The sequence below is a fragment of the Zeugodacus cucurbitae genome, chromosome 5 (genome assembly GCF_028554725.1).
Source record: "Zeugodacus cucurbitae isolate PBARC_wt_2022May chromosome 5, idZeuCucr1.2, whole genome shotgun sequence".
In the NCBI taxonomy this organism is placed as follows: domain Eukaryota; kingdom Metazoa; phylum Arthropoda; class Insecta; order Diptera; family Tephritidae; genus Zeugodacus; species Zeugodacus cucurbitae.
Genome location: NC_071670.1, coordinates 20,462,797 through 20,534,885, shown reverse-complemented (window position 1 = coordinate 20,534,885; position 72,089 = coordinate 20,462,797). Strand labels below are relative to the sequence as shown.

General features: G+C 34.2%; 5 protein-coding genes and 1 long non-coding RNA gene across 15 annotated transcripts in view; 2 read left to right on the top strand and 4 right to left on the bottom strand.

Annotated features, from left to right (window-relative positions):
• The window catches only part of LOC105215022 (WSCD family member CG9164), a 15,792-nt gene extending 8,797 nt beyond the window's left edge, over nt 1–6,995 (bottom strand). For 2 of the 9 annotated variants that reach the window (XM_054230980.1, XM_054230979.1), the window contains exon 1: nt 6,637–6,912. The gene's annotated coding sequence lies outside the window, so the exon portion shown is untranslated. Of the gene's footprint in view, nt 1–6,404; nt 6,584–6,636; nt 6,947–6,976 lie in introns of those variants that run through there. The other 7 variants (XM_054230977.1, XM_029042134.2, XM_054230978.1 and 4 more) reach the window with 5 other exon arrangements.
• Nucleotides 6,996–20,200: 13,205 nt separating this feature from the next.
• LOC105215046 (uncharacterized) lies at nt 20,201–71,774 on the bottom strand. Of its 2 annotated transcripts, XM_054231044.1 has the most exons (19): nt 70,771–71,774; nt 42,075–42,442; nt 41,801–42,003; nt 39,877–39,921; nt 39,463–39,598; nt 37,487–37,690; nt 36,260–36,508; nt 36,046–36,198; nt 35,842–35,972; nt 34,221–34,304; nt 33,554–33,707; nt 30,197–30,597; nt 29,817–30,131; nt 26,704–26,911; nt 24,520–24,720; nt 22,948–24,020; nt 22,586–22,887; nt 22,136–22,428; nt 20,201–22,080 (listed from the first exon to the last, which is right to left on the bottom strand). In XM_054231044.1, the coding sequence occupies exons 2-19, from the start codon at nt 42,204–42,206 to the stop codon at nt 21,457–21,459; spliced, it is 4,908 nt and encodes a 1,635-aa protein (XP_054087019.1). In that variant the 5' UTR covers nt 42,207–42,442; nt 70,771–71,774; the 3' UTR covers nt 20,201–21,456. The 2 variants fall into 2 exon arrangements, with proteins under 2 accessions (XP_054087019.1, XP_054087020.1); XM_054231045.1 differs by lacking the exon at nt 34,221–34,304 and having other exon boundaries at nt 70,771–71,771.
• Nucleotides 30,593–33,557, top strand: LOC128921964 (uncharacterized). The gene is made up of 3 exons (XR_008471259.1): nt 30,593–32,058; nt 32,309–32,613; nt 32,726–33,557. It is a non-coding gene; the product is annotated as an uncharacterized LOC128921964 (long non-coding RNA).
• On the bottom strand, nt 53,244–54,978 carry LOC105215020 (pH-sensitive chloride channel 2). The gene has a single exon (XM_011188754.3). It carries the CDS (start codon nt 54,853–54,855, stop codon nt 53,404–53,406), a length of 1,452 nt encoding a protein of 483 aa, XP_011187056.1. The 5' UTR covers nt 54,856–54,978; the 3' UTR covers nt 53,244–53,403.
• LOC128921963 (uncharacterized) lies at nt 59,678–61,712 on the top strand. Its single transcript, XM_054231046.1, has 3 exons — nt 59,678–60,553; nt 60,627–60,713; nt 60,772–61,712. The coding sequence occupies exons 1-3, from the start codon at nt 60,076–60,078 to the stop codon at nt 61,122–61,124; spliced, it is 918 nt and encodes a 305-aa protein (XP_054087021.1). The 5' UTR covers nt 59,678–60,075; the 3' UTR covers nt 61,125–61,712.
• LOC105215019 (pH-sensitive chloride channel 2) lies at nt 66,073–67,745 on the bottom strand. Its single transcript, XM_011188753.3, has one exon. It carries the CDS (start codon nt 67,644–67,646, stop codon nt 66,192–66,194), a length of 1,455 nt encoding a protein of 484 aa, XP_011187055.2. The 5' UTR covers nt 67,647–67,745; the 3' UTR covers nt 66,073–66,191.
• Nucleotides 71,775–72,089: the final 315 nt, after the last annotated feature.

The window sequence follows — 72,089 nt, the reverse complement described above, 5'->3', positions numbered from 1 at the left end:
ACCCTGACAACACGTTTAAAAAATGAGCGAAATCGGTTCACAACCATGACTACTTTCCTTATAACTTAATTTTGAATTCCGTCTGAATCCTTCACTTGATAATATATACATAAGGAACCAATGAAAATAGCGAAATAAAACTATACACAAATACTGTATATTATCTGTGGCATCACTTGTGAAAATATTGTCGAAAACGGAACATGTTGAACTCAGGGCCTAAGGTTAAATTTTAACCGAAAATATGGGTAAATCTCTCAGATAATTTAATGTAATTCAAAGGAAATTGTTTTCTTCCAATAGTGTGTCTCTGTTCCAAAAATTATTAAAATCGGGTCATTACATCTCCTAGCTCCCATATACCTAATTATAGGTTTTTCAAAAAATCGTTGGCCTTTATTCCGCATATATGTATTGGTTAATATGTGATATATCTTAGAAAAATTAAGTGAGCGTATAGTATTGAATATAGTGTACCTTGCTGGTGAAATTGAATGAAATCGGTTCAGGAATTACTTCAGCCCTCATATCTATATATGACGATTTTCGTTATTCTATTAAACTTTATGCCGAATTTATATGTAAATTTGTGCGTTTTCTTAATAAAATTTCTTCAATAAATTGCGAGAGTATAAAATGTTCGGTTACACCCGAACTTATCCTTTCCTTACTTGTTATGGAATACAATAATCCCCGCATAAGTGCCACTGCTAATTATGTAATACTTCTAAGGCACCAAAGCACAGTGGTTCCGCCCATAGGTAGGGATGCAAACGATGTATCGATGTTTTTGAAACATCGATGTTTTCGTCAAAAAGCATCGATGTTAGCCATCGATGTCTCGAATCTAAAAACATCGATGCATCGATGTCACTTTGATCGATGTTTTATGTCGATGTTTTATATAAAAATTTTACTTCACACCTTCACACTTTTTCGGGTATTAACCCGAAACCCTCTATTTGGATACGCTTTATTACAGTGGAATTCGATTTTTGTAAAATACGGAGAATTCGTTAAGGGAATGTGCGCTTGGACAATACTGCGGTTACTTTTATGATTTTTTTATACAATTTAATTCTGGAATAGGCTACTGCGTTAGATCATATGTTCAAATTACTGCATTTTAAAGATGCTATGGCTAAAAAAATACTTTATTTTGTTTCATAAAAAATTCAAAGAATCGCGCTGATACAACAGAATCTTTGGATGAGTGTGAAACAGAATACTCGTTTGATATTTGGAACCAGAATAAACATTTGGTCCACCAAAAAGTGAAATGTAAGCTGTCAAATTTATCTACAATTACAGGGACGGAAGGTTGAAGAGAAAGTGTATCTCGGCTGTTACCCCTACCAATCAGAAGCCAATACAGTTTGGGTTGACATTAATACTGTGTTTCCGGAGTTGTATAAATAGGCTTATTAATATTTACACATTGTAGCCTCTTCAGTGCCGAGTAAACGACTGTTTTCTAAACCCAGGGCAACTATCACGCAGAAGTAAAATCGAAAAGAAATGACAGTGAAAAAATTTTCCATATCGTTGTTTTGAAATTCTGTTATTTATTGAGAAAAAACTTTAACAGACATATGTATAATGCTAAGTGAAATAAAATGTATCAACTTAAGGCGTACTACATTTCATTTATTTATGCTTCTGCTTCTGTATCCCTTAGCTTTTCACACTAAATTTAAAATAATTAAAAAAAGTTCAAAAATACATCGATGTTTCGATGTATCGATGTTTTAATGGCCGATGTTTTTGATTTTGATGGGTTTTGAAGAAACATCGATACATTGAACCATCGATGTTTCATTTTACGATGTTTGCATCCCTACCCATAGGCCAAAAATCAAAAAATCAATCTCAGTAGGTATACAGATGTCCTCTAATTGTCCAAAAATCTAACGGTACTTTCTAAAAAAATGGTTAAATGCATAAACACCAGTATTTTTTTAAAGCACATCAGAAATTTTTTGAAAAATTTCGCAGCAACAACGAACTTCAATTTATTCTGGTAATTGTTCAGGTAAACGAATCAAACTTATTTTTAATGGATTTTGAAGTTAAAGGCATTTATTTTAACTTGTGAAATTAATTAAGACTAGCGTGATTTCTGTTTTTAGTGAAATAAGTTTTATGTCACCTATTTTTTGTACATTTTTTGTGAGTCTTCAATTCGTTTATAATACATAAAGTTTTAATTGTGATCCCCCTTTAATTATATTTTATATAGTATTTAGCAGAGTTTAAGGTAATAAAAGTGTTAAAGTTAGGTGCGGAAAATTGCGGATGTATATGAAATCGTCAAAATAACAATGGCCTTTGAATTAACTACAGTAGTTTTCCGAAATAACGAATATTCCTTTTAACGAAAACCGCTTATAACGAACAAGAAAATGTTTTACATTGCGTACCTTAAATAACGAAAATCGGTGATTTGTAAGTACTCGGTTTAACGAACAACATGAAGAAGATATATGAAGAAGAGAAAAAAATCAAATAACATCGAACCAGAATTAAAAATAAAACTTGAAAATATTCAAAAAAATGTGCAAATTGAAAATATTTTGAATTTTATAAAAAAGCTCAAAATTATTGATCAGCACCAAATAGAAGTATAAGTGTCAGAATTGGTCCCTTTTGGAAGAATTTCTTGGGTTTGAATTGTTTTGTTAGGTTTTTTAATTTTTTAATAAATATTTAATACAATATATTTAACTGCAATTTACGGATATTTACCTCATTTTTATTGAAAAACACGATCAGGCCTGACAATTAATGTGTTTGTTATTTCGGAAAACTACAGTATTTTTAAGTTCAAACTCATAATTGGATTAAGAAAGCTTGGAAAGAAGGATACATCATTGTAATTTCAATCTGTGTACGGTTTACTTGAGGATACATTATAAGTTTTTGTTCTAATTATAATGGTTGTTGAATGGAAGTGAAAAAATTAACTGTATTAAATTGGTTGATAATTTTCTTTTTTTCCTACATGATTTTTTTATATGATATTATTCTTATAGGTTGAATGTGGGTGGTGGATGGGAAAAATTATTAATTTTTTGTTTTATATCAATAATTTAGCAGTTCTCATGCTTGTATTGCACAGAGTATTATAGTTTAGTTCACTTAACGGTTGAAAGACCACAAGCTTTCAAGGATTGGCTTTGTCATTTGTTAACGGTGATAGCGAATACAAGACGATCGGAAATTAAAGTTGTTTCAACTCAAACGGTTGGTATCACTTGTGAATGAAAACTTCTTCACCTTCGAACTTGAGTTTCATCGCGTAGATCACATTGCTTATAAATTTTTTTTTATCACCAAACGCGTTCCGTTGCACAGTTTTATAGGCTAGACAAACGGCAGAGTTATTTCCGATTAACTGCGCTTTTCCAATTTTGTGGGTGACAGACGGCAGTAAAGCGAGTTATAAACTCCCATAACAGTTGATTGGCAATAATATTTCCATTTTGGTGAAATAAAATTGGATAGAAAGCAAATATTGCGGTTGTTAGCTGCACAACTAATACAAAATCTCTAATTATTAAAAAAATATACATAAATACGTTATAATTAGAACTTCCATTTTAGAAAAAATTAGCATGCGAATGTTTTTGTTTACATTTAATTGAAAAACAGCTGTCAGTATTGCATATTTTCTTTCACAACAGGTTAATAGCGACCATGTTTAACAATGTTGCTAACGATGCAACTCTATGCTAACTCTCTAAAATTTTGAGGATTAAATGGGAGTTAGCAAACGGAGTTAACTGAGATAACTCTCGAATTAACTCCGATTAAAGCAGTTATTCCGAATTAACGCCGCCGTCTGTCAGGGATATTAGTTGGTTTAAGTTTCGAAGCATGATTACTAAGGAGCCAATCTTTAATAGTAAATTGTTCGGTGGTAAGTGTTTGTCTTAGAAGTTTAAAAATTCAATTGAATAGTTGGTGGCTTCATTTTCGTTTATTACACATTCTCATTCTGAACTGTATGTGATTGGCGTTGCAACCGTTTAGCCGGTTATAGCCGAATCGACGATAGTGCGCCACCTCTCTCTCTCCTTCGCAGTTCGGCGCCAGTTGGAGATCCCAAGTGTAACCAGGTCGCCCTCCACCTGGTCCCACGGAGTGGAGACCTTCCCCTTCCTCGGCTTCCTCCGGCGGGTACTGCATCGAACACTTTCAGGGCTGGAGTGTTTTCGTCCATTCGGACAACATGACCTAGCCAGCGTAGCCGCTGTCTTTTTATTCGCTGAACTATGTCAATGTCGTCGTATAACTCGTACAGCTCATCGTTCCATCGTCTGCGGTATTCGCCGTTGCCAATGTTCTGAGGACCATAAATCTTGCGCAAAATTTTCCTCTCGAAAACTCCTAGTGTCGTCTCATCTGATGTTGACATCGTCCAAGCTTCTGCACCGTAAAGCAGGACGGGAATGATAAGCGACTTGTAGAGCTTGATTTTGGTTCGTCGAGAGAGGACTTTACTGTTCAATTGCCTACTCAGTCCAAAGTAGCACCTGTTGGCAAGAGTTATTCTGCGCTGGATTTCGAGGCTGACATTGTTCGTGTTGTTGATGCTGGTTCCCAGGTATACGAAATTATCTACGACCTCGAAGTTATGACTGTCAACAGTGACGTGGGAGCCAAGACGCGAATGCGCCGACTGTTTGTTTGATGATAGGAGATATTTCGTCTTGTCCTCATTCACCTCCAGACCCATTCGCTTCGCCTCCTTATCCATGCGGGAAAAAGCAGAACAAACGGCGCGGTTGTTGCTTCCGATGATATCAATATCATCGGCGTACGCCAGGAGCTGTACACTCTTGTAGAAGATTGTACCTTCTCGGTTTAGCTCTGCAGCTCTTATAATTTTTTCCAGCATCAGGTTAAAGAAGTCGCACGATAGTGAGTCACCTTGTCTGAAACCTCGTTTGGTATCGAACGGCTCGGAGAGGTCCTTCCCAATCATGACGGAGCTCATTCTGAACTATGTATCTTTATTTAGCGGTCAAAATTCATTATTTTTGTGGTTGGGAATACTTAGTTGATGAATTCGTTTTCGATGAGACAAAGTTACAGAAATTCGAAATCCGCTCGATTCGCGAAAGGTACTCAACCATTATCAATAGTCAGCAATTGCTCAGAGATATCTTCAACAGATGTATCGTTCATCAATGCAACTCCCATGTTAGTTGTTAGATGAAGTTTCTTCACATAACGCCATAGATTCAATGATTTGAAGCAAGCGTCGTCGGCAGCGGTTGATCTTGGCATTGCTGGCATTTTTTGGGGGAAATCGCCAAAAAATAAAATCATTGCGCTATGTTACATGTTGGTACTCCAACAGTTTGAATATTTAACAGTAATTTTAATGCTGAATGAGCCATGATGTACACCATCTTTCTAACAATGTGGCTGCCAAATCAGAAGAAGATCCACAATGTGGGATCTCGCACGAATGGTGGCTAAAACTTCTTGATTGAGTATTCAACAGGGGTACATTAATTTTAACAACATAATTTAATTTCTGGTGACCAAATTTTCGTTCCCGTTTCAATTCTGTATTAAATGCGTTATTCATTTCGCGATTTGACGCTGGCATTCCTGACTAATAAACACATAAACCGGTTAACGCTTTAATGGTCAAAACAATATTTTTAAGCAAAACTTGTATTTTACAAAAGGTACTGCTAAAATAAGTAAACACATTTTTTTATACATTTTCAACGTATTTATATCCAATTGGAATTATTTTAACCGTAATAAAGAAATTGACTCAATAAAACGAAAAGTAACGGAATGGAATATAACCTGCTCCCAGTCATACGCTATCTCCAAACCAAACAGATGCCAAATCGGTTCAGCAGTTCTTGTGTTAGCTTTCGACTTTTGTGGGCGTGGCCCATCGACAACACCGATCCTCTTATGGTGCCAAGGAAAACGTATACCAAATCTCTGTGAGATATCTCATTTTTTACTCGGAATTACGGACATAAGCTACAACCCTGAAGAGCTTATAAAGCATTATGGTACCGATAAAGGTTTGAAGTTCCTTTATCTTCTAGTTGTTTATTGTTGGACGGCGAGGCTGTGGTGAGTTCAGTATTTGTGCATATCAAGTGCAAATAAGCCGGTCGATTTCAAATTATATACATATTAGATAACATCCAATCTGGATAGGACAGAAAATTAAATCTGTCCTTGAGCGTCTGCAAAATCAGGCCGAAAGATCACCAACCTCCGCTGACATCTCATTTTACTATTGTATAAGTTTCATAATTTAGGCTTAACTTATTTCGTAAACAGAAATACATACATATATAAATATAAATACATAATTATGTATGTACATGGAAACAAATATAAGCAGGCATGTTTGTACGTACATATATTAGCGTACGAAAAATATTTGCTTAGACATCTTGGGTATAAGAAGATTTTACAAGTGTTCCATTAACGAGGTATTATAAACACAAAACACACTTTTCCTTTTCATTGTGAAGCCTAAAACTGGCAACCACAAGTGTGTATTCATGAGCTATCAAAGGTATTGCTTTTGAAAACGCCAATTTCCAACACTACACACACACATACATATAATATTTGCAAATTACACACCTACTTTAATTTATGCTATTTAGTTAGATGGAAGTCTTTACAATGAAAATTGTATGGCAAGAAATCAAAGTTCACAAAATCTCTTGCATTTTAACACTTTTATATGCGCGTGCATACATTTTCTATATACTTTATTACTAATAATGTGTAAAAACATTTAAATTTTCCATTTTCTTTTATATTTTACTATTTTGTAATGTTTATATTCCACAGCACGTCGTACACGGATATTCCCATCGCCTCGTACAACACACCACATATAAGTAGACAAGTTTGTTTCTCTACGGCTATTATTTGCTAGCTTTCAGGGAGAAGAAGAGTGCGAAAATGTACTGCTTACTCTCACAAAGAGCGAAACAACGGAAAAGAAAGGAAACGGCAAACTAACAGAAATTAGCAGGGAATCAACTGAGTTTTGTTAATTCTTATTTGTATTATAAAATAAATAATTCAAGCTGAACACATAAAAAACTATAATATTTTATTATGGGAAACATACACATCAGCACCCTGTGTTTTAAGTCCGCATAGCGCATGCTCCATTATCAGCTGTTAGATTAATCCCTAATGGTTTAGCTTCCGCCATAAATATGAAAACTTATGATTTTAATCACAAAGCAATCGCTTCGTACCAGAAGTAATATTCGCTTTATTCTTTTTACAAAATTAATAACTAAATGCATTTCTGCAAGATTTTAACGTGATTCCAAAACTAAATTGAACAATTTTTTTTAGTTCTGAGTTCAAAAATATTCATTGTTACAAGAATAAAAACAGATTTTCACGGCAGTTGTAATTTCATTATATGTACATATTTGCTAGGCATAATAAAGAATAAATTAAATATTTTAAGAGAGAAAAACAAATTTTATAAACGAAGAAATGGTAAGTTTTTCCTGCTGCTAGAACAAGAGAGACCATAAGTCCGCCTTGCAGGGTTAAAGGTTAATCTTTAATTACTGAGGTGAAATATTTGGCGTAGTTACTGAGGTGGGGTAAATTGTACCCCTTTATAATCTATAAATAATTTTTGTCAACGAAAATTTTTTTTAAATTTATTTGTTTTTAATTGTAATAATAAAACATATTTTTAAATGAATAAAATAATAAATTTAAAGAAATCGAACTTCTAGTTTAACAAAACAAGGACTTTATTTCATAGCCACTTTTCTAGTACTAAAAAACAAACTACGAGGTGTAAAATTTACCACCACCTCAGTAGTTAAAGGTTAAAAAAAATCGTTTGTCCAAAGCAGCATTCACGTTTTTTACTTATAATACTAGAAAGTAAACTACAAGCAGGTGTAAGAAATATATCGATTCCGATCATACTAAAGTAATATGCGACTCTATGGTTATGCGTTGAAAACAAGAATAATATTGCTTTTAAATGCTTAGAAAACATTTATGAAAGGACTGGATATCAATTAAATATACCGAAGACGAGAAACCAAATTGATGGAACACATATTACAACAACATTTGTACTACAACCGCAAAGGATATTTTAGTTTAAGTACGATGATAGCAAGTGTTTGAATTTGCTTATTGGCTTAATTGTTCAATTATAATTTACAGGTTTGTGATAATGAAATTTCGCTACATCAACGCAAAATATCCTGGGGCAACCCATTATTCTGCGGTGTTCAATAAGTCATCTTTAAAACATCAGCTTTTAAATGAAAATCGTAGCCGAGTATATTATTGGCTATATGTACATACTTATATTGAAATAAGTATTATATGAAAAATTGATTAATAGATTTATCATCAATAGGAGATGCAGAATATGCCTTCCAAAATTATTTACTAACTCCATTTCGAAACCCTGGGCATGGATCTCCAGAAAGTGTATTTTATAAACGAAATTCCCAAGGTAGAAATATTGTTGATTGAACGATTTGGGGTGGTCAAAAATCGATTGAGGTGCTTGTTAGGGGATCGCACGCTTCACTACGAACCTAGGAATACAACGTTTGTGCAGCTCTGCACTATACATGTATATTTTACAACGCTGAATTTTTAGATGATGAAAGCTTAGGCTCTCAACGCATAGATAACTACAGTGGAGATCAAGATAACATTTCTAATGAAAGATATAAATAAAGCGGCCGTAGAAATATGAAATAAGAAATGATGTTTTACAATATATGCAGCTGCACTCTTAAGTTTTATTAATTTACTAGCAGACCCGGTCACACGTTTTTGTGGCTAAGGTATACATTAAATTAAGTTGGTCCAATCTTGGCTTCGGCGACGACATTGATTACTCGAGGTTGATTTATGTTACGCAGCATGATTACAACTCAAACTACTTTTAATTGCAATGTACAGGCAATTTTAAATAGTTTGGGATAATTGACTACGTCATCCTGGTTAGTAGCTGTATCAATTCTCTTGGACCGAAATTCTAAATTGTCGCATTAAGATCATCGATATTTTTTTTTTACCACCAATATAGGTCAATCAATCAGTCATTTATGGTTATCATATTGAGGTTTCATGTCAGGAAAACTTCTCTTTCGAGTCAATGAAGTGAAAGAAATCTGTTGGAAATGCTAATAATCCATCGAGGTGTCAACTGCCAACTATTTCTACAATCGCAATTTGGTATTGTTGCAAAAACACTCATATGTTAGTTGTTAATTGGCGATTCTTTATGTGTCGCCACAAATTAAATGATTTTAGGCATGCGATTAGCCCGACAGTAACAGTTGATCCAGGAATAATTGGAAGAGTCTGGCGTAAATCACCTACTAACAGAATCCTGGCTCCACCAAAAACGTTCATCGACAATCAAGATCTTTTAAAGTCCTGTGCAGTACCTCCAACGATTTCTTGAATATTTGGAAAATTTTCGTTAAAGCGCTATTTTTGACGATTTTGTTGACTGGTATTTCGTTCATTTGCAATTTAGGAGTAATTTCAAGGTTGAATGTGCCGTATGTTTGCCTACTAACAGGTGCCAAGCCGCCCCTATTCCCGTTAACCTTGGTGGTGAAAATGAGTGAAATTGGTTCTGGAATTACATCAGCCCTCATATACTATATATGATGATTTTCTATTGGACTTTATGTCGAATATATAGGTAAAATTGTGTGTTATCTTAATAAAATTACATCAATAAATTGCGAGAGTATAAAATGTTCGGTTGGACCCGAACTTAGCCTTTCCTTATTTGTTACAAATTGTTTTGGGCTATCGACACAACCTTATACAATTGAACAATAACAAAAATATTTTAACAAAGCAACAATGACAACCTTCAAATTATAATTTTTTGTTTTCTCTTTTATATTTTTCTTATCAACTCGAATAAAATTCTCTTATTATTATCTTCCTCGAAATTATTTCGTATTTACTCACTTTCTAATCTTTTTCTGGCCTTCCACGAATATTTCAAGACTAAAATTAGCCAGATCGGTTTGGCCGTTCTCGTTTTTTTGCGGCACAAACGAACAGCAATTCATTTTTATATCATATTATTATCAAGCGACAATTATTTTTAATTCCGCACAGGACCATTCAAAAATTTCAAAATTTTTAACTCGTGATATCTTTTGAATGGTACGTCAGAATCTAATAATTCAAAAAGTTATATAAAGGTTTTGAAGCGATCTTAAATAATAAATCATTTATTTCGATAAGGATTAATACTAAGGTATAAATAAAGAGCCTTTTCAAGTAGTGGTATTTTAATTAATTTTTTTATATAAAATGCTTATTGTGACAAAACTATAATAGTTAGAGGTATGATGTCGCGACGTAGATAATGATAAGTTCTACAAAATTGTAGTACATCACTTTGTTATATCTTCAATCGTTTTCGCAGCATTCGCGATTAAAGAAAGTTTTTTGGTATTTTTTTTACATTATCGGAGTTTTGGTAAGGAACCCTATTTTTTTTTTAAAACTAAATGTAGCCTATGTCACTCAGGGATATTATAGCTTTCCAACGGTGAAAGAATTTTTCAAATCGGTTCAGTAGTTTCGGAGCCTATTCGACACAAACAAACAAAAAAATAAACATTTCCTTTTTATAATATTAGTATAGATAATAAAAATTCAAACATACATCAAAATTTATATAAATGAGATATTTTCATTAATTTCAATTACAAAAAAATCTGACCAAAATTCAATCTATACTACTATTATAAAGAGGAAAGATTTGTATGTATGTTTGTAACGAATAAACTCAAAAACTACTATGATGATTTCAAAAATTCTTTCACCATTGGCTACATTTATTGCTAGAATCAAGTTTTAGCTCATTGCAAATAAAATATAATTTCATGTTCGAATTTCCTCATTTTACTTTTTTAAAATGAACAACGCAAGAAACGGGAAAGTACATTCATATGTTTGGGAGACTGTGTATAAGTGTGTAAAAACCTATAACTTTTGAAATCTTTGTTTAAACCCGTGCGAAACCGGAGCGGTCTGCTAGTAATAATATAAAACTAAAATATTCATATAATAATACTACTATTTGCCGTATTATAAGCAAAACCCTAAGTTTATTCTTTCTTTTCTCGTCTTTCTTTTTCCTTTTAATATATTTAAACGCAATTTTTAACGACTGAAAAATACTTGTCGACAAATGATGGTTGAGCGACTGATCGACACTCGCAATAGAACTTGTAGTCGATAATCGCTCAGTAGTCGATTATCTACTGCCAGACGACACTCGCAATAGGGGTATTTGCTTCATGTTTAATTATTAAGCAGCCTATCCATCGAATTTGTTCGACGAACTGTTTTCGAACTAGAAATACATTTGCCCACCAACGAGTACGAACACTTCTAGCGAACAACATGTGTGGAAACGAGTAAACATACCAGCGTTTTTATTCTAAAAATTTTAAAGTCTGATGTACAGCACTTAAATAAATATTAAATAATATTTTTTTCATTATTATTGTGATTATAAATTATTTAGTATGTTTGTTTAATGCTATTGTAGTATTAAATGTTATTTATTGCTAAGTTAGTAATATTTTAGATTAATATGTATAATGCGATTCAAGTATTAATTGAATCTTAAATTTAAAATTTAGAGATAAGACTCCGTGATGGAGAATCTTAATCTGAATCTGAAAATCGTCTTTCAAGTCAATCTCTTCGTATCGCAATCGCATGCCAGAGAATCGAGTAACGAGCGCTCGTAGCTGCTTGCTGAACAAAATTTCAAAACCTCCCAAGTACGCCCTTGAGAGTCGAGTACGGAGCGTATGCAGCGACTTGAAGAACAAAATATTAGAAATATACAAGCTCGCACTAGGGCGTCAAACTCTGAGCATTCCCAAAGCCTTCATATTCAGAGAGAAAGACAACGGACACCAAAGACTATAGGTCGTAATCAAGTGGTAGCTCATTGCAAATAAAATATAATTTCATGTTCGAATTTTCCTCTTTTCACTTTTTTAAAATGAACCCACGCAAGAAAGGGCAAAGTACATACATATGTATGGGAGAGTATATGTATGTAAAAACTTATAACTCTTGAAATGTTTGTTTAAGCCCGTGCGAAGTCGGAGTGATCTGTTAGTTTATAATATGTTGTGATTACTACATTTTTTATCATGTTTTCCTTTTAAATTTAAGTTGTAAAGGTGAAAATGTGCCTACAGGGGCACCCGAGCACCGAAAAAAAAGTCGGTAACGCGCCTTATTGCATACACCAGGGGTGGTGGGGAAAATGCAAAATATTTTAAATATAAATATTTGTAAATAATTCAAGTAAAAACTAGCAAATTCATTTTTTTTAATTTTTGGTCAGTAAAGTTTAAATTAGGGGGGTTTCTGGTCTAGACGCATGCAATTTAGGCATTTTTTTACCAAATAAAAAAAAAAGATAAAAAAAAATGAATAACATTTTTACTATCCTTTTTTTATGTTTATGTATAAAAAAAATTGCAAGAAAAAAAACCAAAATTCGTCGAGATACGGGCAGGTGGTGCGTCCTGGTTGACATGATCTCAACCCTTGTAGAGATCTAAAACTCAAAAAACAAAGAGATTCCTCATTATTAAGGATGTCGTTATCGGGTTGACCATTTTCAAAAAATAAAAAATAACAAAATGGCGTCGACTTGAAAAAAAATATTTTTTGACCCGATTTTTTCGATAGAGCATTGTATAAAGAAGATATATAATTTCAGATAAATTTCGAAGGAATCGGTTCTGTATAACTTGAGATATCATGTGAACCACCTCAAAAAAAGTAGTTTCGAGAAAAACGCGTTTAAAGTTTAGGAGACCGCTCGGCCGGCTCGGACGCCATGTCACAAAATCGGCTTTATCTCCGAAAATAAGTCGATTTTTTCAAATTCCTATACCAGAATATCCCCTAAATGTGGCCAAAAATTACTTACCACGGAGAAGTACTTGTATCAGAGCGGTATTTTATTTTCACCATTAAATAATTTTTTTGCATATAATATGGCACACATTGATGTTAAAATCTTCTATAAGTGAAATATAGCAAAACTTAATAATTTCGCTTTATATAATAATACTTATATATATATAATATTTGCTATTTTATGACTAAAGTTTTACTAAAATTAAATTATCTATATATAGAGCACTGTGTTTTTCCAAGATGGCGGCTATCTTACCACCGAGAATTTTCCACGAATAACGAACGTTATTATACGTTCTTTGGATGGGCTGTCATATTCAGGCAATTGTCGAATGAGCAACAGCTTTTTGCAAAAAAAGGAATTGACGAACTCCTTATGCACTGCCATATTAATATGCTGACATATCCTGCTGTGTTAAGCATTGCAAACTTTTCGAATGAACAGTATTGGTTTTTGACTCATAAGTGGGCGGAGCCACACCCACTTAAAATTTTGAATACCGATTTGGGTGGACCTGTACCTTCTATACAATGAAATTTAAGGTTTCTGGTGTTTTCCCTTACTGAATTAAAGCATTTTTAGTAGTTTTCAACATAACCTTTGTATGGGAGGTGGCATGGTTATAACCCGATATCCTCCATTTTTGGACTGTATAAGGTAATACCTGAAAGAAACGATTCTAGAAAGTTTAGTTGATATAGTTTAAGTAGTTTACGAGATAGGTACAAAAAAAATTGTAGGGGGCGGGGCCACGCCCAATGATTATGTAATAATTACATCCCTTCATAGCGCGATCCTTTGTACCAAATTTTATTTCCATTGCTCTGTTATTTCGGTTTTCGCCATTTTGTGGCAGTGGTCCGATTTTGCCCATTTTCGAAACCTTCAAAACCTTCCTATGGTGCCAAGAAACAAGTGTGCTAAGTTTAATCAAGACATCTTAATTATTACAGCTTGCACAGACGGACGGACAGACAATCTAACTCGTTTAGTTTTGGGTGTTACAAACAACTGTTATGTGAACAAAACTAGAATACTCTCTTTGCAACTTTGTTGCGGCTCGTGTTCGTGCTCGTTAGCGAGCAAGTGAAATTCGACTTTGGAGGGCCTGCTTTAGTGGTACAAAAATAAGACTTTTTCATTCCAAGAAATGTATAGATTATTTTCGTTTGTAGTACATACAAGTTCTTTGCGAAAGAAGAACGATGAGACAAGTTTGGGTGGAAATTAATATTTCATTATTCTACTTTTTTACACGGTGCACATGAAAAGCTCGGTATCATGCTAGGAAAGTTTGGAGCAGGTGTACGAAAAGTTACCTATAGATAGTGCTATGAACTAGTAAATTTTCTTTAAACGATAAAATTTCAGTTTCGCTTCCAGTTGCGAATATGCATTGTGTAAAAGAGTAAAAACACTTACTTAATTTAATATAGTTTTTTTTGTGTTAATGAAAGAGTCCGGGTATGTTTTACACTTTTTGAGTGGGAATAAGTACTGGAAGGTTTTACTATGCTCTTCTCACTATGGGTTACCGAACTGAAACTAAGTTTTTAGTTAGCCGTTATTTAGAACGTCTCAACTATCAAAAAAGCGCTTCATAATTCGTTTTCTGCGCAAAATTTGTTATTTTCCGTACAAAGTTAAGTTTTATTATTTTAGATATTTTATATTTTAGCTATTTATACACACACTTCTTCTTAAATAATTTAAAGTTCTTGATCATTTAATATACATATTTTATTTTCCTTCTGAGATCTATCATAGTTACAATAAATCGTTTGTGTAAATACATATTATATTTTATATTATATTAAAGTCTACATTAATTATTTTTTAATTTAATTTAATTCGACCCGAGTCGTAAGCACATCATTCCTTTAGATCTTCGTTTTTCAGTAACATTTCTGTCATTATTAATTTAATGTCAATTTCGTCGATTAATCAAAAAGTCGTCCGAAAACTGACCCTTTTGATTTGTATTTAAAAGTTTTATTAAAGCCAATAACGGTGATATGGCAAAAGCGTCCACGACATAAAAGTCTAATTCCACTCATACTTTTTTGAAAAACAGTATACATCATTACGTTGTCCTATGAAGCCTTAATAAAATATACAGCGTTCAATTATCAGAGGTTTTTTGCTGTTTTTTTACACTTTCATTCAGTAATTATAGTTCCTTGTCCTTTATCGAGAGGACCACGTTCGCATAAGAGAGGCAATGAAAATAAAAAGTAGTAAAAAAGTCTCCGCGTCCGGTCATGAGAGTGTCCGATTGTTAGAGTGGAATAGTAGTAGTAGTAGTTATTGAGTAGCGTTACCTTTGATCCAGATTTAATTTCCTTTAATAAAATAATAATAATATATTCTGAATATCGCGCAGTATTTTATTGTCATATATAAACGATCGAAATCAGTGGATTTGATTTTTTATCAACTCATATTATAGAATAGAATAATCAGTGAGTGTCCGGAACAAATTAAATAAAAACCACAAAAGAAAGAAAATATTCGTCACCCAGCTGTAACATACAGATACAATGTTATTATTTTGAAAGCAAGCTAGTGACTAAAAATCAATTTAAGATGAAAACTGTGAAAAAACCAGAAACCGTTACCCCTTAAGGCATCAATCTAGCATACATTCTTAATTTTCGCCTAAATGATATGCATGATTAATAATTAATTTCTCTAGTATTTTTTGTACTATGATTTTTAGGCTATGAAAGTGAAATTTGGTACAAAGGATCGATACGCATTTGTTGACATTGATTACCAAAGTTTCATGGTGTAGCCTAAAACTTAACCTAACATCTTAAACTAGTGGTAAATATATATATATATATAGAAAAAGGGGAAGTATATGCAGTTAAAATTGATTTCGAAAATTCATAGTAATTGAGTATTGTAATACATTTGGAATAGATGATATACGTATTTGTTGGTGACAGAAAAACAGAAAAAAAGAAAACAAACAACAAACACATGCGGGAGCTGTAGCACATGAAAATTTTCATTAGTTCTGCTATGCTACCGCTAGCAATTTTTTGCTACCACTACACTAGAGCATAGCGCAGAATTTAATTTTTTGCTCCTGCTCCCGCTCCAGCTATATTTTTTTACCTAACAAAATCGGAGCAGAATAGAGCACATACTTTTACATTGTTATGTTATGGCTATGCTGTGGCTCCTGGCAAAGTGAGAGCGGTAGCGATAGCATAGCAATAATTCTAGAAATTTTGCTGCTACGGAGTAGTAAATGAGAACCATGTCTAGGAGTATTCGAGAGAAATTTTTACGGAAGATTTATGGTCCTATTACATTGGCATAGACATAGTTCAGTGAATAAAGAGGCAGCGGCTATGCTGGCTAGGTCATGTTTTTCGAATGGACGAAAGTGCTCCAGCTCCGAAAGTGTACGATGCAGGAAACCGAGAAAGACGGAGACCTCCACTCCGTTGGAAGGACCAGGTGGAGAAGGACCTGGCTTCACTTGGTATAACCAATTGGCGCCGAACTGCCAAAGCGAGGAATAAATGGCGCGCGGTTGTGGACTCGGTTATAACGGCGTAAGCGGTGTCTACGCCAGTCAAGAAGAAGAAGAATGTATGTATGTAATTGGCGTAGAAACCGTTTATCCGATTATAGCCGAATCGATATTGATATTGGAAATCCCAAGTGTAAAGTGGTCCCTCTCTACCTGATCTTTCCAACGGAGAGTTGACAGAACAACGCCAACGCACTAGAAGTTGTTCTATATTTACTACTTATAGACCTATTCTGTAAGTAGCAGACACCGGAATCGGCACTCAGACTGAGAGAATCTTCTCTATAGCAAAGCTGCAATAACGTACATTGTATTATATTCGTCAAGTTCCCATTTATACCAGATATTACAGTCTTTCGTAATCCTGCAGAAATGAATATAAACACGGACCCAACCATAGCCATCCCTTCTAGTGAGGAGTGGGATAAGGACAAGGTGAACACAGATTCAGAGATAAGTATCTATACAGACCGATCTAAACTAGACCAACTAGTGGGAGGTGGTGTCTTTCGGGCTACCGGATCGAGTGGAGATTACCACTTCTCGTTCTGTTAAAAATAGTGTTAACGTGAGAAACATATCTACATATATATTCGAATAGCCAAGAGTCTTTAAAATCACTAAAGTTTCATAGAATATCATCTAGGATAGTGAAATAATGCTTGGAGTTATTAGTGACACTAACATCGTATTTCACGATACACCTGCAATGGGCCCCAGGATATAGTAGTATTCCTGAAACTGCGAAGCAAATGGACTAGACAGACTGGTCACCACCTTACAGTTAGATGCTAATAAAGAGGGAGTTTACATACCTCTGGCAAATTGTAGATATTTTATCGACGAACATGAAAATAATCGCAACTATCGGACGTGGTTTCCCCGATGATTTGGCGAAGTTGCACATACAAAACTATGCGAATGATTTCATAATATCAAGTGTGATCTTGGGTGGACGGTTCAAGAGGAATGTGAATGAGTGTGAGATGATCCCAGTCCCCTAGTGATGTGAAAATGGGCCTCCATTGTTAGTTTATTGTTGGATTAATGATTTTCGAACACAAATACGAATTTCACCTGGCGAACGCTATCCATCACGAACCAATAAGCATTTTATAGTATTTTATATAGAAAATTTTATTGTGAATATGTAATACTGAAAGTAAGGGTTTACACACTGTGCATATCGGTTTTTATTAATTTATTGTAAATGTAACGTATTGAATATGTTTTCATAATTTTACTATAAGTTATTAAAGCTGTCAGTTTTCAATATCCTAGTTTTTATATTTACATCATAATACTTCATAAAATAAAGTAACTCGTATTTACATTGCTAGTCCTTATGTACTAAATAGTTACAATAAATTTGATGGTAATTTATTTATATCCAAATTCATTCGCCGATTGCAAGTTTCATTAACGGTACTTATTTTATGACTTGGCATTCCTGGTGGATTCTAATATACCATATAGTTCTAAGTATTTTATTTCCGATCAGCTCTATTCTTCTACAATATATTGAATTACTGGAATACTAAAGCTATTCCAGTGTAACTTCAGTAAATAATTAAAATCTTATAAATTTCTACTGATTTCTAATTAAAATATATATTTTTATAAATATAATAAATTTTTCCCAACCGGCAATAACGTTATCATGCAATTATGAATTTAGTATATATGCATAAGCTTATGTATATCGTTCAACTAAAATCATCTTAATTATGTTTAATTGGCATCTCATTGGTTATTGGTTCTGATACAGAGCCAGTTTTGTCGATTTCATTTGGCACTAACAGCTTTTTAATATCTTAAAAACATATGCATAATGGAATTTTTTTCTACCGTTCGTATATATATATATATATATTATATATGTATATATTTATATATATATGCATGTCTGTATATATAATTCCAAAATAGAGGTAATCAAAAAGCGTAGTAAATTATTCGGCATTTTTACTAAAAATTTCGATAATTATAATATAATTGTTTACTTTGTACTACATAATTAAAATTTTAAAGTAGCTACATTGCTTGTTGTTAACAATCAAAACAATTCTACACACATGTAATTTGTAATGCAAATTTTGTATGCATGCATATATAATTGAGTTCCATGTAAGTACTACATAACCTAGTTGGCATAAAAAATACTGGTTAAACACTGAAATTGTCGAATTTCTAATGAACTATTCGGAAAAAACTTTGAATGTAATGAAGCAATTTATGAATGATTTTTTTACATTATAGATGTGTATAAGCACATACAAATTATGGTACTTTATTTTCTTATAGATTATAGACTTAGATTTAAGTTTTTCTTAGAGATTTTGTTTTTGGTCACATTTTAGTGGTCTATGTTGAACTAATAGGAGATTGTTATGTGTATTACCGGTTTTTTTTTAACTGTTTGTAAAATATATCAATTAGTATAGAAGAAAGTTTTTTTAACTTAGTTTTTCTATCTCTATTCCAAGAACACTAGTTTAGAAATAAAATAAACCAAAATGTAAAATATGTGAATATATTACCGCCAACTTTGCAAGGGTTGTGTTTAGAATCTGAAAATATCAAAAGACTTGCATAACTATGGAGAGTGATTATTTTTATCTCATTGAGCTTTTCGGGCCATAATGAGATGAAAATCGTATAAAAAACGGAGTATTCGAAATATAAACAGATTATATCAACTTGAAATACAAAAATCACATTGTTTCTGACCTCATGAAATATCCAGCTTATGACTCATTACATCACCGACCAGTACCTCACATACTAAAGCATTTCAATAAATACTAACTATTGTGACAAGTTTTCAGGATATTACACTTGGATAGGCAAAATAAATTTGATCGATAATTCGTAATGAGAAGCATACGGTTTCTATTGTAAAGTTAAGAACAATACCCATTTGAAAGTATAGCTCTACAAATCATTGAATCCGCAGCGTATTCGATTTCGATACGATAAAGATTTTCCATCGAAAATTTTCATGCAATCATTGATTCCGTCGATAAACTGCTTTGCCCTTTATCGACAAATGCGACAAATTTTATAAAATGTCTGTGCTTTTTGCTTTGTTGAAAAAATGAAAACTGACCTGGCGAAGAGTTTAAATATAAGATAAGTTATCTAATAAATCTGTGAACAAGAAATCTGAAAATCGTCAACCTCGATTGCCAACAATTGTAATTGTATACACCTTCATTAAATACTAGCCAATTGGTTCGAATTAGATTTTGAAATAGATAGAAAGAGTTAAAAAGAATGAAACGTTTGTATATACATATAAAGAGTATTTTTATATGTGTTAGAAGATATAATTAAGAGTGTAACATATTCAGGAAGTTCACAAGTCGTTCTATATAACACATTTCTATGGAACTTTAGAAAGCACTGTGGAATTTCATCTACTACCAATGAGTGAGCTCATCAGCAATTAGTTAAATATAACATCATTATTGCTTGTAAATACTTAATATTTGAATTGTTTTAAAGTTGATAGTTGAAGACTGAAGGTGAAATGGAATGACTTGTGAACATCTTATTATATATATTTTATTGTACTTATGTTAACTATTAGTTTCATTTCTATCGTCTAAACTTTTAAAATATTAAATCAGAATACCATGTATACGTACGTATTGTTTGTATGTAAATTCATGATATAAAAGAACAAAGATGCCAAATAAGGCATTATACATATATGTATGTATGTACTTTGTGACCAATTTCCAAAAATGAATGTTTTAAAATTTAGACAACAAGGCGATTTGCCGAATGAACTTTCACTTTAACAACTCTCCATAATATAAATAAATCGATTACAACAAGTAGAAATCAATAAAGTTAAGTAATAATTTGGTAAATGAATGAAATCAAATTTAAAATTTATAGTTTCTAAAGCTCTGATTCCGCGAGTGATAATGTAGAAAAAGTCAAAAATTCCGTTGACAAAAATCTACGAGCTCATAATAAATACACTGCAAGTGTTGTAGTAATGAATCGTTAGCTTTTTTTAATTATAATGGTTATTGTTAGGATATTATTGAATTTAATTGTTGTTTGACACTTAAATAGCCTATATTCCTATGCGAAAAGCTATTTTAGTTGACATAAGACATTTTTTGTTAAAATATGGAAAAGAAAAAATGAATTGGTGAGATTAAAAAAAATTACCTAGAGTAGAAGGACAGTACTAAAACAATTAATATCATGAAGTTAGTACAATTTTCGCACTAAAATCAGTTATTTTTGTAATGTATGTAAACTTCTGTCAACGGATTTTCAGAGTTTTTCTTTCATAATATTGTTAATTAATTTGAAATAATGGAATTTTTTAGGCATTAGAAAAATAGAAAATAGAAAAAAATAGAAAATTAACTGTATCAACAGATTTTACCAAAAAGCATTTGAACTTTCACACCAATGAAAACAGAGGGTGTATGTAGTATTTTTTCGGCCACTCTATATTATGTATAAAATATAGAAGTTGTATGCACTATTTAAATTGGACCGAATGGTGGTTACAAACCATTCTCGAATCCACATGAAGACACACAAAAAATTTCATTAAAATCGGTCCAGCCGTTTAGGAGGTGATCAATGACATACACACGTACAGAAGATTTGTATACATATATAAAGATATTTTGCCTTACATTTCAAGTAAAAAAAAAATAATCCAAAACATTTTCAATATTCAGCAAAAAAAAAACAACAATTCTTTCACATATTCTCACCAGAATATGCAAACTATAAAGCATCTTCTACGCGTTATCGAACTTATGCGCTATAAGACATCTTTGTTTTTTTATAAGCATCAACATGTTCATTCATTTTGTTTTTGTTAATATATGTGTGTATAATGTAATCCTAGATAATATATTGGCAAATCTCAAAGTTTATTTTTATCACGATCGATACTAATTGCTTTAAAAATGTCTTTTCCGGTACCATATCTTAAATTAAATTGATCTAAACTTGAAGCTCTAGGTCTGGATAGAGAGAAGGATTCAACTTCGGGATCGGTTTCACTAATGTCTGTTTCAGTTTCACTAAATTTTCGACGTCTTCTTAAAATTGAATTACTACTCTTGAAGTCAGTGGAATTCGCACGTTTTCTTTCTTGTTTAGCCATTTCCGCAGCAAGCATTTTTACCTCCCAATCGTTGTGATGCACATGTGCGAATACATTGTCTTCCACATTTTTTTGCTCTATATCTTCATACTTGATATTTAATTTGCTAGAAGAAGAACTCGAACTCGAACTGTCGCCAATATCAAGAACAACACTATCTTGTCTGTCTAAATTCCCGGTGAGATCTGACACAGAAACAACATAATTTCTCTTTTCTTGCTTGCCCCTTGTGATATTCTCTTCCGATTTATTTTTATACAAACTCCGTGAAGAAATGTATCCAGAAGAGTCTTTGTAAAAATTATTAAATATCGGTGACGAACTGTGCCGTTGAACTTGTGGTGGAGATGACATAAAAACAGTATCCAATGAGTCTCCTCGCTGCAATTAAAATTTGTTTTTTTTTTTATAATTTCTATAATAATAATATTAATACCATAAAGAGTAGTTCTGCTGATGAACTAGAGCTGGCGTGGTCCTCTGACTTTAGATCTGCATCCACCCATAATTTGTTAAGATCAGTTTTTCTTCGTGGCGAGGATGTTTTCAATTCTATATTTCTAATTTTCGACTGTAGATTTGCAATAATTTCATCGCGTTTCCGTACTTCTCGGGCCATCACCGAAAATTGTAATTCGAATTTTAAATGCATTTCTGTAATGTGATCTTTAATTACATTATTAATTTCACTCCATACACGATTGAAATTCTCTTCTATGTTGAGTATTTCTGTAACAGAAGAAAATCAAATTTCAAATTAGCCTATTTAACTAATTTCTTAAATAAATTGCAATTCAAATTCTCCCAAAGAGATTCGTCATAGATAGAGAATGACATAGATTTAATTATTTATTGAATAAAAAGTTGAGATAAAAAAGAATTGTACCTCCTGTTCTTATCGAGTCCCCAATCGTTGTTGTCAATCGTTTTGTTGTGCGTTGATTCGAATGAGATGGGCTCGGAGTATATTGCATCATATTATTATTAAGTTGAAGTGTATTTCGTCGTTTTGAGATGGCTTTAAAATGAGCGCCACTTAACGATGGATTTTCGGAGTATTTATTGGTACCAAAAGCGGAAATTATGGGCGCGCGAGAAATCTTTACGTCTTTGTCTTCGTCTTCACTAGCCGTTCGTAAGGTTTTATACTGTTCATCTTGAATAGTTCTGTGAGCGCTGTTGGGTGGACTAGAAAGAGTTGATTTGATCGTTATACTTTTCATTAGCATACTATGTCTAGCCACATACCCTTCTAATGTCGGTTCTCTTAGCAACCGCTTATTTGGTTTTTCCTTCGCGCATGAGTCTTCGTTGCCACTTTGAACACCAGTTTTGTATTCCTCTGAACTGTGACGGAGTTTCTGTAAAATGCACTTTAACTTTTGCCGTTCGGAAGTTTCATTTTGCTCGGGACTAAGAGGTAAATAGGCAGGTGGTATATATTTGTCTTTTCTTTCATTGTTGTTATTCGACAATGATGTATTCGTCGAATTGGATGAACTGGATTCATAAGCTGTAAAAAGTTGCGAGTACATTTCAGAAACATCACTGAAACAACGATACAACGGTTCTGGCACTGCGAGTTGACTGTTTATTTTAGAACTGTCCAAGCTAAAACTTCGAATTTGTAATGCCTTTTCAAGTTCTTCTAACTTCTGACGTTCGTTCAGGATTTTTAGACGTTTTACGAATGGTAAACCGCTATACTCCGGCGATAAATCAAAAACAGAGTGATACGATTTTCTGCTTTCGTTTGCATGATTTGCTGATGAAGATTTCGTGTGTTTCCGTATGTTTTCTAAAATCTTTGTTTCCTGTGACAGGTTTGTATTAAGAGTGCTCGCAGTTGCAGAATGTAGAGTGTTTGTAGATGTTGTAGTGGCTGTCAAAACCGCAGGCCCTTGATCAGGAGTTTGGGATGTTTCGGTTGAAGAACATGTTTTTGCTTCTGTATCTGAGTCTCCTGGGGAAAATTTTGCTAAATTATTATAACTTGTTGATATTATCGTCGCTAACTTAAGTTTTGACCATGGCTTAATAGACATATCACTATCTGAGCGTTCTGATGAGGTGTTTATGGACGGTTTTATGAGTTTTAATGACATTCCTGATACCGCCTTTGACGATTTATTAATTGCACCTAGGTCGCGTTTAATATGTTTCTGCACATCAAGTGTTTTTCCGGGCTGCTGTTGACCTATATCTCCAGTCGTCGATTTTTCGTCTTTCGACTTGTTGTCCGTAGGATCTGCCTTTGTCGCTACAGCAAAATTAAGCATTTGTATCTTTTGCTTCAAAGTAACAGGCGGATTGTGTTTGACCTGTGTAAAAATGTTTTATATAAACATTATTTATGATTGATTATTATAAATACATATATCTATTTTATTTAGATAGTATAACACTTCTAATATTATATATACGACTCCTGCATATGTATATAATATTCTTTTGATTCGAATGTTATTGTGTTTTATTTCCATACATTTATTATATTATGATTATTATTTTAGAAACACCACAGAGTCACAACTCTGAGACCTCGCTTATGAGAGAAGAGTTGCTTCCCAAGCCAAACTGTGAAGGTCGAAGGATGTATATGGTCAGATGATCTAGCTATTCAACACCTAGCTTTTATTTATGTTTCCAATAGGCTAATTTTAAATCCGATAATAATAAAGAATTTAATATTTTATATTTAAGGATATCTTCTTAAATATGCATTTCAACTAATGTTAATGTTATGAATGTCTCAAAACGTTTCTATAGTAGTGGAAATACTATGCTAGTGTAAATAATATATGTAAAAATATATCTCACTGCGGGCTTTACGTCGCTGTTCGTAGTCGTTTCCTGTTTATTTTTTAGCATTTGTAGTCTTTGCATCAGCGGAAGGGCTTCGTTTACTTCAGTCTCGAGTTCTTCCTGGATTGATTCCTGTGGCGATAATGTGTTGGCAATATGCACATGCGGGGGTGATATCTGAGGAGTGATTGCCTTTGCCGCTTTCTCTTCGCGATCCTAAAAATAATGTAAACAAGTATGGAAAGAGTAAGTTAGGGTGCAACGGAGCATTTTATACTCCCGAAAAACGAAAATCATTATATATAGTATATGAGGGCTGATGTAATTCATTTTCACCACCAAGGTACACTATATATTATAAAGTGATTGAGTTATATAGAAAGTAGGCGTGGTTGTGAATAGATTTCGCCATTTGTAATACGGAAATATTACGTAACGAATTTCATTAAAATCGGTCGAGTAGTTCCTGAGATATGGTTTTTGACCCATAAGTGTGCGACGCCTCGCCCGTTTTCCATTTTGCAAAAAAATCTGAGTGCAGGTTCCTTCTGCCATTTCTCCTGTAAAATTTAGTGTTTCTAACGTTTTTCGATAGTCAGTTAACTCCCTTTTAGAAATTTTCAACATAACCTTTGTATGAGAGGTTGAAGGAAAATTGTATGAAATTTGATTTCTAAACACTATTGCCAATTTAAAAGTTCGAGTTATGGAAGTTCCACTGTATTTTAATGGTATTTGATAGGGTACGTAAGGGAAACGACTGTAGAAAGCTTGGTTCATATAGCTTAATTGGTTTTGTGAGATATATAGAAAAAAACCACACTTAACCAAAAAAATTAGATCCAAATATGCCCCTTCTTAGTGTGATCCTTTATACCAAATCTTACTTTTATAACTTTACTTATGTCTTAGTTATGACACTTGATGTGGTTTCGGTTTTCGCCATTTGTGGGCGTGGTAGTGATCCGACTTCGCCAATTTTCAATACCAACCTCCTCAGGGTGCCAAGGAATATGTATACCGAATTTCATTAAGATATATAAATTTTTACTAAACTTCACGCTTGCACGGATAGACGGACAGACATCCGAATTACAACTCTACTCGCCATCCTGATCATTTTGATATACATAACCCAATATCTAACTATTTTATTTCTGGGTGACACAAACAACCGTTATGTGAACAAAACTATAATACTCTCTTTAGCAACTTTGTTGCGAGATTATAAAAATAATATTTGCATAAAATTTGATATTTATCTAATATGCAAATAATTCATTGTTTTAAAGACGTTAAAGACGAAGAATTAATGTATTTTATATACAAGGAGAAGACGAAGTCATATACATATAACAACTAGTGGCCGGGCCATGCATTGCTGTGGATAATGTATATGTATGTTAAATTCTATTATGGTTAACTATTTAATAATATCTTGAGAAGACTCCACTCCTTTCACTACTTTCAAAGTTTTCCGTCAGCTTTAGTGGTTTGCGATAAATATACCAAAACTAACTCTTTGGTTTTTCTAGCCAATTTATCAAACAATTAACCACAAATGATCTTCCTTACCTAGATCATGTGTTCCGAATTTCAAAGCTTAAATTGTAGCTTTTTTGTTTAACTACATACTATTTTTTAGCCGTTGCATAAGTCCGATTTTGGCCATCAAGAATACCAACCTCATAGTATCAAGATTTAAGTATGAGCTAAGTTATATTTGGATATCCAGATCAAATAATTGCTTGACCAAACGGCCGGCCAGACAGATGGATGTTGAGCTGTGACCACGTCCACTTACCTAAAAATATGTAAATCCTAATATCCTTCCGTACTGTGAATGTCGGCTGCAAAAGTCTTATTTTTTTCTTAACTTTATTTTTTATTTTTTGCAATCGTCCGGTTTTGCCTATCTACAATAAAATCACAAAGATCTAGATCTAGATTTCAATTCAAATTATCGCTTGGCCGAATGGACAGACGGATGGGCATTGCGATTAAAATTTGAAATATAAACTATAATATCCTATCTTTAAAGTTGGACCAAACTGCAGACGTGTGCAAAATTTCATTAAAATCGGTTCAGTTGTTTAGGCGCCAATCCCGGACAAACAATGTGACATGAAATTTATATATATATAACAATATTGCTAATTTTATAAAATTGGCTTTGGTAGGCGTCGTTATATTCTTTACCTGTTTCTCTTTGAGCAATCGTAACCTTTGGAGCAATGGTAGTCCTGCACCAATTGGACTAGGTGTTTTGTCCTGATGCGGCTTTTCTTCATTTCCCTCCTTCTCATCAGAACGTACGTTTGACATACGTTTCAAAGTCGTTTTATTGCCTTTCTTAAAGATTTCATGCAGCGGTTGAATTTCTAACGATTCATCACTTCTTCGGGTCCTGAAAGTGCATATGATATACATATATTATATGCAGTAGTAGTATGTAAAAACAGAGGATGGAGTCATATATAGAAGTTCATGTAAGTGAGGAAAGTTTCTGACTGCCATTCTTTTGAATGTGACTCAAGCAGCTCACGACTTCCGGTCTTAGACCAAGTATCCTCTGGGTAGCCAACAGACATCCGTTTGGAGGCGAGCTAAAGTGAGAAGGCGAATCTCGCTTATGCGGTTGTGCGTAGGGTTTGGGACCCACCACATAAAATGAACAGGAAGAAACAGCCTCGGATGAGAGACGCCAATTTTGATAACGACCACTGCAAACGTTTAAAGGACTACGAATTAAGGGCATGCACCTGGAATGTCCGGACCCTTAATTGGGAAGGTGCCTCTGCACAGCTGGTTGATGTCCTCGTAAGAGTAAAGGCTGACATCACCGCAATCCAAGGAATGCGATGGACGGGACAAGGACGGAAGAAGGTGGGTCCTTGTGACATCTACTACAGCGGCCATATAAAGGAGCGCAAATTCGGTGTGGGATTCGTGGTGGGAGAGAGACTCCGTCGTCGAGTCCTGGCATTCACTCCGGTGGATGAACGTTTAGCCACAATTCGCATCACAGCGAGGTTCTTCAACATATCGCTGGTTTGCGCCCACGCCCCGACGGAAGAGAAGGACGAAGTGATCAAAGATAACTTCTATGAGCGCCTAGAAGGTACCTATGAGCGCTGTCCCCGCCATAAGATAACTTCTATGAGCGCCTAGAACGTACCTATGAGCGCTGTCCCCGCCACGATGTCAAAATTGTGCTTGGCGATTTCAACGCTAGGGTGGTATTGGCACAACAGTCGGAAAATTCAGCCTCCATGACGAAACATCGCCAAACAGTCTGAGGCTGATCGACTTCGTCGGGGCCCGAAATATGGTCGTCTGTAGTACTAGATTCCAGCATAAGAAAATCCATCAAGCTACTTGGTTGTCCCCGGATCGAATCACTCGCAACCAGATAGATCATGTTGTAATAAATGGACGACATGTCTCCAGTGTTTTTGATGTGCGTACGCTTCGTGGTCCCAACATCGACTCGGACCACTATCTTGTAGCAGCTAAGATACGCACCCGACTCTGTGTAGAAAAGCGCACACGTCAACAAACACAAGGAAGGTTCAACATCGAAAAGCTGCAATCACAACCGACAGCCGAACGATTTTCTACTCGACTTGCACTCCTGCTCTCTGAGAGCACTCATCAGCATGTCGGTATAAGGAACGGCATATCAAACTCCTTACGTACAGCTGCAACCGAAACCATTGGCTTTCGGAAAAGTCAACAAAACAGCTGGTATGATGAGGATTTCCCTCTCGCAGTGGGGAGAAAACAGACTGCCTACCTCGCAATGTTACGAACGACCGCAACACGGGCGGGATGGGAAAGATACCAAGAGCTGAAGAGGGAAGAGAGACGCATTTGTAGACAAAAAAAGAAAGAGACCGAAATACATGAGTATGAAGAGCTTGACAAGCTTGCCGTCAGGGGTAATGCTCGAAAATTTTACGAAAAGATCCGGCGACTAGCTGAAAGTTTCAAGACCGGAGCACACTCCTATAGGACCCCTAGAGGTGATCTAGTTGTTGATGACCAGAGTATACTGTGTTTGTGGAGGGAACACTTCTCCAGCCTGCTGAATGGCATTGAAAGTACAACACCAGGAGATGACGAACCCGATTCCCCAATCGACGACGATGGAACAGATATTCCATTGTCCGACCGTGAAGAATTTATAATAACAATTACCCGTTTGAAGAACGAGGTTTCAGACAAGGTGACTCGCTATAGTGTGGCTTCTTTAACCTGATGCTGGAAAAAATAGTTCGAGCCGCAGAGCTAAACAGAGAAGGTACAATTTTTTATAAGAGTGTACAGCTACTGAAGTACGCCGATGATATTGATATCATTGGAAACAATACCCGTGCAGTTAGTTCTGCTTTTTCCCGCCTGGATATGGAAGCGAAGCGAATGGGTCTGGAGGTGAACGAGGACAAGACGAAATATCTCCTGTCATCAAAGAAACAGTTAGCGCATTCGCGTCTTGGCTCCCACGTCACTGTTGACAGTCATAACACTGAAGTTGTAGATAATTTCGTATACCTAGGCACCAGCATCAACACCGATAATAATGTCAGCGTTGAAATCCAACGCAGAATCACTCTTGCCAACAGGTGCTACTATGGACTGAGTAGGTTTTGTTCTCGAAGAACAAAAACTAAACTCTACAAGTCCCTCATCATTCCCGTCCTACTTTATGATGCAGAAGCGTGGACGGTGTCAACATTCGATGAGACGGCACTAGGAGTTTTCGAGAGAAAGGTTTTGCGGAAGATTTATGGTCCTCTGAACATTGGCAACGGCGAATACCGCAGACGGTGGAATGATGGGATGTATGTGTTATTCGACGACATAGACATAGTCCAGCGAATAAAAAGACAGCGGCTACGCTGGCTAGGTCATGTTGTTCGAATGGACGAAAGTGTCCCAGCTCTGAAAGTTTTCGATGCAGAACACATTTACACATTTTCTTTACGTATGGAGACTTGTTAACTCGGGTGTCATAAAAGTCAATGTGAAGAACTTGAATCAAAAATATATATAATATAAGTGTACTCTAAAATTTCAGTGGATTAGTGTAGTGTTTTGAAAACAAATTTAAAAAAATTAAAAAAATTTTCGTGGCAGCCTCGGATTAATTCCATTCAGAATTCACCTCAAGTAGAGTATTTGTGTTTATGTTTATAGGCTTTGTCCATGTAGAATATAACCGTGTAGAAATGAAACATAAACGTAGTATGTAATAGTAAAAATGGAATACATACATAGGTATAGTGTTATACCCCAGTACGGAAAATCACCTTGTCTTTTTAAGCATGCTTCGTATTCCTTTTACATCGTTTCTTAATTTGTACACGATTTTTTTTGAGGCACTATTTTCGCTACTGTCGCTTCGATTAATATTGCTATATACACGTGGATGATCCGATTGCTCATTATTATTTTGTGTTTTTGCGTACTTCTTATTTACACAACGGACTTCCATAAGCCGCTTTCGTCCAAGAGTTTGCAAAATTTCTTGTGCTTCGGGGTAGTCTTTCATAGCGGCCAGTACATCTTCTCTAGACAATGAAAACAATTCAGAGTAACCAACTGAGCGTACATCAGCCGTACGTCTAAAATAAAATAAAAAAATAATTATTTTATTCGAAATAATGTATGTTTTTAATATATCACAAACTTATTAAGGCCATCCAGGTTTAGAATTCCGATTTCACCAAAAAAGTCGCCAGCCTTCATGGTTGTAAGCACTTTACCGGTTTCACTGAGCACTTCGAGTATGCCATCAGCTATTATGAACATTTCTCTGGCTACCTCACCTTTACGGCAAATTGAGTCACCTGGTGTAAATATATATGCTTTCATTTTCAACACCAAATCGTGTAAAAATTCTGGTTGACACTCTTGAAATATAGTGACTTTTTTTAAGACACTCAAGTTAACATGTAACGCTAGTTCTGTTTTCAGCTTGTCTGGTAATAAGCCCAATGCTGTGTTAATATCACCTCCTCCTTGTATACGTCCTCTAGACCAACTGTAGTCGTACCACCGGAGTACACGTCTTTTCATTCCCCCTGGAACCTAAATTATTATAATCATAATTATTATCAATTTATAGTAAGGCCTATTCTGATAACTACAAAAATCTTAAGACAGAAAAATTATCATTATCTCTATAATATAAAAATGAATCGCTAAATGTGTTGCTAAGCGTATAACTCGAGAACCGCTGAACCGATTTCGCAAATTCTCTGTTTAGAATGTTTTTAGAGGTACCGGGATGGTTCTTACGAAGGAAAACTAGAAAAATTGCCTGAAAAAGTCTTAAATCCACAATTTTCTAATCACCCATACAAAAAATTTGTGTCGTTAGTCTCGAAAAAAGTCAAGAAGGGCCAAACCGATCCGGCTAATTTTAGTTTTGAAATATTTATGGAAGGCCGGGGAAGGATTAGAAAGTAAGTATATATCGAAAAATTGTGAGGAAGATAACAAGAAGATGATTTTATTTGAATTTACAACAAAATTATAAAAAAAAACAAGACAAAACAAAAAATAATAATATTTTGATAGTTGTCATTGTTGCTTTGTTAAAATATTTTTATCATTGTTCAATTGTATAAGGCTGTGTCGATAGCCCAAAACAATTTGTAACAAGTAGGGAAAGGCAACCGAACATTTTATACTCTCGCAATTTATTGATGTAATTTTATTACACACAATTTGAAATAAAGTCCAATAAATTAACGAATATCAGCACATATAGTACATGAGGGTTGAGGTAATTCCTGAACCGATTTCTCTCATTTTCAACGCCCAGTTATAACGGCAAATCGGCCTTGAAATTACTCCTAAATTGCAAATGAACGAAACACCAGTCTGCAAAATGGCCAAAAAAAAGAGCTATAAAGAAGATTTTCCAGATATTCAAGTCGCTGGAGGTACTGCACAGGACTTTAAAAGATTTTCGCGACAACGAAAATATTTTTGGTAAAGCCATGATTCTGTTGGCATGTGATTTTCGCCAGACTATTCCTGGATCAACTGTTGCTGACGAACTAATCACATTCCTAAAGTCATCTAATTTGTGGCGACACATAAAGAATCTCCACTTAACAAATAACATACGATTGTTTTTCCAATAATATCATACTGTGATTGTAGAAATAGTTGAAAATGGTAGCAACGCAGTTGACACCTGGATGGATTAATAACATTTTTAACGGGTTTCTGTCACTTGATGGCCTCGAAAGAGGAGCTTATCATCGTGTTTTTCCTGACATGAAACCATAATATAATAAACAGAAATGGCTGATTGGATGACCTATATTGGTGGTAAAAAAACAAGGATTTAGAATTTCGTTAAAGGAGAGTTGACACAGCTACAAACCAGGATGACATATTAAATTATCCCACCGACTATTTAAAATTGCTGGACTATCCCCACTCACTTGCAATTAAAAGTAGTGTGAGTTTTCATCATGCTGCGTAACATAAATCAACATCAAACTTTGCAAAAGAACAAGACTGGCTGTGAAGAAGGTAATTTGTTACTTTTTCCAATATACGATTAAAAAATCAAAGTTTTACAAATTATGATGATTTACGCTTAACACAGATCTACAATAATGTCTATCAATCATTTTAAAATGTGTCGGCTATAACGTTTTCGTCTTTATGCGTAAGAATTTTTTCTATGCATTGAAAGATTTACTAATTTAAAGTATACCACAAAAACGTGTGGCTGGGTCTGCTAGTTGAAATAATAAATTTAATATTATTTTTGCTCTAGAGTGTCAAAATACATAAAAGGTCAGTTTTCAAGATCAGCCGGGAAAGAGTAGCAGCAGCCAAACTCCTAAAGATGGAGGCAAATCCCGACATAGACGAAAAGTTTGGATGCGAAGGTATTCGGATAGCTTTACTGCCTCTCAAGGATTAAAAAGAGCAGAGGTGGAGATTGAATTGGAATCTAATCCTTCAATTGTATGATGGACTCCAAATTTCAGGCTCACATAAAACCTGCATCATGAGATAACGACATCAGCGATAATCGCAACAGGTTCACATCAGATAATCTGGACATCAACGCAATAGGTAAGTCTAAAATTCATTATTGGTAAAATATATATAAATATAACTAACCTTTATAACTAGAGCTAGGCATAGATAACACTCTAAGAAATGAATTTCCGATTAATCTTTCCAGTACGAACTATGTGACTGTAGGGCTAATCAAAACCTAGTTTAGGACAATCAAACTTTAGGACGGGTTCTATACAATTAGTGCAGATGGAAACAAACGGAAAGTTCAACCATTACTCCTGGTTTATATAACCCGCACCACTCCGACTGTGCGGTCGCGATGTCGATGTTCACAGTACCTACGGTCAACTAGCCCATAGGAACTATTAGGAAACTCAAGGCCGTACGCGGCAGGTTGAATCTTCACAGTGTTATTACAACATTGTAGGCTTTCCCTACTACGGTGTCTAGTAAACCTTATGATAGAGAGAATCGTACTGGCTTACATTCCACTTTCTTGGAGGACCTCGAGAGTAATTTTCATATCCAAGATGGGGAAGAAGAACTATTCATTGGCCAAAACCTTTAAGAACAAAGGCACTGAACCTGAAACCTCTGCATATGAATCAAAATTAATACAGAGGTGGCCCTGAAACCCAGAAATTCATAAAGAACAAAATATATGTCTTTCTGGACATCGAGCGAGCGTACGGTAATGGTTGTGTGTATCATCAAAACTCTCGAAAATAGGCTGATTGCCGAACCGCTTTTTAAGTAAATTACACGAAGACAGCTAAAACCATAGTACGAGACAGTACAATCCGATTAGATATATCTTCCTACTAATTTAAAGAGTGCAGTGGTTTGTGTTAGTTAGATAGATTTTGAGCCCTACAAAATATAAGGGTTTAAAATGTACGGTAACAACAGAACTTAACCTTTACTGACCATTTCGTGACCTGTTTAAATATGCTTCGTTACATACTAATTTAAATATATTAGATTTACCAACCTTATGATGACGCATGTAAGTCTTGGCTCCATCTAGCAAGCGTTCGAATTCCAGGCGGTTTGCATTACGATTTGTTATCACATTTCCAACTTGACCGACAATGGTTGCAAAAATGAAAACTCCAATAAGATAGCTGACAATTGTAAAAATGTACCTATAAAATACAAAAAACAATAAAGGCAGACAAGGCATTAGAACAAGCCATATAACATCAAAGTTTTCGAAACATGACATACAAATTAATGAATACTCGTATCTACTTAATATCAATAGGTGTTGAAGGCTGTCATAATTTTCGAAAACTTTGATGGCATTTTCATATATTTTTGAGAGGTTAGCAAAATAATAAATTAAAAAAATTAATAATCCCTAAAAATCACGCGTGGACAGCCCCAACATCATTGATATATACTGCATTTAAGACTCAATCGCTTACTACGCTGAGGCTTTAAGTAATTGTACAGTCATTGAAGATTATGAGTAGAAATCGATTTAAGGTGAAGTTTAATAGTTTAAATAAAAAGCCCTAAAATATATATAGTAAGCGATTGAGCTATAAGTTCAACTATTGTACATACATACATTCATGTGAATGTATAATATGCATAAATATGTATAATCAAATGTATAATATGAGAATATATTTAGAATAGAAGGTAAATCATACCCATAATTCGAACCGAATTGCAGTAATCTAGATCGTATACCACGTCTTGGTATAGATCTTGGGCCGTCCACTGAGAAATTTGGTCTTTCGATAGAAAAAATAAAAATATATTTTTAAAATAAATTCAATAATATTTATTAAACAATAATAAATTAATGTGTATAAGCCTTAAATTTATTAATTGTTTAATTTATGTATTTGAAACAAGGTCAAAAAGAGAAAATTATATAGTTCAATTGATTGTCAATTGGCGAAATATGGGAAATATTGCCCTGATATTTGATTTGATTTCAAACTTAGTTTTTTCATAAACAAGTTTTTTCATTTTAAGACCTCTAAAATATATTTGCATTCAGATATCACTTAAAACAAAAATTTTTATTAGTTGAAATATTTAAAATTGATATTATTGATGAAAGCACTAAAGACGAATGGTCGAACAATAGTGCTAGGTTGTTTTCTGATAAAATCAATATTATTGTGCAAATCTTATTTAAAATTTTTAGAAATCGATATTTAATTTTACGGGTATTGTTTAAATATTTTTCGCATACTACTCGTGAAAAATGTGAATCCAAACTACACTGCATACATAGGTTAGACGTAGCGAATTTTTCCTTAAAAAAAACTGTTATACTCGTATTTACTAATATGTATGTTTTAGTTGAGCCAAACCTTTTTCTTATGAAAGTTCAAACCAAGTTCGATAAAAAACTGCTCATAGTTGCTTGGCTTGTGCAAGGATAACTGTGCATTCGAAACCTTTAGAAACTTCGATGAATCCACATGCGCTTTCAGTTATCTATTGAATTAGACCTACTTAACGTTTTCTTTGTCTTTGTAAAACGGTGCAATTATTTTCATTAATAAAAAAGCTTATTATTAAGAAATCAATTGTTTTTTAGCAATATTTGAAAAAAAGGAATACCTAACGCTTTGAGCCTATTGAAACGCCTAAAAATAGACGTCTTACCGGAGTAAACACCAACTTTTCAACCGTTTCGCGTACAATCAGAAATGGAAAACATCTTTAGCGTATAAAGAAAGAAAAATCCATATAGAAAGAGAAAGGGCTTCAATTTACGGAAGAGTACATGCTTTGGAGTTTTACTAATGAAAAGCGTTTTAATTTGGAGGGACCCAATGGCTTTCAATACTATTTTCATGATTTACGCAAAGAAGAAGTGTGTTTAAGCCGCAATCATAAGTGCGTAATAATAATGAACAATTGATTTAATTTTTATTGATCAGAAAATTATCGGTCATTTGTTTCGAGTCAAAACGTTAATATCATGACTTGGCCACCATATTCTCCGGATCTTAACATATTTTAAAACGAATGGAGTTGACCTGCATGGGAAGTTTATGTAGAAGAAAGTAATACGACGATAAAGAACCATTAATTGTAGCAATTACAATTGCTTGAAATGAGAATTCGCTAAATAACATAGACCTTTTCAAGGATTAAACGGATATATGAAGTTATTGCAAACAAATAAAGATCATTGGAGATTTCCCTTTGTCGAGAATAAAATGTTGTCTCGAGATTTCACGAAATCGAATTGAGACATACTACATATAGCCAATATTTTGCAGTCCTTTAAACTAAATAAAGACTTACTCTGCATTTGTTTCGGGCGTTGGTAAGTCTCCAATTGTAGTTAAAGTAAGAGTAGACCAGTATAGGCTGCCTAAATACTTTCTCGTCAACGTCGCGTAATCGCCTGGCCTATAAGGATATACCCAGTCTCCCTTTGTTGATAAAATACGATAATCATTAGTATTAGAAATCATTTCCGTTTTAATAAACTCGTTTATTACCAACCTGAAATCCTTCAGCTTCCGATAGTAGATAATAAAAACATCCGAACCAATGCGCCAAAATTAATAGAATATGTATTAAATTTATTACGCGCCATAAGTTTGGCCAAACAGTCCTACTTTCAACAATATAATAGAATTTCACACATCGATACACCTAAAAGAGATAAAGGAATTAAGACTAATAAAATAATGCAGTACATATTAGACACACATACCTTGAAAAATCTAGAAAATCGTAAAAGAGGATTTGCGCCTATTTTTAGTTGTATTAAATCCAAAGGAATCAACGATACCATATCTAAGACGAAATCTCGAGAGTGAATATAATGAAGTGCCAATTTTTTGTCATCATAAACCATCAGTCCTTGTTCGAGGTATCCCGTGCGCAGCTGGACAATAATGTCGAAAACGAAAACAATATCCGTGAGCGCATCACAAACGAACCAAAAAATAGGAACAGCTTGCTGGAAATAAAAATGCAAATCCTATAATTATTTCAGAATAAACAAATTTACGACTAAACATAATAAAGAAACTTTCTTATATTGTGATACATTGCGCTTATTAAAAAACGTTTTCAGTTTCCATATATGTACTGTAATACGAGGGCTGCTATATATATTTCTGGCCTAATAATGAAAATAGGAATATTTATCAACGAAAATGGTTTTATTGTTTTTCAAAATATTCTCCATCAAGATTTATACACTTTTGCATGCGCTCAAACCAATTTTCGAAGCACTTTTTTTGAGCCTTTGTTTTGAGCGATTGTCAAATTGTGCGGGATCCAACGAGAACAATCCTTTTTTACGGCCAGGTGTTCATGCAATATCGAATGTATGCTGGTGGGAGAAATGTATAGACATGCCTCTATCTGTAGGTATGTTACATGACGGTCTTGCATTATCAGTTCACGTACGGCATCGATGTTTTCTGGCACAACGGCTGTTTTTGGACGACCTTCACGGAATTCGTCTTTGAGCGAGCGATGGCCACGATTGAATTCGTTGTACCAGTTTTTCACAGTGCTATAGGATGGTGCTTCATAGCCATACAAAGATTTTAGTTCATCGATGCACTCTTGTCGCGATAATCCACTTCGAAAGATGTGAAAAATGATCGCAAGAAAATGTTCACCAGTTAATTCCATTTTTTGGACGACATAAATTTTTTAATTCCCTGTAAATAAAACAATTCACGATTAAATGACAAAGTGTTCTGAGTGATGTTATGCTAAAAAATGTCCAACTTTCCAATGGAAATGTCAGATTGCACCTGGCAACACTTAGTCTTGCCTAGGCCAGAAATATATATAGCAGCCCTCGTACCCGTAACATCTGATAATACCCTATATACCCTTTGGTGAATTCTAATATAATATACCTACAAAGTTTATAAACATGTTTTTCATGCGCATGTTGAAGTTTTTCATTTCATATTACCTGTAATTCAGGAAAGCTTTGCCGCACAATAAGGGCCCATAAGTTATATAAAACGGAAACAGTTAGTATCATTAACCAATAGAAATAAAAATTTTCATCTGGATTAACAACAGAACGCCGCTTTTGTAAAAATCGACGCCGACGTTTTGTACTTTTGTTAGATTCTCCAAAGGCGCTCTCTGATCCAGTGTCTTCGACCGTTTCCTGAAATTAAATGTACCATAATTTTAATATATACTATATATATTCAATACATATATACTATATAATGAATATATACTATGAATTTCATATGAATATATATTTTAAACCTTCTTTTTCCCGGAAACACAGATGAAATATTGTTAAATTTTTTAAGTATCCATGGTCCCCGAATAATTAGTTGTTCATATCTCGCAAACTTTTAAAGCTATATCAAATATGTCACCGCTCGTCTAAAAATGGTCGGAATCGGACTATAACTTTTGAAAACTCCATATATCGAAAAGCCTATCTGCCTTCCCTAAATAAAAGCGTTGGCGGAACGTTTTTTACCGCCCGTATCGTCATCTACTAGAAATTTGTTTAAAATTCGGTAAATACTTATTTTGTAATTAATGCAGCAAAGTTCTGATAAATATTAGAATAAAACCTGAACCATTTGAACTGAACCGCGGTTCAGAGATACTCATAAACTGGTTCTTGATTAGGGATGCAAACGATGTATCGATGTTTTTGAAACATCGATGTTTTCGTCAAAAATGTCTCGAATCTAAAAACATCGATGCATTGATGTCACTTTCAACGATGTTTAATATAAAAATTTTACTTCTGACCTTCACACGTTTTCGGGTATTAACCCGAAACACTCTATTTGGATACGCTTTATTACATTGGAATTCGATTTTTGTAAAATACGGAGAATTCGTTAAGGGAATGTGCGCTTGGACAATACTGCGGTTACTTTTATGATTTATTTATACAATTTAATTCTGGCGCAGACTACTGCGTTATTACACTTTAAAGATGCTATGGCTAAAATAAATACTTTTTTTATGTTTCATAAAAAAATCGAAGAATCGCGCTGATACAACGGAATTTTCGGATGATTGTGAAACAGAATACACGTTTGATATTTGGAACCAGAATAAACATTTGGTCCACCAAAAGGTGAAATGTAAGCTGTCAAATTTATCTACAATTACAGGGACGGAAGGTTGAAGAGAAAATGTATCTCGGCTGTTACCCCTACCAATCAGAAGCCAATAGAGTTTGGGTTGATATGAATACTGTGTTTCCGGAGTTGTATAAATAGGCTTATTAATATTTACACATTTTGGCCACTTCAGTGCCGAGTAAACGACCGTTTTCTAAACCCAGGGCAACTATCACACAGAAGTAAAATCGAAAAGAAATGATAGTGAAAAAAATTTCCTTGTCGTTGTTTTGAAATTCTGTTACTTATTGAGAAAAAACTTTAACAGTGAAATAAAATGTATCAACTTAAGACGTACTACATTTCATTTATTTATTCTTCTGCTTCTGTATCCCTTAGCTTTTCACACTAAATTTAAAATAAGTTAAAAAAGTTCAAAAATACATCGATGTTTCGATGTATCGATGTTTTAATGGCCGATGTTTTTGATTTCGATGGGTTTTGAAGAAACATCGAACCATCGATGTTTCATTTCACGATGTTTGCATCCCTATTCTTGATCCGGTACACATTTTTTTAACCGCACCCACATCGATGTTTGCAGTCAATCACTTTTAAGACTTTGGAACACTTTACTAATATATATATGAAAGTTATAAGAAGTTTTTAAGATTCTTACACTTTCTATGTTTAACAACCTAGCGAAAGATTATACTTATTTTTTTTTTACTAACAAAGCATCTTGAGATGTGAAGAATTTTATTAAAGTTATATGTACTTATGTAAATGCAATCCTTATCTCGATGATGCAAATTATGTAATATTATAATTATTTTTTTACCTGAGTTTCTGGAATTTGACGCGTAGAGAAACGCTTTAAAAAAGAGTCCTCGCGCTTTAACGGTGGCTTTTTCTGTATCGCTGAGGATATTTGGACAGTTGTTCTGAGCTTCATCCATCGTTGATTGGAGCGGTTCCTATTTTTTTTTTTAAATATAATTCTGTAGTGTTTTAGATTTATAAATAAAAAAGTCACTGCTACGAATACATAAAGACCTAAGTCAAATTCAAAATTAAAAGCTCTAATCTAAAAACCAATGTTGTGGCAGCTCAATGCTTATATAGTGAAAAGATATGCTGACAAAAAATATGAGCACATGATTTTGTAATTTATTAGTTCTAAATTGACAATCAAGAATATACTCAAAATACCTATATCATGCCATTTGCATATGTAATTTAAAAAAAACATTACCAATCAGCATCTAGGTCCGACGGTTTTTCGCTGATATCTGTTTTCCTGGAAAAATAATACATAAATGTATATAATGTTTGTTTAATTTCGTAACCATTTATTTTTAATCTGTTTATAGCAAAATCTCATATGTTTAAATATATGTAGAGTTTTTCAATAAGGTTGCTCCAAAAGTAGACCGATAGGGGCAGCAATTAAAAAAAAAAAAAATAATTCGTAAACACTTGTAAGGAACGGTTCGGGTGCAACCGAACATTTTATACTGTCGGAATTTATTGATGTAATTTTATTAGGATAACACACAATTTGACCCATACATTCCAATAGAATAATGAAAATCATCATATTTAGTATATGAGGGTGAGGTAATTCCTAAACTCATTTTCCCCACCAAGCTACACTATATCCAAGGCTATAAGCTCGCTTAATTTTGCTAAGATATCTCACATACTAACCGATAAATGTGGAATAAATTCCTCCATATTTTTGAAAAACCTATAACTAGGTATATGCTAGGGGCTAGGGGAAGTTATGACCCGATTTTAAGAATAAAAATTTCCTTTGAATTAAATAAAAATATCAGAAATAGTTTACCGATATTTTCGGTGAAAAATTACTCTTAGGCACTGAGTTCTTTATGTTCGATATTCGAGACTTTGAAAAGTTATAGTTCGATTTCGACATTTCTTCCATAAGTGAAGCCACAGTTGATGTACAATATTTGTGTAAAGTTTTATTCCGCTATCTTCATCATCGTGTCATCAGAGTATCCAGAAAGTATTATGTTCTGAATTTCATTGAAATGGGTCGAGTAGTTTTTTAGATATGGTTTTTAACCATAAGTGGGAGAGGCCACGCCTATTTTCCCTTTATAAAAAATCAGCCAAAAATTCTTCTTCCATTTTTTCTATAATATATAGTGTTTCTGACGTTTTAGTTAGTGAGTAAAAATTAAGATATCTTGATGAAACTTGGCACACTTATTTCTTGGCACCATAGGAAGGTTGCTTTCGAAAATGAACAAAATCGGACCACTGCCACGCTCACAAAATGGCAAAAACCGAAAACACATAAAGTGCCATAACTAAGCTACAAATAAAGCTATGGAAATAAAATTTGGTATGAAGGATCGTACTATTAAGAGGCATATTTGCATGTACTTTTTTTGGGGAAGTGGGAGTGGCCCCGCCCCCTACTAAGTTTTTTGTATATATCTCGCAAACCAATGGAGCTATATGAACCAAACTTTCTGCAGTCGTTTTTTTGTAGCCACTTCCTAATACAGTCCAAAAATGAATACAAAAGTTAGGTAGGAAATTACTAAAAGTGGGTTAACTCACTAACGAAAAACGTCAGAAACACTAAATTTCACATAAGAAATGGCAGATGGAAGCTGCACACAGATTTTTTTACAATGAAACTTGGTTTGTAATAGTTTCCTTACATCCCAATGATATGTTGTGAAAATAGGCCAAATCACTTCACAACCACGCCTACTTCCTATATACCAGAACTTTGAAGACTATCTGAATCGCTTACTTTACAATATATAAAGTAAGCACTAGTGAAGATATCGGTGCAGAACTTTGCACAAATACTACGTTTATAGTGTGGCAGTCCCATTCTAAAAATCGCCAAAATCGGACCATATGTTTTCAAGGCCCCATATATCGAACATGAAGACCTCGGTGCTTCTAACCTAATATTAGGGTTTTCAACTTTCAATGGACTTTATATAATATATATGACGAATATGTGGGTCAAATTGTGTATTATATAATATAAATAAAGTTAAATAAATAAATTGCGAGAGTATAAAATGTTCGGTTACACCCGAACTTAGCCCTTCCTTACTTGTTATATTTTCTTTTCACCTACATTTAATATTAATAATAAGAATACAGCCATACTTGCATTTACTTACTTTGATACGGGGCTTTTAATGTCGGAATAATGTGTATTACTATCATTATCATTGTCGCTCCCACGTAGTTGCGTTTTTCTTATAGTGCCAGTTCGTTCCTGGCCGGAGCTACTCGTACCGGATGGGCTAACGATATCTGTGTCACTATTGCATTCGATTCCATGGCGATCTTTGAATGACATTGCGTGTTCGGCCGGGTCCGTCTGTAAGAAACAGTAAAAATGACTGTTAAATACATGCAATGAAAATTGATTTGGTACGTATACTGGCATACCATTTGCAAGACAGCAGAAGAAGAAATTGCCGCACCTGTGCTGCCGTAGTTGAGTTGCGAATGGTAGCCGCTCGAAAGGATTTTTTTGTGTGCTGATGCGTGCGCGCGATACGCACTCACACTCAATTTCATTGTGACATGAATGCAAGTTCAACATAACAATATTAAATTTAATTATTAAACGGCAATTTGGACGAATGAAAATGCTTATGAAAGCATTACACATACAGTACATATGTTGTTCTACGGCCAAACAGTTTTGAGGTGAAGCTACAATAATTGGCAGTTACATATGTATTTCTTCTGCAGCGCATAAGAGTAAACAATCTTTGTACATAAGGCCTCTTACGATGATGGATGAACCACTCCTGTAATAAAATACAAATATTGTATATTATTTCCATTACTCCGTTTGAGACGCGAGCAAAAATACTATTATTTGTATCTAATATATAAAAATACATATGTACAAGTAAGGAAGGGCTAAATTCGAGTCCCACCGAACATTTTATACTCTCGCAATTTATTTAATTAATTTTATTAATAAAACCGACATTATGACTCACATATTCGGCATATATATGCTACAAAGTCCATTGAAAGTTTGAAAACCCTAATTTTAGGTATATGGGAGCTAGGGGAAGTTATGATCCGATTTCACTAATTTTTTACACTGAGACATATTATTAGAAGAAACATATTCCATCTTTCTTCAAAATATCTGAGCGACTTACATATATTTTCGGTAAAATTTGTTAGTCATTATCGATCTATGGAGCCTTGAAAACTTATGGTCCGATTTCGACGATTTTGAGAAGAGCGATGCCACACTATAAATTCAGTGATATGCCAAGTTATGTTTCGATATTTTGACTAGTGCTTACTTCATATATTATATATTGTAAAGTAAACGATTCAGATCGACTTAAAAGTTCTAGTATATGGAAAGTAGGCGTGGTTGTGAACCGATTTGAACTATTTTCAGAGCATATCATTGGGAAGCTAGGAAGATATTATGAACCGAATTTTAATGAAATTGGTCGAGTAGTCTCGGAGATATGGTTTTTGATCCATAAGTGGGCGAAACAACGCCCATTTAAAATTTTGTATACTATTTTGAGTGCAGCTTTTCTGTACTATCTTTATAATGAAATTTCCTCAAAAAGATTTCATCCACATATGCCCCTTTATAGTGCGATCTTTCATACCAAATTGTACTTCAATAGCTTGATTTAGAGCTTAGTTATAGCTCTTTATATGTTTTCGGTTGTTGCCATTTTGTGGGCGTGACAATGGTCCGATTACGCCCATTTTAGAACTTAACCTTCTTATGGTGCCAAGAAATATGTCTACCAAGTTTCATCTAGATATCTAAATTTTTACTCAAGTTACAGCTTGCACGGATGGACGGACAGTATAAGCAGTTGGAAGCAATGTTATTTCTACAGGCCTGCAGATAGAAGGAAATTGTCGGATCGACTTAACATCTGACCAATCACAAAACGTTACTAAATCTGTATGAAAAGCCAATAATTTCCAGCGACATGCGTTCGTTATCTAATTAACATACTAATTGGTGTAAATTTAAGACCATACTGACTCTGCATGGAAGAATATAAAAATAGAATAGAAATATAATATTCCCATGAAACAAAGTGGAAACATATTCCCAAAATATATCATAGATGGTATCCATAAAAAGCGCAAACTTTGACGGAAATGACGGCAAACAAGGTCGTCTGCTCCAAAACCGGAAGTTAATAAATCTATATATAGCAAAACGAATACTCTATATCTAACTCTTTTAGTTTTAGGTGTTATAAACAACCGTTATGTGAACAAAACTATTATACTCTCTTAGCAACTTTGTTGCAGTTCATCGCCGCCGTATTTGAAAAGCTCAGCCGGTAATCTATCGGCCCCGCCGCTTTGTTGTTCTTCAGGCGGGTAATTGCTATTCGAATTTCCTCATGGTTTGGTAATGGAACATAATGGATCTGGAGATCGGGTTCGCCACCTCCTGGTGTTGTACTTTTACTGCCATTCAGCAGATCGGAGAATTGTTCCCTCCATAATCCCAGTATGCCCTGGACATCGGTTACCAGATTATCACCTTGGTCTCTACATGACGATGCTCCGGTCTTGAAAACTTCAGTTAGTCGCCGGATCTTTTCGTAAAAGTTTCGAGTATTACCCCTGTCGGCCAGCTTCTCAAGTTCTTCGTACTCTCGCATTTCAGCCTCTTTCTTTTTTGTCTGAAAATGCGTCTCGTTTCCCTCTCCAGATCTCGGTATCTATCCCATCCCGCACGTGTTGTGGTCTTTTTCAACGTTGCGAGGTAGGCAGTCTGTTTTCTCTCCGCTGTGAGCCGGCAATCCTCATCGTACCAGCTCGTTTTTTCGTTGCCGAAATCCAATTGTTTCGGCAGCATTGGTACGCAGTGAGTTTGAGATGCCATTCCACAGTTCCCTTATACCGAGATGCTGATGAGTGCTCTCAGAGAGCAGGAGTACAAGTCGAGTAGAGTATTTTTTGGCTGTCTGTGTAATTGCAGCTTTTCGACGAACCTTCATTGTGTTTGTAGACGGGCGTTCTTTGCTGCACAGAAGCGGGTGCGTATCTTCGCTGCAACCAGATAATGGTCCAAGTCTATATTTGGTCCTCGGAGCGTTCGCACGTCTAAAACACTGGAGACATGTCTTCCGTCTATCACAACATCATCGATTTGGTTACGCGAGTTGCGATCAGGAGACAGCCAGCGCTCGTAGGAGCGTTCTAGGCGCTCATAGAAAGTATCTTTAGTCACATCGTCCTTCTCTTCCATTGGGGCGTGGGCGCAAATAAGCGATATGTTGAAGAACCTCGCTTTTATGCGGATTGTGGCTAGACGTTCATCCACTGGGGTGAATGCCAGGACACCAAATTTGCGCTTCTTTATATGGAAGCTGTAGTAGATGTCACAAGGACCCACTTTCTTCCGTCCTTGACCCGTCCATCGCACTTCTTGGATGGCGGTGATGTCAGCCTTTAGTCGTATGAGGACATCAACCAGCTGGGCAGAGGCACCTGCCCAATAAAGGTTCCGGACATTCCAGGTGCATGCCCTTAAATCATTATCCTTAAAACGTTTGCAGGGGTCGTCATCAAAATGGGGGTGTCTCAACCGAAGCTTTCGTCGATTTTTCATCGGTACTTCGTTTTTATGTGGTTGGTCCCAAACCCTACCCACAACCGCAGAAACGGGTTCGCCTTCTCACTTTAACTCGCCTTCAAACTGATGTTTGTTATCTACCCATAGGATACTTTATTTAAAGAGTGGCATCGTCTTCTAAAAATCGCCGAAATCGGTCCATAAGTTTTCAAGATTATAAATATCGAATATGAGGTCCAGAGAACTGCAAAAATCACTATTTTCTTGATTTACTCATACACGAACTTTTTCATTCAACTCAACTCACTGAAAAAAAACAGAGTAAAAAATCAACTCAATTTGCCGTACACATCATTCTTTGGATTTTGAGTCCTCGGTTCAAAATTTCTCACTCAATTCAACTCACTGAACAAAAGTCAGCGTTCAATAAAATGAGCCTGTGTTGACGAAAGCATCATTCGGTTCAATTTGAGTTGATCGATTATGAGTAAACAATTAGCGACAAGACGACACGATGTGAGCGTTACGACTCCGTAACAATTTCTATGCAGTTTGTTGTTGTAGCTTGTCTTGTTCTTCTTCTCACATTTCATCTGTGCAGAAAAAGTGCCGCTTGCTGCGCGCATGAGTAAAATCATACGAGTTGATTTTTGCGAGTTGAGTGTTGTTCTTGTTCAAAACAATGATTGTTGAACCGAATGAGCAAGCGCCCGAAATCATTATATTGAACACGAGCCGAACAAACTCGGAGTGAAACAAAAAATCGCACACACACGAGTGAATTTAAAATCAACAACGAAAATGTGAGCTCAGGCAAGTTTGATCGGCTGATCCGAACAGTGTGATTATTCGGCTGTTGAGCGTGTACGAATGTTTTTCATTCAGCAAATGCCGTTCTCTGATGAGGTCCTCAGTGCTTCTAACGATTTTTTTACCGAAATACAAGTAAGTCTTCAAGATATTTTGAAGAAATTCAGAGGGAATATGTTTCTTCTAATAATATGTCTCCGTGCCAAAAATGAGTGAAATCGGGTCGTAACTTCCTCTATCGCCCATATACTAAATATTAGGGTTTTCAAACTTTCAATGGCCTTTGTACCAAATACATATGTATATGCCGAATATGTGATTAAACAAACAAATTGCGAGAGTGTAAAATGTTCGGTGTCACCCGAACTTAGCTCTTCCTTACTTGTTGCTATTTCTTTTCATTCACGGTACTGACAAATTTTTATATTTCATATATGACTAGCCCAGATTACGTATAAAATAAAGTTTTGAACGCAAGTGACGTATGTATTTCGTCTCAATATAGTTTTGTTGGGTATTACAGGATAAATAAAGTTGCGTTTCAAAGTATTATTCAAGGTGTTCAACTACTAGTAAAGGGTGATTTTTTAAGAGCTTGATAACTTTTTAAAAAAAAAAAACGCATAAAATTTGCAAAATCTCATCGGTTCTTTATTTGAAACGTTAGATTGGTTCATGACATTTACTTTTTGAAGATAATTTCATTTAAATGTTGACCACGGCTGCGTCTTAGGTGGTCCATTCGGAAAGTCCAATTTTGGGCAACTTTTTCGAGCATTTCGGCCGGAATAGCCCGAATTTCTTCGGAAATGTTGTCTTCCAAAGCTGGAATAGTTGCTGGCTTATTTCTGTAGACTTTAGACTTGACGTAGCCCCACAAAAAATAGTCTAAAGGCGTTAAATCGCATGATCTTGGTGGCCAACTTACGGGTCCATTTCTTGAGATGAATTGTTCTCCGAAGTTTTCCCTCAAAATGGCCATAGAATCGCGAGCTGTGTGGCATGTAGCGCCATCTTGTTGAAACCACATGTCAACCAAGTTCAGTTCTTCCATTTTTGGCAACAAAAAGTTTGTTAGCATCGAACGATAGCGATCGCCATTCACCGTAACGTTGCGTCCAACAGCATCTTTGAAAAAATACGGTCCAATGATTCCACCAGCGTACAAACCACACCAAACAGTGCATTTTTCGGGATGCATGGGCAGTTCTTGAACGGCTTCTGGTTGCTCTTCACCCCAAATGCGGCAATTTTGCTTATTTACGTAGCCATTCAACCAGAAATGAGCCTCATCGCTGAACAAAATTTGTCGATAAAAACATTTCGAACCGAACACTGATTTTGGTAATAAAATTCAATGATTTGCAAGCGTTGCTCGTTAGTAAGTCTATTCATGATGAAATGTCAAAGCATACTGAGCATCTTTCTCTTTGACACCATGTCTGAAATCCCACGTGATCTGTCAAATACTAATGCATGAAAATCCTAACCTCAAAAAAATCACCCGTTACATCCGTCGTCAGTTAATGTTGAAATAAAGCTTGCCACAGCATTCGGTCGGAAAAGACACCGACATAGCGCTTGCAATAACTACCGTGTGCAAAATTTTTAATGAGATGCTAAAAGTTATGGAAACAACGCTGTGTCCGAAATGGATTAACTTTGAAATTAGTGAGGCAGAAAAAAATGCTGGGACATCAGAGCATAAATTCAATTTACATCACTCTAAATCAAGAAATATCGTTGAGAGAGTAAACGGAGTTCTTAAAAGCCGCTTTAAATGTTTGCAAGCCACAATGCCATATGTTCCAAAAAAAGTTGTAAAAATTATACCTCAGGAAAATTAATATTTGTGCACTATTATTTTTCCCAATTTTTATTCAACCATTGCATATTTTATTCATGTTTGATTTTTTTTGTTAGCTATTAGTAAGTAAGGATGCATGCGGTTTTGTGGAGATTATAAACGCGGTTTTAGACACATTGGATTCATATTTAAGATTTAAGTCTTCTTTCAAAATTTGTTGTAGGCACTAATAGACCAAATACTACTTTAATTTGGACCAACTCCTCATGTCCTGAGTTGCGAAAAGTTTCGTATGGTTTTTCGATGCCACATTACTTCAGCAGTATTTACATAATTTTTTAAAACATCTTTGTTCATAATCTCAATCTTGATCTGTTCCTAAGACGAAATTCGGTTACGATTCACATTTTTAACTAAACTTAAAGTTAGTTGTTTTTTGACTGTTATATTCAGGATATACATGGAATTATTTTTCAATTATTGCTTACATCTTCGTTAGTTATTTTTATAATTCCAATAGTAGAGATGTTGACACCGCCACAGTCAAAAAATAAAAAAATAATTTTGCACATATACCTATTTTCTATGAAGTGACCCGACTGAACTGTACTATGAGCAAGGTATTGTCGTCGATTTTGCGGCAAACAGCAAACAGAAATAAAACATAAATAAACATAACTGCATACTCAGAATTAAGCTATTGTATTTTCTTTTGAGAATTACAAAAAAAATGTTGCACAAATATCAATTTTTCTGAGGTAAATGTATGATATGCTTTGCACAACATTTTTCGTCATTATAACCTTGACGATTTTACTGTAGATGTTGTGAAAGATATTTCTAACGAAGAAGTTGCTGAATATAATAGTCATCTCCAAATTGACGCTGGATCTATTCGCGATAAAATTGTCATTAACCTAATGTGTATAGTTTAAAATTCATATTTTTTATTGAATAAAATCAATCACATTGAAAGGATTTTTTGGTCTAATCTAAGTTTATAAATAAATTTTATAAACAAAGGCACTTACATAGATCTAATTATTTTATATTACTCGATATTAGGTTTGAAGTTGATATATCTTTGTACTAGAGTTTCTTCGATTTCTATCATTCTCTGGCTAATTTTATTTAAAGTGACCAAGCTTTCTCGTTTGGCTAAATAATTTTTCCGTTGATCTTGGTTTTGTTCGGCAATGTTTCATTTTTTCACAGAATCACTGGAAAGTTCAAGATTATTTATGGTAACCCCAAATGAAGAATAAGTTAGGATGCCTTCAACAGACGTATATATTTCACAAATTTGGACATTCGCTGTTAAGCATTTTTACAAGATCTGCCCACAAACTCTTAGCGGCAGTGCGATCTGCTTTTATAAAGTTTTTGGATAGGTCCAGGTTTTTACCCATGAAATTCAAAAAAATGTTTTCCTGAGCTTGGCTCTTATGGTTTTCCCATAAAATCCAAATTATTGCCTTAAATACTTACATTTTAAGTTTTTAAAAGCGATTGAATAATTTCACACACTTTTTATTCATCGATTTTAATAAGTCAAAAAAAATTTTAAAACGATTTTTAAAACACCTCATATCGTTATGTTCGAAAAATTTTTAATTGCAATCTCAAAGTAATATTCACAACACTTTCTTACGATTTCATCACCAATTTCATGCCAAAGCGATTTCTTGAACATGCCCGATAGATTGTTTGGCTGGGATTTAGTATAGCATCCCACGATTTCGGGGATAAAGTGGGTATGGTTGGATAGAGGAGATCCTCCAGATTAAGAATATACAGTGTAATCCATTTATAATGGACTCGCTTAAGATGGAAACTCTGTTATTATGTACCTCTTTGTCAAGTCAAAGTTCAAACATAAAATTGGATTTTGTCCATTATAACCGAAGCTTTCAAAATCAAATTTGAAAACAAAGTTGGCAATCAGTTGGCAATAAGCAAAATTTTCTACTTCCCCGAATTCGATCAAGTGACACAATCAGTCTCTGCAGCAGAAATTTTTTTTTTTTTTGGAAATAAGTCAAAGAAGGCAAACAACTTCTGCGGTGGGCTGAAAGTGACGTTCGTTGGCTTTTCATTGAGAGTTGTTAATTTTAAGAAAAAATGTCGGAAAAAATAAAAAGCGAGCATTTACTTTGCATGAAAAATATACAATAATATGCGAAATTGAAGGAGGAACTTCCCAAGCTGACATTTGCTTGAACAAAAACCTGAAAAATATTGGATTGTGAACTTATAAAAGCCAAGACTAAAATTTTGCTATTAGTAGATAATTGCCCTGCTCATCCTCAAGTTCATCTTCACAATATTAAACTACATTTTCTTCCGTCTAATACTATATTTTCAACAAAAAGAGAATAGTTCAGATGCAATCAATTTGCTCAATAAACTCGGAAGCAAACTACAAAAAGAGTTTGCCAATAAGGCATTCACCCAAAAGAAAATCCCTGACTTTTTTCAAAAGACTTAATTAAACTTATTATTTTCTTAATTTTGTATTTTTATTCATAAACTTTATTGCTTTAATAAAAAAACACATTGAATTTACTTTTTGAGTTAAAAATTGTATATTCTGATTAGATGGACACTCGGTTATAATGGACAATTTGACATGGTCCCGTGGAGTCCATTATAACCGGATAACCCTGTATATAATTATAGACGCAGGAGACTTATAGTTTTCGAGATATTCGCGTTTAAAGTTTAAAAATTGTCTAATTTTAACACGTAATTTCTCGCTATATAGTTAATTTTTCATTTATATTTTGCAGTTATTATACACTTACACTTCACTACTTTCTTTCTATATATTTATTTTATATTAATTATTTAGAAATTTTCTTTAAATAAGCATTTTAATTTTTATTCAATTTTATCAACTGACACAATAACAAAAAGGTTGCATGCTGACGAAAAAGAAGCTTTGCCATATCTAAAAAATTGTAAAATGAATCAAAATATATAGAAAGGAGGGATTTTATTCTTAATCTGGAGGATCTCCTCTATCCAACCATACACATTTTATCCGCGAAATCGTGGGATGCTATTCTAAAGTGTTCCCGATTGTTTCAAAATCGAAGTCTAGTTTTGTGTCTCATAAACTACTAAAGCTATATCAACCAAGGGATGAAATCATATTATAACCAGACCTATCTTCCATACAAAGAATACGTTGAAAACCACTAAAAGTGATTTAATTTAATAAAAAAATACATATTTCCGGAACTATAACTATAAATATAACTTTTTAAGACACCAGATATCGAACGTCAGGGCCTCAGTGCTTGTGGCCAATGTTTTATCATAAAGAAATTTAGAGGGAATCTTAATCTTATAATAATTGTCTCTGTGCTCATATCTAATATAATGTGAATTTCAAAACTTTGGTGGGATTTATACCATATATGTATACATTTCTTCGACAGCAGAAAATCGTTGAAACCGGAAAACACGCCCAACTTCTATGCTTCTCACAAACAAAATACATATGCTATACAGTTGAAACTGTTTACATTTGTTCGAGACGAAAGTACCAACATAACAAAAAACGAGAATCGAATGTACGTAGCCCGCGAACTTTAAAATATTTTTTAACACACCTCGTATATCAGTTAATATGTGGGACATCGTAGAAAATATAGTGATCATATAATTTTGAATATCATATAGAATTCTGGCGAAAATATGGTCAATAAGTCAAGCAATATTCTATACCAAATGATCTTCGATATTCTAGTGGACTTTATGTAGAATAAATGGGTCCAATTATGTGATATCTTAACAAAATGTTGTGTAAAGAGGTTCTTTGAGTACAGATCTTCCCTAGCCCCAATATGTCCAATATATTGATGTAATGGACTAGACATTGGTCTAGTATAAAATTTTCGGTTACACCCAAACTTAGCCTTCTTTACTTGTTTTTAATAGTTTCTCGTCAGTATTCATTCGCGTTTATTATTCGCTGCTTCGTAGCATATGCCATCATAACTCGATGGGGTTTTTACACATTTTAGGCTTTATCGCAGCTACTAGTCGTTTAATTGAACCGTAAACGTAACAATAAATACTATTGTTAAGTTGCTGTGTAAATATGAGATTTCAAAGTCTGTTCCTATTTAAGTGCAAGTACAAATACATATTTTTGATGGTGAAAAAAGCAGTAAATTTGTATCAAATTATGCATAACAGCAACTAGTTAATGACATTTCATGTTTACGTCTTAAAGATAGTATTGTTATTGTAAATACCAATCGAATATGGAATCTTGGGACGCACAATACCATCGGAATTTTCACAAAAACTTATCGCCTCTATTCCAAAGCGACTAGAAGCTTTTATATCTGCCAGGGGCGAACGCAGGGTTTTTTTGAAACTATGAAAATGTTAAACTAAAAACAAACCTATGTTATCTGGATAGTATTAAAAAGATGTGAGAATGTAGCCCAATTAAAAAACCCAGAAAAATATAAACTGGACAGAGACATTTTTTTAATTTGCTTCAAAGTAATGAGTTTGCCTTATAACTCTGTGGCTGCTGAACTGGATTTTTTTAGATTTAAGGGGAATTGTGAGTCGAAAATGGACTTCTTTTGAAAATTAGTTCTGAACTGAAAAGTCATTAATAAGGTTTCTATTATTTTTTTAGAGTTTATTGTTAATCATAACACAGGAAAACTGAAAACTCATTTATTATGACTTTCAGTTTTCGTTCCATGAGCAAACTGTTGTGAAATAAATTTAAATTAAAAAAAATTATGCTATTTGCAAAAAAATACTTGAGTGCCTTAACTAAAATGTCTATATTTTTAATAAAAACAACCAGAAAAACCTGGTCTGAATTAGATACACAACTTTACTTATTATTTGTTTTTCAAATTAAATTTTTCAAAACAGTGCATCGTTTTTTAAAGATTGGAGCAACAATCCCTATATCTGTCGCTTCAAGTGAACGCTCGTTTTCCTCACTTCGCAGGCTTAAAACATATTTAAGAAATAAAACTGGAGAAACACGCCTGAACGGAATGGCTCTCTTGAATATCCATAGAGATATAGACGTGACAGAGGAAGAGATTTAAAATGTTATGGCCCAAAATAAAAGAAGATTAGACTTCAATTTGTAAATAAAATAATGAAACATTGTCTTTTTACCTTTTTGCGATATGCTGCTAGATTTAAGATTTCAAAAATAAAGTACAAGAGCTTTCCTTTAATTTCATTTGATTGGTTCATTGTTTTTTTCTAGTCAACCAACACAATTAATGGCAACGTTCGCATACACCAGAAGAAAAGCAGAAATCATGATAAATGTCTATCATTATTGCTGCGGTAATTTGACACTAAATAATGAACTACATATTAGACATACTAATGACGGCAACAATAATTCATTAACACATCAAATATTATTTATACATAATTTATTTATCATCTTTATTGAGAGACTTGTTAAACTTTATTAAATTGACAATAACTAAAAAGTATGAACTAATACTAATTTTTTCTATAGAACGTAAGTGTTTAGTAAATAATATAGTATTGTAAAATTACAAACAATAAACTAATATCCAATAAACAGCATTACATATGATAAACAATAGTGGAAATACAAATCTTGCTTTACGATCTATCCAAAGAGAAACCTCATGCGGTGTCATCGTCACCCATGAATCATTAGAAGCTTGTTGTTTTTTATCGCTTATATTTACGTCGGTTTCTGACAGTTTGATATGCTCTTTATTCGTAGATATATCATACATATTCCCATTAAAGAAATGTATATGACCATCTATCTCGCAATCACAGTTCTTAGATTGTGGTATCACTTTTGGAGTTAGTGTCGATATTAAAATATATTTACTATTGACTTGCTTCAGAGTCAATCCTCTATTTCGTCGCCATATAGTATTTACAAAGGCGAATTCCATTAGACTACCAAATATAAAGAACGTACAACCGAAAAACCAAACTTCAAAAAATTCTGCGTGGTTTTTTCCTTCGAACTTTTTCTCGTAATAAGAACTTAAGGTAAAGAGTGAGAGCATGGTACTTGTACCTAATGTGGTCCTAGCTGGGGTTTGATCAGCTTGAAGCCAAAACGAAACCCAAGAAATACAAACAAGCATAATGGAAGGTAAAAAATAATCAAATATATAAAACAGCGAATCGCGAGTTAAGTAAACGGTGAAACTTATCGAGCTATAATTGCCTCCCAGCAGCGTGTATCGTAGATCTCCTTTTGTGGTTTGTATGATTGTTTCATTGCGCCAATAATATAGTAAATCGTACTGCATTAGGTGTGTGTTTTGATCAAAACCGATAGGATTTTCGTCATCCCAGCGTAATATTACATTGGAAGAATTGTACATCCAACTTTCTATAATTGCAGAGCATTGTTGATCGTCGAAGGGGAATTTATTTAATGCTACCGAACAAGATAATGTTGTTTGTATTCGGGAAGAAATACTCAACAAACCATCCGATTTTATGACTAATAAAATATCACTATCATTTGTTCCTAAGATAGCGGAATTCTCTTCATTACCGAACAATATATGTGGAACCCAAATGCGATCAAGCAATTGTGCATCGCCAAATATCGGTTGTAGGCGCTTTGGAGCATAGTCTCCAAATGCCAATCTATTGTCCATATAATAAATTTGTAGAAATCCAAATATTTTTAACTGTACATAATCGGAATTGAATACTTTTATATCAGTAATATAGATGCGCACATAAATGTTCAATGGTTGATCGGCTACAGAGTTATTTTCAAGTAATGAAAATGGTCTTTCAAATTTATCATAGCGACATGGAGCTGTAAGTTCAAAAATCAATTGCGTTTGGGTTAATGCGTCCGCGTTCTGGAGCGAGGGACAAGACGTGGTTGCCTGTGATGTTGTTGTATTGGATTGTATTGTTAAATCACTTGCGATGACTGCCAAAACTAGATTTAAACAAATTAACCAGCACTGCTGTAGCACAAACGAAAACTTCATTATTTTTAATGAGCTGAATTTTATTTTTTCTACTTCTATTCTTCACTTTTCCGCAGTAGTTCTATGTATTGAAGCGAAATTTAAAATGGTATAATTTAGCTTTTCGTTTAATGTCAGGCATAGCGACAGCAACAAAAGCCATAGAATATGTTATCAATAGAAAAAAGATAAATTGCGTTGAACAACTTATTGTAAATCTGAAAATAAACATAAATTGCTTGAACGTTATCAGGTCTTTCGTTTCCTTCTATTCAGTGTCAAATTACCAAAACTTATTAATAATAAAATGTCATCCAACAGCGATTAATTATATTATAGAAAATTATATCAAGTCTGTGTGTAATCTATTATATTTATTTATATATTAATTTATAAGTGAAGAGCGTATGGTACTTACATACATATGTACTCATGCCCAAGTACGTTTACATGATATTCTTTTATATGCCATGGGTATTACAGTGATCCCCGCTTAAGTGCATCGATATCTTCACTATTGCTTACTTTATATATTGTAAAGTAAACGATTCAGATCGTCTTCAAAGTTCTGATATATAGAAAGTAGGCGTTGTTGTGAAGCGATTTTGCCTATTTTCACAACATATCATTGGGATGTAAAGAAACTATTACAAACCAAGTTTCATTGAATCGGTAGAGTAGTTCCTGAGATATGGTTTTTGGCTCATAAGTGGGCGACGCCACGCCCATTTTCCATTTTGTAAAAAAATCTGGGTCCATCTGTCATTTCTTATGTGAAATTTAGCGTTTATGACGTTTTTCGTTAGTGAGTTAACCTACTTTTAGTAATTTGCAACCTAACCTTTGTATGGGAGGTGGGCGTGGTTATTATCCGATTTCTTTCATTTTTGGAATATACAGAAATGGCTAAAAGAAACGGCTGCAAAAAGTTTGGTTTATTGAGCTTTATTGGTTTGGGAGATATATACAAAAAACCTATTTGAGGGCGGGGCCACGTCCACTTCTCCAAAAAAATTGCATCCAAATATGCTGAAAGATATGAGTGGCGCGCTCTCATCGATTCTGCTATAACCGGCTAAACGGTTCAACGCCAATCACATACATATATGCTCCTTCATAGTGCGATCCTTTGTACCAAATTTTATATCCATAGCTTTATTTATGGCTTAGTTATGGCACTTTATGTGTTTTTGGTTCTCGATTTTACCCATCTTCAGACAGACAGACATCCGGATTTGAACTCCATTCTTCACCCTGATCACTTTGGTATATGTAACCCTATATAAAATAATATAAAAATATTAGATCGAAATATTTGAGAAAAAACTTGGTAAGTACCTTCAGGCATTTAAGCGGGATTTATTTAAGTGCCTTTCCCGTTTAGTGTCTCAAAAGTCTTGCATGTTAAGAAGGGCACTTAAGCGGGGATTACTGTAAATGTACTATGTGTGAATTACTGGAACAATTTTATCGATGGTGACTACACCTCACTCTTAATACAAAGAAACTACGATATGTAGAAAGATTTGCAGTATTTTGTGTTTTCGTCCATTCGTTTAACGATTACTCATGAGAGCCTTGTGTTCCGATATTATAAGGAAATTATATAATTTTGTATTTACCAGACAACAAACTCTTTCATTTTCTGTTGTGATAACTCAGTCGTCAAAAATATATAAGTTGATTTGAGTTGAAAACTGCTTATATTATAAGTATTATTATATTATTATTATAAGGTATGTCACCAAACCAGGCCAAAAGGTAGTTTACTATATAACTTAGTTCTCAGTAGTATTTTATAGTAAGGATAACTAGTCTAATATAGAAAATATTTAAAACTTAAAAAGTTATTAGGCGATAGAAGGCGATAATATAACTAAATTATGTTTGAACAAAAATTAACAAAACAAGTAAGGAAAGGCTAAGTTCGGGTGCAACCGAACATTTTATACTCTCGCAATTTATTGAAGAAATTTAACCAATACATATATGCGGAATAAAGCTAACCATACTTTTGAAAAACCTATAATTAGGTATATGGGAGCTAGGAGAAGATACTTTTGAAAAACCTACAATGAGGTATATGGAAATGTTACGACCCGATTTTAATAATTTTTGGAACAGAGACACACTATTAGAAGAAAACAATTTCCTCTGAATTAAATTGAGATATCTGAGAGATTGACCCATATTTTCGGTTAAAATTTATACTTAGGCGCTGAGTTCAACATGTTCGATATCTGGGGCCTTGAAAAGTTATGGTCCGTTTTCGACAATTTTTTCACAAATGAAGCCAGAGATGATATGCACTAATTGTGTAAAGTTTTATTCCGTTATCTTCATTGGTTCCTTATGTTCACATTATAAAGTGAAGGAAAAAGATGGATTTCAAAATTGAGTTACATGGGAAGTTGTCGTGGTTGTGAACCGATTTCATCTATTTTCCACACGTGTCATCAGGGTGTCAAGAAAATATTATATACCGAATTTCATTCGAATCGGTCGAGTAGTTCCTGAGATATGGTTTTTGCCCCATAAGTGGGCGATGCCACGCCCATTTTCCATTTTGTAAAAAAATATGAGTACAGCTCCATTCTGCTATTTCCTCTGCAAAATTTAGTGTTTCTGACGTTTTTCGTTAGTTAGTTAACCTACTTTTAGTAATTTTCAACCTAACCTTTGTATCGGAGGTGGGCGTGGTTATTATCCGATTTCAACTATTTTCATGGGGTGTGGTGGGGTATGTAAGAGAACCGCCTGCAGAAAGTTTGGTTTATATAGCTTTATTAGTTTGCGAGTTAAATACAAATAACCGATTTGTGGGCGGGGTCACGCCCACTTCCCCAAAAAAATTACATCCAAATATGCCCCCTCCTAGTGCGATCCTTTATTCCAAATTTTACTTTTATATCTTTTTATATGGCTTAGTTATGACACTTTATGTGTTTTTGGTTTTCGCCATTTTGTGGGCGTGGCAATGGTCCGATTCCGCCCATTTTTGAACTTGATCTTCTTATGAAGCCAAGGAATATTTGTGCCAAATTTCGTCAAGATATCTTAATTTTTACTCAAGTTACAGCTTGCACAGACGGACAGACGGACAGACGGACGGACGGACAGACATTCGGATTTCAAATCTACTCGTCACCCTGATCACTTTGGTATATATGACTCTATATCTAACTCTTTTAGTTTTAGGTGTTACAAACAACCGTTAGGCGAACAAAACTATAATACTCTCTTAGCAATTTTTATTGCGAGAGTATAAAAATATTTTGTTTACATACTCTCTTTCAGAATTGAACCGTTGCTATAAAAAGAAGTTAACACGCTTGATACACATGAGAATATAATAACTATTTTAACTACTTTTGCTTGGTAACCTTTAAAAAAAATGGTCTCTTGACCGGCCAAGTTTTAATAATCAATGTATGTGTTCTGAAGATGACTGAGCTGGAGGCAAGGCGTAGTAACGTCGTCGTTTTCCGCGACACAAACTGTAGACATCGAATGTGGGGGGAAGTACTTGACCTCCCATTGGTATCGATGGGAATTATTAAAGGACTAGGTGGCTGAGTTCTCGTTATTTATAAAATAATTCACAAAATACTATTTAAATATTTATTTTTGATAAACTGAATGTTTAAAAGAAGTATATGACTGTAGATATTAAAAATCTTGTTTTCAACCTCTGAACACCTTAATATATGTACAATGTACTAGGGCTCTTAAAATTATTCGATTAACCTGAAAACCGATTATTCGAATATCCGGTTTGTAACCGTTCGTACGAATATTAACCGGTTAGCACTATTCGGTTAGTTGTTCTACTGCGGTTATTCGAATAGTTATACTGCCACTATTCGAATAAATGAAAAAAAAACATAGCGATTTTTGATAAGGCCAAAACTAGATATACATATGTCCGTATTTTCCCGATATATACAATTTGCGGTATAAATCGGTTGAGAAGTGTTCGAGCAGAAGGGCACGAGCAAAACTGACCACTGACCGACCCAAAAAACCGGTTCTTCGCAGAAACCCGACTACCCACTCGTCGAAGTTTTGCCCCAAAGCCCCACCCACCGACCGCCCACACTGCCACGAGTGTGTCCCAAAAAAAACCGGTTCCAAAAAGTAACCGGTTACTGCAGTACTAGGCATATGCCGCAAAAAACCGAAAAAATTCGGCAGCAAGTGGGTAGGGGTATAGAATAGCGAACTCAAGAAACATACCACGCAGTGTTGTATCAGTCATATTTTAATTTTGCATGTGAAACAACAACAGTGTAGGTATGACAGTCATAAAAAAATGGAATGGACTTTCTCTATTCGAATAGTCGACAACGAACGGTTAACCGAATAGTCGAAAATGAGCGGTTAATCGAATAGTCGATGACTGACGACTATCCGAATAGTGCAAACCGAATATTGTTATTCGAATAATGCCCTATTTCTCCTCATAGGCATGTGTGCAGAAAACAAACTACCAGAAGTCGGCTTCGCGGGGTTTAATATTGATGGTCTGAGAATGAGGGTACATTGTAGAGCTCTTGGTATTCGACTAATCGACTAACCGAATTAACCGAATAGTGCAAACCGAATATTGTTATTCGAATAATGCCCTATTCGGTTAATTCGGTTAGTCGATTAGTCGAATACCAAGAGCTCTACAATGTACCCTCATTCTCAGACCATCAATATTAAACCCCGCGAAGCCGACTTCTGGTAGTTTGTTTTCTGCACACATGCCTATGAGGAGAAATGGGAGAGGGAGTCTTCTATTGGAAGCTCTAAATTAACTCCAGCTTTCTGTTACTTTGAAGGTGAATCAACAATACGACTTATATTTGTACGACTACTAATCCGATAAAGTTACAAGAAAGGAGACCTAATCCACATTGTCGTTGGACTGGGAAAAAATCGGAATTCAACTTGCGTTCGAACGCTGGACATACAGACTTCGCGTGAGCTCCGCAAACGCTGGATCCTTTCGGCCCGTAATAGAGCGTAAGGGTTCCTTCGAATTCCTTTCCTTTAGCAAAGTATCAAACGAGTGCTGACTGATCATTGTCTGATAGAGACTAATGCCCGGTTTCACAGTCCATACTTAAGTCCAAATAAAATCTTAGCTAAGCATTGTTGCAGACTGAGTAGTCGTTTGTTTCACAGTCAATGCTTAATTTCTATAAAATTTTATTTTGATATATGGCAACGTTATGAGAAACATATGTTTTACAAATGTCATCCATAAAAATATGTTTGAAATATTTAAATTATAACAGACAATATAAAAATTTGCGTGCAAAGTTTTATCGGAAATGGATGAAAATAACAAAAGAACCCCGAATTTCACTGCCAGCGAGTCGGAGCACCAATCGGTACTGGTGGCAAAGTATGAAGCTGTCATCGAATGCTTGCTCGAACGCTAAAAAAGACGTCGCATGGAAGCGCATCGAAGAGGATTTTAATTCACAGTGTCCATCTGGCTGCCATCGCAGTGAAAAAACATTGAAGAAAAAGTATCTTAATCTGAAAAGAGAGGTTAAAAAGCGACCTACAGATGATAAAAGATCTCTTTATTTAACTGGAGGAGGACCACCATCAAAGAAAATGTTAACTGAATTTGATGAAAAGCTTTTGAATGTGTTGCATGAGCAGCAAGTTAGTGGCATGCAGAGTGTGTATGACAATAATGTAATTGCAGTAAATATTAACAGTAAGTTTATTCACTTGATTTTATTTCCATTATATTTCAAACGCATGATTTTATCATCAATTCTCTAAAATAGAATCCGTGATATTGAAGGAAGATATATTAGAAAGCATAGTGAATTTCGAAAACACGACTGAAGTGGAAATTGATAAAGGAATAAATGGTAAAGAATGTTAAAGTGAAAAATTACCAGAAAAATTACAAAGAAATCTATCTTTTAGAATCCGACAACGTTACATTAAACGTTGAATCCAACCAGCTTTGGAGCAAATATGATCCAAGCAATTTCAAAACATCAAAAAATTCAAAACTAAAATTTGAAGAAAAACCACAAAGATCTGCGAAAAAAAATGATTGGACAAATATAGCAGATATGAAAGCAAAATGGACGGAAGTTTTATATTTAGCGGAAATAAAAATAATATATGCGGAGCACAAACAAAGAATGAAGTTATTAGAAGAAAGTAACAACTTATCAATGAAGTTGATGAAAGAAAAACATGATTTGGAAATGAAAATTTTAACACTAGATTTAGAACTGAAAAAAAGGAGCTGGAAGAATGAAATAAAATAAAAATCTATGTAAAATTATAAACGTATATATTAAATTACAATAAACAGAAGTAACTATCTATTAAACATTTTCTTGTAACATTATTAATTGTATGACTTTCAGCAGTGCGATTATTACTATATCGCGATTATTGCAGCAGATGTTGTGTAATACTGCTGTTGCAACAATAATGCTTTGAGTTTTTGCTAGGTGCAAGCGCAAGCCCAGTGATAATACCGAAAACCTACGCTTTCAGACTCCATATGACCGCTCGACACAATACCGAGTCCTTATATGAGACTCGTTAAAAAGATTTTCTGCAGTCGTATTGACATGCATTAATGGTGTAATCACGAAGTGGTTATTTTCATAACCACTGTCTGCAACAACTATTCCAGGACCAAACTCTCCGGAATCTAATCGACAACGAATCCGAGAGTTACGGAAAATAGTAGCATCGTGAGTTGATCCAGGCCACTGTGCAACGATGTCTATGATGCGAAGATTACTATCACATAACGTCTGGACGTTGATGGAAAAAATACTTTTTCTATTACGAAATAGCTCTGCATCTTCCCATCTTGTATATAAAAAGGTTTTGAGAGCAGTATTTTTTTTGGACTGTCAAAACCACAATCCCAATCCGATTCCATATTTTTTCACAAAAAATAATATATTATTTCTTATTATTCTTCTTTTCACAAATAACTGAAAATTCAAAACAATTCAAAACAAAAATCCGCTGTTACTCAAGCACTGCTTAAGTCTCCCATTTTCAGTACTTAAGTATAATTTAAGTGTGAACTATAAAACACTATTTCCCTATTTTATCTTAAGCACAACTTAAGTATGGACTGTGAAACCGGCCATTACTGTCTTGCTAAGCACAAGTTGTCAAAGCTTTATAGTTTTTTTTTCAATATTTCCTTATTTATTGAATCTGCTTGTTTTTAAGCCTAACAACAAGTTATAAAATCTTAAATCTATTTAAAAACTAGACAAGCTCAACCAAGTGATTGAGCTGTATTGGTGAAATGTTGCTCTTTAGTACGCAGGCATATCCCTTCTTTTTAGGCGTGTTTGATCGCAGGAATGTACTAAAGCATTTGCCAATGGGTTTGGGTGATCACGGAGTTTAGATAAATATTTCAATCTGCTGTCCTCTACTTCTTTCTTTACCATAGGGATACCAAGATCTTTATGGATATATTAATTGCGCATGTACCATGGTGAGCACGTGATTGATCTAAGCATTTTCGATTGGAACCTTTGTATTATATCAATATTAGTAGCACAGGTCGTACCCCACAGTTGAATGCCATACATCCAAATCAGCTTTATGACCGCATTGTATAAAAGCACTTTATTGTCTAAGCTAAGTTTAGTGTTTTTATTTAAAAGTCACGTTATTTTACTAGATATATGTTTTCTCCACGTAAGCCTTCTATCTAGGTGAATATCAAGATAGGTAACTTCATTCGCTTGAGGCACTAGAATATTGTTCATTTTTACTGCCGGGCACATTTTTGGTCTTAGGGAAAATGTAACATGCTTGCACTTTTGTTCATTTACATTTATACGCCAGTTTGCTAGCCATTCTTCGACAGAACTTAAGTGCTTCGCTAATATTCTTGATGCTATAATGGGGCATTTGTTACGACTCACTAAAGCTGTGTTATCCGCAAAAGTTGATGTCAAAACATTATTAGCAGTTGGAAGATCAGCTGTATATATGATGTATAGAGTTGTACCTAAAACACTGCCCTGTGGTACTCCAGCCCTTATTGAACGTTCATCAGATATGTATAAAATTACCTACTTTTAGAGCAAATTTTCTATTTTTTAAATAGGACTCCAAGGTTTTATGCAATTGGAAAGGTAAACTCTTTTTAATCTTATACAAAAGTCCTTCATGCCACACTTTATCAAACGCCTGAGCCACATCTAGAAATATAGCAGAACAGTACTCTCTATGTTCGAATGCCTTCCTAATTTCGTTAGTTATTCTATTTACTTGCTCTACAGTGCCATGTTTTGCACGAAAACCGAATTGGTGCGTTGGTATTACACTATTTTCATGAAGGAATGGATACATCTTTGATAGTAACACTTTTTCAAATATTTTAGAAAGACAAGGTAGAAGACTGATTGGTCTGTATGAAGACGGCTGTGTCAGATCTTTTCCCGGTTTATCTATCATGATTATCTGCGACTTTTTCCATGAAATAGGATAGTATCCGAAACTAAAAATTGCATTAAAGAGCAAGGAGAGCACTGTTAAAGCAATATTTGGTAACTCAATTAGCATTTTTGGAGTAATATTATCGTGGCCTGACGATTTTTTTCGATTAAGCTCTTTTATGATACTAACAATTTCAGTAGTTGAAGTCTTAATAGGCCCAAGCGACTCGTTTGCGGTATTGTGGATGATTGGCAACTTAAAAGTGTTCTTTGGGCAATTTGATTGAAATACCTTTTCTAGGTGATTTGCAAAACAATTTGCCTTATCTTCGTCACTTCGTGCTCAATTACCATTTGTCTGTCTTATAGGCATGTTGGAATCTACCGGTGGCTTAAGACACTTTTGGGCTTTCCAAAGAGAGTTTTGCTTGATAGAATTTGGACACAGTTTCTTTATATAATTTTCAGTGCTGTATTCTTCCTCGCGTTTAAGCGCTTTTTTAACTTACGTACAGCAGACTTCAGTTGAAGCTGAGTAGAAGGAGAGCGATGTATCTGCCATTCGCGTCTAGCTCGCCTTTTTTCTATCCATTATTAGTCATGTTTCTAAAAACCTTAATGTTTCCTTTCGGTGTTGCCAAGACAGCTGCATTAGTTACTACATCATTAAATTCTTCTATACTTTTATCAATATCTCTTCCTGTATTTATTTTTAAATCTATGTTAATGTGGCTACTGATATATTTTCTATATTTCAACCAGTTTGTTTTATGAGTTGTTAGAGAAACTTTCGGCTCAACTATCATGGGCTGTTCGCATAACTTTATTAGTACAGGAGAATGATCAGAAGATAAGTGAAATTATCCTTTATAGTGAAAGGAGATGTGAAATCATCTAGGAACTTTCTCCTTGGCAGACATACTGGCAATTCACCTTTTCAAATATATTATAATTCATATAATTCAATGATATATTCGTTGAGATGTTAAACTAATATAATGACACAGCTTTAGTATGCCGTAACAAATGCCCCATTATAACATGAAGAATACTAGCGGAGCACTTAAGTTCTGTCGAAGAATGGCTATCTAACTGGCGTATAAATGTGAATGAACAAAAGTGCATTTAGCTGAATTTTCCGAATTGGAGCCGGCAATCCTGCCCAAAAATTGTCGATTTTTTCTATTATGAATTCTGATTGATACAAAGAAGAAGAAGAAATCGTAAACAAATGATTTATGTTTCTATTTTGCAAATTATGTGCAAATATATTTACAATAACTAATTTAAATGTTTTTAGATGGCCAAAAGCAAACATAGAACGATTTCAACAAGAACAACGATAACTATCGACTAAAATGTGCTGATAGATTTGTTTACAGCTGACAAAATGCACAAGTCTGCCGTCTGTCACCATAAAATTTCTATGCGCCTTTTTAATGCCCATTGATTTTGCTCGTATGTCGAAGCTATTAGATAGAAGGCTCACGTGGAGAAAACATATATGTATCTAGTAAAATAACATGCATTAAGATAAGGGCTGCAAATTTAAATTGGCTTTTAAATAAAAACTCTAAACTTAGCCTAGACAACAAAGTGCTTTTATACAATGCGGTCATAAAGCCGCTTTGTATGTACATATGGCATTCAACTGTGGGATACGACCTGTGCGACTAACATTGATATAATACAAAGGTTCCAATCGAAAATGCTTAGAACAATCAGATGTTCACTATGGTACATGCGCAATGGAAATATTCTTAAAGATTTTAGTATCCCTATGGTAAAGAAAGAAGTTGAGGTCAGCAGTATGAAATATATATGTACATATGTATCTAAATTCCGGGATCACCAAAACGCATTGGCTAATGCTTAGGTACATTCCTGCGATCAACCACGCCTAAAAAGAAGAGATATGCCGCATACTAAAGAGCCACGTTTCAACAAAAAAGTGTTTATAAATATATTTAAGATTTTATAACTTATTGTTAGGTTATAAAAGCAGATCCAATAAATAAAGAAATGTATATTTATACGGTCAGCGTCAACTACACATCTACAGCAGAAACTCGTTTATCCGGCCCTCAGTTATACGGATGCGCGATTATCCGGACTACCAACCGCGACCAATTTATATGTACCAGAGATCTGCATTGTGTACTAATGAAATTAGTGCACTAACTCATGAGCCAAACAAATTAGTGCAAATGAGTACTAATACTAATATCAAAAATGTCTAAGACTCATTTCCACCAAACCAAAAAAAAAACTCATAGTATTTCTACGCTTATATGTACCGTCAATTTATGACTCAAATGAGTGTATAGTAACAATTTGATTTTACTCATTTGTTCATTGGTCCCTATGAAAATAAACTTGAATGAGTTTGAAAAGAAAATATGTACATACATAAGTAAGTGTTCATTTCTTAATAAACATTGATTTTCGTTGATATCTATTTGTTTTTCTTCATACATTCGATTTTCCAGATTTTCTATTATCCGAATGCCTATCGACAACAATTTGTCCGGTTAATCGAGTTTCTACTGTATTTTAAATGTCGTGTTGCCAGGCACGTTGTATACGCGTATTCATTATTGCTGAATTATGAGAGTGTATTATCACTCTCTCTCTCTCCTATAGGTACAAACTTCTACATATTTCATAATATAACTTCACAAAATTCATATTTTTAGTGAATAGTGTATCAAAGAGTCATAGTTTTACAATGCCTTATATTTAATTAGTTAGAGGGAGGAAGTACATTTAATATTAAAGAGCAATGTAGTGCTTTCTTGCTTCTCAATTATCTTTATTGACGGATATTAATATTAAATAGAAAGTATGAAATAAAACTAATTTCTTTACAGAACGTAAGTGTTTAGCAAATAATATAGGATTCCCGAACTACAGACAAAAAACGAATGTCCAATAAACAGCATTAAATATTATAAACAATAATGGAAATACAAATCTTGCTTTACGATCTATCCAAAGAGAAACCTCATGCGGTGTCATCGTCGCCCATGAATCATTAGAAGCTTGAAGGTTTTTATTATCGTTTATATTTAAATCGGCTTCTGACGGCTTGATATGCTCTTTATTCGTAGATATATCATAAATATTCCCATTAAAGATATGTATACGACCATCTATCTCACAATCATAGCTCTTACTTTGTTGTATAACTTTCGGGGTTAGTGTCGATTTTAAAATATATTTACTATTGACTTTCTTCAGAGTCAATCCTCTATTTCGTCGCCATATAGTATTTACAAAGGCGAATTCCATTAGACTACCAAATATAAAGAACGTACAACCGAAAAACCAAATTTCAAAAAATTCTGCGTGGCTTTTTCCTTCGTATTTTTTCTCGTAATAAGAAGTTAAGGTAAAGAGTGAGAGCATGGTGCTTGTACCTAATAAGGTACGAGCTGGGGTTTGATCAGCTTGAAGCCAAAACGAAACCCAAGAAATACAAACAAGCATAATGGAAGGTAAAAAATAATCAAATGTATAAAACAGCGAATCGCGAGTTAAATAAACGGTGAAACTTATTGAGCTATAGTTGCCTCCCAGCAGCGTGTATCGTAGATCTCCTTTTGTGGTTTGTATGATTGTTTCATTGCGCCAATAATATAGTAAATCGTACTGCATTAGGTGTGTGTTTTGATCAAAACCGATAGGATTTTCGTCATCCCAGCGTAATATTACATTAGAAGAATTGTACATCCAACTTTCTATAATCGCAGAGCATTGTTGATCGTCGAAGGGGAATTTGTTTAATGCTACCGAACAAGATAATGTTGTTTGTATTCGGGATGAAATACTCAAGAAACCATCCGGTTTTATCACTAATAAAATATCACTATCACTTGTTCCTAAGATAGCGGAATTCTCTTCATTACCGAACAATATATGTGGAACCCAAATATGATCAAGCAATTGTGCGTCGCCAAATATCGGTTGTAGGCGCTTTGGAGCATAGTCTCCAAATGCCAATCGATTGTCCATATAATGAATTTGTAGAAAACCAAATATTTTAAACTGTACATTATCGGAATTAATTATTTGTATATCAGTAATATAGATCCGTACATAAATATTTAATGGTTGATCGGCTACAGAGTTATTTTCAAGTAATGAAAATGGTCTTTCAAATTTATCATAGCGACATGGAGCTGTAAGTTCAAAAATCAATTGCGTTTGGGTTAATGCGTCCGCGTTCTGGAGCGAGGGACAAGACGTGGTTGCCTGTGATGTTGTTGTATTGGATTGTATTGTTAAATCACTTGAGATGACTGCCAAAACTAGATTCAAATAAATTAACCAGCAATGCTGTAGCACAAACGAAAACTTCATTATTTTTAATGAGCTGAATTTGATTTATTCTACTTCTATTCTTCACTTTTTCGCAGTAGTTCTATGTAATGAGGCGAAATTTAAAATGGTATAATTTAGCTTTTCTTTTAATATCAGGCATAGCGACAGCAACAAAAGCCATAGAACATGTTATCAGTAGAAAAAAGATAAATTGTGTTCAACAACTTATTGCAAATCTGAAAATAAACTTAAATTGGTCGAACGTTATCAGGTCTTTCGTTTCTTTCTATTCAGTGTCAAATTACCAAAACTTATTAATAATAAAATGTCATTGAACAGCGATTAATTATCTTATAAAAAATGATATCAAGTCTGTGTGTAATCTATTATATTTATTTATTTTTATATTGTATTAATGAATAAGAACATATGGTACGTACATATGCCCGTATGTTAACATTACTCGTCCGAATATGTTTACATGATTCTTATTTTATAAGCAGTGGGCTTAAATGCAATAAGTGTGAATTAATGCAGTACTTCTATCGATGGTATTCACAGATAACTATTAATACAAAGCAATGGCAAGATGTGGACAAATTTTTTTGTATATATGTATGTATGTACGTAAATGTATGTAAATATAAATGTAGTAAAGTAGTTACTGTCTGATATAGTCTTTTATGCGTACAATATGCATTATGTGATATCTCGATTTATTTATTTAATTTTTAATTGATTAAGATAACACACAATTTGGCCCACATAAAGTTCACTAGAATAACGAAATTTACAAAGCCACATAAAAATTAAGTGGGGGGTCTTGCTATGTGCCTTATGTTTTTGGGGTCCCTGAATTCAAATCCGATGTCCATTTAACCCCATTAGATCTGGGTGTTGACATTACCCAGAAAACCAATATGGCGGACAGCGTTTTTAAAACCTCATCGGATTCGCTCCGAACTGTCCGGTACCAAACGAGGTTTCTGGCAGGGCGACTCTTTATCGTGTGATTTCTTTAACCTGATGCTGGATAAACTAATAAGTACACAGTAGGTGTTTTCGAGAGAATAGTTTTACTGCAAATTTATTGTTCTTTCAATATTGGCAACGGTGACTGCCGCAGACGATGGGACGATGAGCTGTACGAGTTATACATACGACATAAATTGGTATAGTTCTGCGATTAAAAATACTGCGGCTACGCTAGCTAGGTCATGTTGTCCGAAATGGCGAAAGCACTTAGTTTTTTGTTGTTAGCAGGGTGTAATAAATAGCATATGCAGTTGTTCAGAGAAATAGCATTTTTTTATCATTACTCAGTTCAAAATCGAAAGTTGTTCAAGAAAGTTATTCTCAAATTGCACAATTAGTGAAATGTTCACCAAAAATGCTATTAATTTAGCCAATTATGGTCCAGACACATAAATAGAAAATAAATGCCGGAAGGCTCCTCCACATAAAACCAGTTCCAATGTTGATCGAACAATTGAGAGAAACTGCAAGGCTGATATATTTGACTCCTCGGACACTATTGGTGACATATGTAAATGAAAATTTGGCTTAAATGTATCCAGGAGACTACTCAATGATGCTCTCCCCTATGGAAGCATCAGGCGAGAAAAACCACTTATATCCAAAAAACATTAAAAGTGTACTATATATATATATAATTAATTACATTAAAGTGATATAATGATTTAAAAGTGAAGATTGGGTAAAATAAAATGTAAAAATTATTTTGGACAGGAATTAAGTAAGCATGGTATTCCCCTCCAGGAAGTAGATGCAAGAAACTGGTGGAAATCAAGCTGATGTCACAATTCGAACTTAACAACGAAATATCAAATTGCTAATATGAATTACATTATTATTTTTTTTCCTTTTTTCATATAAACGTTTGCTTCTTTGCAGAATTCAAAGAGTGTGCTGTTTCTGTGTGCAACCGAAATCGGTGCACCTCAAAATAAAAAAAATCCCAAAAAAGCTTCCTTGAAATATAAAGAAACAAAAATTTAGCATACAGCATGCGACAGAAACGTCAGTCCGGGCATATTAACTTACATATTCGGATTCTTATCCAGCCCAAATTAATTGGAGAATATTGTTTGCCACTTGCTATAAAAATTATTTGAGATTTTACAAGCTCTGGTCGTTTTTATAATTTTATGTACTTGTCACAAAATTGTTTAATGATTCTATAAACATTATTCAAAATACTTTACAATAACAGCGAAGTTGACTGCTTTCAGTGAATTTTGGCTAGGAAGTCAGCGACTTTTGACATTGACCATCAACCACTGGATATTCAATTCTCATTTCATTTACATATACATATGTAAGTGTAAACCGATGTGTAATTTTTGATTTAAATAAAATTTTATTTCGCTATTTAAGGATAAAGATAAAGATGTTCACATTTTAAAAATAAACCACTAATCACAAACAAAAGTGTTCTTCGCGCCAGGTTATATGTTGCATTTTCATTATTAAAAAAACTAGAAAGTATACAGATATTTAGGCTGAGTCGTTGCCTATTGAGAATTACTTTCGTTTTGTGTTGCATGCAATATATTAAAAATTAATAAAAATAAATTAAATTTTAATCACAAACATGTTCATTCGATTTGAAAAGCATTCACTTTTAATTAACCTTTACTTCTCGCATTTGAATACTACACAGTTAGAGGAAGGAACTACCAAAACATTTCGTTTGCATTCCACACTTCTGATAATAGTTATCAACCTTGTTGTCAAACCGTTAACTGTTTGCTGTTATTTATATAATATTCAAATACGCACTTTACTGTGTACGAGTATGTGTGTATCCTTTCGTATCACGTGCTTTACGAATACGGTAATATGTACTCGTACACACGCACAGCGCTTACATACGCTTCGGCATACAAACTCTTCATATATGTACATAGAGATTGAGAAAGAATATAACAAAAAATTTTTTTCTATATTTTGACTTTTGTAATCCACACTAAAAATGCACCTTGGATTATGTGCATAAAAGTAATACAGCTATGTTCTTTTTATTTATATTGATGTATGTTCAGCACGAAATTGTTGAGTTTATTTATTTATTTATGAATGAAGCTGTCTTTAAATACTTATTATTTATTGTAGAAACATTGCGTAGAAATTAAAAACTTACTTGTGTGTGTATGTATGCATTTACTATTGCATATGTATTTTTAGTATTGCATATATATATAGCATATGTATATATGTACACACTACACTTGTATTACGTATGCATTCATTTTTCCTTCTTCTTTGTTAAATACATAATTATTAAAGGAAAATTATTTCACATTCTGCACAAGATTTTTACTCCAATAAATTTGCATAATTTTTATTTGGTAACGATTAATTGTTAAATGACACATATACACATACATAAGTGGAAGTATATAATAATTGTTCTGGTTTGTGATTTAAGCGGCCCGACCAACGATTCACTTTGTTATGTATAACTATTTCGGCAGAGCTAATCGATTTTCACCATTATAAATGCTTTCCTTTTTCTATTCCGCAGAAATTCTATTATTAATAAACGTGTGATTGTGAATATACAATGCATTATTAATTGTAACTATTTTATTTCAACAGCGAATCCTTTTTATTTTAAGTTTCCAAATACTATATTGCACAATTTATATAAGTATTATAAGCAATATGTGTTAATATCTTAAATTAACTGTATTTTTGTAACCGCACTACACCATATTCAATAAAAGACTAAGCAAGCTTATCAACTCACATCGGGCGCGTCCTTTAAGCACAGGCGCAATCAAATGAACAACTAAAGAGCAGCCAAAGGATAGAATGAATCTAAGCGCATCAACTGAAGTGTTGCACCCTTAGGTGTTTTACGAGTACATCCGTCGCTACTTGCAGAGGGTATTTTTCATTTCAGTTGACGCTTTAATCGTTATTCCATTGCGAATTTCAAGCCTTGTCGGAATGCTGTATGAATTGGCATTCGCAGGGTTAAACGGTATCACTATGTCGTTTCAGTAACTAGAGAGATTAAACAAAAATAGTAGCTGTAAAGTTTACCGTTTTCCGAAACAAAACGAAAAGAAAAACAAATCATTGAATTTTTAATAAAATTTGCTAAGCAAAACTGCAGACACGCCTATCTTTTATATATCTCCTATTTTTTTTATAACGGCATTTTATTTAATAATTATCTGTCCTGATCGGAAATAATTTCAAAACCTAACCCTTAGGCGCCTGCTACACGTTCAGTATTTATCGTGATATTTCCTGTACCGCGATATTTATTGAACGTTTAGCATGCTATATTGATGGATCAAGATCCATATCACAAAATATTTAAATATTTTGAAATCCCCATCGCGGATCGTGGATCGCGAGATAAATATGGAACGTCTAGCAATATTATATTGAACGGCGCCTTAGGGGCCTGCTACACCTTCAATATTTATCGTGATATTTGGATCGCGT

Bases quoted from the DNA above. Each gene is read 5' to 3' on its own strand.
- LOC105215046 (XM_054231044.1), bottom strand. From the start codon at position 42,206: ATGAAATTGAGTGTGAGTGCGTATCGCGCGCACGCATCAGCACACAAA. The intron at 30,132-30,196 runs GTTTGTGATATA...ATTTTATTTTAG, and splicing joins AACCTGGATGGCCTTAATAA to ACGTACGGCTGATGTACGCT. The intron at 22,888-22,947 runs GTATGTGGCTAG...AACTCTTTCTAG, and splicing joins AGAGAACCGACATTAGAAGG to TCCACCCAACAGCGCTCACA.
- LOC105215020 (XM_011188754.3), bottom strand. From the start codon at position 54,855: ATGAAGTTTTCGTTTGTGCTACAGCAGTGCTGGTTAATTTGTTTAAAT.
- LOC128921963 (XM_054231046.1), top strand. From the start codon at position 60,076: ATGTCATCCATAAAAATATGTTTGAAATATTTAAATTATAACAGACAA. The intron at 60,554-60,626 runs GTAAGTTTATTC...TCTCTAAAATAG, and splicing joins AATTGCAGTAAATATTAACA to AATCCGTGATATTGAAGGAA. The intron at 60,714-60,771 runs GTAAAGAATGTT...TCTATCTTTTAG, and splicing joins AATTGATAAAGGAATAAATG to AATCCGACAACGTTACATTA.
- LOC105215019 (XM_011188753.3), bottom strand. From the start codon at position 67,646: ATGAAGTTTTCGTTTGTGCTACAGCATTGCTGGTTAATTTATTTGAAT.